The 72089-nt window shown below is 41.7% G+C and overlaps 1 protein-coding gene and 2 long non-coding RNA genes across 4 annotated transcripts; 2 read left to right on the top strand and 1 right to left on the bottom strand.

Moving 5' to 3' along the window:
- The first annotated feature begins 7001 nt into the window (after positions 1–7001).
- Positions 7002–11316, top strand: LOC147754621 (uncharacterized). The gene is made up of 3 exons (XR_015317329.1): positions 7002–7365; positions 8386–8508; positions 10965–11316. It is a non-coding gene; the product is annotated as an uncharacterized LOC147754621 (long non-coding RNA).
- A 595-nt stretch (positions 11317–11911) lies between these two features.
- LOC111254875 (uncharacterized) lies at positions 11912–21760 on the top strand. Its single transcript, XR_002675248.2, has 3 exons — positions 11912–12103; positions 12209–12431; positions 21531–21760. It is a non-coding gene; the product is annotated as an uncharacterized LOC111254875 (long non-coding RNA).
- Positions 21761–60264: 38504 nt separating this feature from the next.
- On the bottom strand, positions 60265–69043 carry Gbeta5 (guanine nucleotide-binding protein subunit beta-5). Of its 2 annotated transcripts, none has more exons than XM_022815094.2 (8): positions 68223–69043; positions 66912–67090; positions 64935–65011; positions 64169–64295; positions 63529–63672; positions 63137–63277; positions 62644–62740; positions 60265–62239 (listed from the first exon to the last, which is right to left on the bottom strand). In XM_022815094.2, exons 1-8 carry the CDS (start codon positions 68452–68454, stop codon positions 62061–62063), a joined length of 1176 nt encoding a protein of 391 aa, XP_022670829.1. In that variant the 5' UTR covers positions 68455–69043; the 3' UTR covers positions 60265–62060. The 2 variants fall into 2 exon arrangements, with proteins under 2 accessions (XP_022670829.1, XP_022670832.1); XM_022815097.2 differs by lacking the exon at positions 68223–69043 and adding an exon at positions 67578–67608.
- Between the last annotated feature and the right edge of the window lie 3046 nt (positions 69044–72089).

The following is a 72089-nucleotide window of genomic DNA, read 5'->3' as shown; positions in this document are numbered from 1 at the left end:
GACTGTTTACGTTAGCGATATCGATTCATTTGCTCTATTCTGGCAGGACCGATTTTTTGACCCTGAGATGAACATGCTATGGCTAGTTGACGCGTGTCCAGCCATGGACAACCGATGCTGTCGACTGTCTCGCTTAGATACTGCTTTGTCGTACTTGAAATGATCGACATATTGGGTGCTAGTCTTCTAACGATTATTGCGAATGGTATGGATAGATCAAAGAAGAACAACTAGCTGCACGAAGAGAACTCCAAGAAGAGGACATCGATGGCGAGCACTCAAAAGCAGTCTGATACTATAATATAATCCAAATAAAACGATAGTACGATCGCAGTGAATACAATAACTCCCACTATTAGAGCATTAACAGTGCTGCTAATAACAGGATCCGCAGTAATAACAACGCAATACCCTTAGGATATCCGAGAAGAGGGCTAAAGCTGTTAGTTATATAGAAAAGCCAGACGGGGCAAATAACGAAAAAGGGCAAGTGAAGGAATAAACAACGAAAAATGTCACTTGTCTCTGATTAGGCCGTAGGAGACCTAATAAAGACCGCTACGGCAAGTACTGATATGGTAATAGTACTAATAGTAGATTATAGGAATAAGGAAAATGAAGGTCTTATTCGTAATGGCGGCCCAGCATAGCATGCTGTCGTTGCTGTTTTCGTCGTCGTTATCCTTGCCGTTCTGACCACTGATAGTAGAAAATCTGATGAGTTCGATATGTGTCGTCTCGTTAGCGTTAAGTGAGCCATAAGCCGCGGACGCCGTCGACCCGGTGTAGTTCTTAATGTTCTGTTCACGATGCTCTCATATCATGTCTGCTTACTAAGAACTGAGTAAGTTCCTGACTTGAAAGAAAAGTCGTGTTGCGGACGGCAGCTGACCATGAGATGGAAACGGCTCAGCTGGGACGATGACATTTTCTTCCGACGCTAAAACGATTGACTAGGTTAAATTTTTAGTTAGTTTGTAATGCCATGCATTTGGAAAATAGATGCTATCTGACTACAAAGGAAGATCAGGAATTTGCCGGCCGCAGACAGCCGGTCCTTCTATGATAAGTGATCCGCGAGGGAGTTCCGTCATTGCAACATATTGTGTGTTTTTAATCGGAGCGAATAATTAGATCATGGTCGTATGCGTTATTAAATACAAATTAGGAGTGAACAGATGTCTTCTCTCTATTTAATAGGGAGTTAGCATACAAGCTAAGATGTATATATTCATATATGTATATATAGATATATGTTCCTTTTTGTCATGAAGAATGTAGCTACGAGCGTATCTTGTACACCACATATACGAATGTATGTTGAAGTTATAGCGCAACTTAGTATTTGTCCAACGCAAACATATATTCTATGAATGCACGTATGGCTTGAAAAAAGTAGCACAACATACTTAAAGGGAGCAAAAACTAGTAAATTAATCTAAAGGTTTCTTTGGTCTTAAAAACTTGAAAGTGTATATTTCAACCGCATCTATTTGTACGACAAATTCTATCGATCTATTTTTGCGCAGATTACGGATGTTCCAATAGATCTTATCGAGGGAGGGACTGCTTCCCCGTTAAGCGTAGACTTGCTGGGCTCACGGAAGTCTTCTCAGAGCACAAGTTCGACTGAGATTAAAAGATCGTTCTCTAAAATCGCATCTCAGCTTGAATGTGACCTGTACTTTGAAACGAGCTCGCCTATTTGATAACTTCAACTTAAGATTGTCAAAGGACATCTGCCCTTAGCTGGATGTAACTTCCTCCGTCCCGTCAACAAATGACAATAAACACTGTGAAGATTAGATCGCAGTGGACCACAAAAGGGCTTCATCAGGAATAAAATTTAGATGGATAAAGAGAGAGAATCGGTCGTTGATCACGTAGACTAGCGGCTGGCGTTCTGCGATATTCTGTCGAGCGCTAAACAGATGAAAAATATGTAAAGCACGCTACAGTCGGTTTATTGGGCCTGAAAGCAGGCTAATCATGTTCGGGAATTTTTATCGGGCGTAGCCTACAAATCAGATTGTCGTATTTAATATTTGTATGATGAGTAAGATTTAAGTAACTTATGGAGTTTGTGTAAAGCCGCATATTCATGATTACGATCTGACCATTACGATTGCGCCACCATTAGTAACGAAGGTTGACGCTGGTGATGGTTTTAATTAATGGACTTATGCATCGCGTGGCGCGAAGATGTTTCACTTTTGCTTCACCGTATATTTTTCAATATTAGCAGTAATGTAATATAATTATCTAGTACTTCAATGTAACGACTAAAGGTTTTTTTTTGTGAATTTTTTCTTTATCTTAATCTATAATTTTTAATCTTTTCTTAATTTTCACCCAGGAAAGATTGTTAGTTAGCCTGTATCTAGCCTTAAAATAGCCCCACTTTATGTTTATATATGATATTCCAATAGCTCTTATAGTAGCAACCGAATATGTTTGCATTAGTTGTATATATGTACATAGATATAGCCCATGGGGAGTGTTCCATGGGGGTGGTACTCGCCCCACCTTTCGTCGAACCACAGCTGTGTTCAAACTTAGGCGCGCACGAACATACGTAGTAGACGTAGACCCGTATGAATATATTGACATACAACTATGTGAAGTTATATTGTGTTTGTTCCGAAGGTTACGCGTGCCAGATGCCGGTTTAGCCCCCGTCAAGCACTTCGTTCTTCATTTCAGCGTCGAGGACCATAGCTCAACCGCCAATCTTTTTTACCTGGTTGTTATTGCAGACATAAAGACGATGGCAACAACAGCAGCATCTTCCGTCCTTTATCTTCTGAGTTCTCTTCGTGCCGCCGTCACCGCAACGCAATCAGGCGTAGATAGTGCCGTCACCCCGTGTTCTTCGTTCTCCGATTCCTTAAAAGATGGAAGCACCGGAGGTGAGCTAAGCAAGCAGCCACATCAACTAACTTCGATACGTCAGAATTAGACTAAACCGCACACTGAAGAGGACCAAGGAGCCCCATCGACAGATGTTCAATGCGCTGATTGTGCTCGCACGCGAACAACAGAGTCGAAATAGCTGGCGACCGATGTAAAGTGTTATACTAGATTACCGCTCCTCGTCGATCTACCCGGGTTTCCTTTTTCTCTCAGCTTCTCTCTTACTGGTTACTATTACCATTACGACGACTGCGCACTCCTATGAGTACTCTTCTGATTTCTCTGCCCGATTTGCTGGGCTGACGCTTTCTTTTTTCCGTCTTCAGTTGAGGCTCTCTCTGCTACCGAGCCGAAACCTAGCAGATGCTGATGGTCGAAGAGAACTCCACTCACGACCGCGTCGATTCGTGTATAACAAACGACGATATGGGTCATACTAGCCTCAGTTAGTTAGTGGGGGCATCGACGCCAGAAGGGTGCTGCGCGTTCTGTGTTAGTGTTCGACTATTGTCGTGTGGCAAAGTGACATCTGGGCCTTTTCAGCTCCGCTAGCGAATAAGAGGGCGAGAAAACAGCCGGGAGTTTTATTTGCTGCTACGAAGGGGGCAGTGGGTATGTTGCCGAATATCTAGCGAGGGGCTAAGGTTGATTTGAGCACGCGACAGATGTTCGAATACAGAGGGCCGCCACGTGGCTGCCGCCGCTGCGTTGCTACTGTCGCTGTTAGCTGTACCGCCATTGCGTCTGCTGCTTTACTGATATTTATCACAATAGCGGCCGCACTACCGCGTGCATCATTCGATCGGCCGACCGGCAGATAGACAGAACGCCCAATGAAGAGCCGTCACGCACGTCGATCGTTCTAACCTCCTTTTCGCTTGTCGTACAGTTATTGATGCCAATGGTGGCTACGGGCAACCGCAGCTATCCTCTTCAGCCTACAGGATGAACAGCGATTCATTCATGTGGTTGGTTTCACCGTGTGCCACCTTCTTTTGTCCTCTCACCCACTTTCAAAAACCCCATTTTGCTACTCAGGCCGAGGCTATGTACCTATTCGCTTGTACGGCCGGCCGTCTTCATCTTCCATAGTACCAACATTACGTGTAAGCGTTAATAGAGCAGAAAAGCATAGCTATCATCGTCTGGCGATCCTGTCACATCCCATCGTATCCTACAGGTAATAGCTATTGTAGTATAGACTCTCTCGTCATCCGATATTGCCTATATAAAGATGTGCATGCTAGAATACTAGGTCTATGTATACGGAGCAAAACAGAAGTCTTCTGACAGTCGAAGATTCTTCTTTTCATTTAAAGCATAACATCAGATACGCCTATTACTGCGAATCTAACCTTGCAGCATATTTGCAACAGGGACATTCAAACACATCTATATTTTTTTTTAACATGATGTTGTGTTGTCATGGCGTAAGAATACGTCTAAAATGCGATAGGAACAATTACGACTATTGTCGTTCCATTCCAATATTTGTATTAATAAATTTTAGAATATACTTACTAGATAGCACGATATGAATATAGAAATTTTGTTAAGATATTCCATTGCAAACGTCTTGCAGAGTTAAAGCCCCTATTTAGTGCAAAACTTATCGTACCTCCCCTAACAGATGTGAAATAAAAACCCTTCGACTGTCAAAGGCTTTAAGCTCGCCCTATATATAGACGGTCAAAACGTTTTCTCTCTGCCCCCTCTCTCTCTCTCTCTCTCTCTCTTTCTTAGCATTGATGATTGATATGATGGTTGCTGATCACGACATCGCCAATTAAACTACTGACCCTATCTAAAAGCAGGTAGTCTAACAATGGCGTCGACATCAATGATCAAAACTCTGATCTGGTAGCTGTTAGTAACGGTATACTAAAACCTAGAAGGCAACACCGGTCATCGGCAGGTTACTTGAAACCCGCTTTTGTATAAGGTCAGCCAGAAAATAGCTCTACGATGACGCTGCCGCCGTTTGACTGACATATAACCGGGTAGATGACCAGACGTACCTATCAAAGAAGGTTCGTTAGCAACGAAGTAACACCTCGATGCTATTCTAATGTAGAAATCTTAAATCATACAAATTTGAAAAACTATCTTATATTGTTAATGGTAAGAGTGTTCCCTTCATATATTGATTCCTTACAAAAGTTACGCTCAGGAATTTTTTGCTAAATAATAAAATAGGATAATAATAAAATAATAATAAAAAATAAGGAATCTAAGTGTAGGTCTACAAATCTTCATGAGGTTTGGTAACAATGATGTTCACTAATAACTCGCATCATAAACATTGCTCCAGGTTATTTCGTCCGCAACGATAGTCCTGTTTTTAAGCCTCGTCTACTATACTCTAAAGGCTTAAAAGAGACAAGTAAATGTTGTGTGTCATCTAATTAGAACGGCATTTGTCTTCTTTCATTGGGATGATGCTTCGGTAGCTAAAGAAAGTTTTCTTATAATTAAATGAGCGTTAGCAGCCTGGATTTATTTCTATTCCTAACGTCGAAGCTGTACCCAACTCGGCTTACTAATCCACATCTGAACTTCATTCGTATCTGTTAAAATGCGTTTTATTTACACAAGTTTCCAAATAAATTGACTGCTGTCCTATTTAATTATGGTACTCGAACAAGTTTCAAAATATAAACGCTTACGCGGCTTTTGGCCAAGAAAAATTTAATGTTTTTGTTCGCTTTGTTCAATTACGTCAGTAGGTACAAATGCAAGTAACCGTACTGAGATTCACTTCACTTCGGGAAATCGGACATCTCTGAGGGAAAACAATGGAGATTAGTCCTTTTATATAAGGCGTAAGTATTTTGATATTCTGATAAGAAAACATGTTCAAAATTGGGCAATAGAAAAAAGACGGGTAAAGTGCCAAGTAATTGTTTCTTTTTTTATGCCACAGGTCCACAGGCCAGAATGGTAATAGATCTTTTTTTTTTTTTTTAACCAATAACCAATACAGCGTTGTCACTACCAGCCTTTAACTTCATATACTGTTATACTTATAACCTGTTACTTATAAACAAAAACATTTGGCTTACTATACTTCGTTTGATACGCACTCACTTTTAATGCATTGATTTCACGCCAGCAAACATATCGTTGGCCAAGCTATAGACATAAGCTACTTCAAACTATTGTGTCTCAATAAGAAACATTTGTTGTATTCTAATACAACACCTACATGATATTGTATGTAGTATAGAAGATAAGCTATGTTCCTTCGTGGTCCTATTTGGTATTCGTGGCTAGCAAGCCTTCTACGTCCATTTCAATCTTCTTGCCTAGTTCAGCTCGACCAGCCACTGCTTCTTCCATTCCTAAACTCTTCCCCAATAACAGTCGTGTTTGTTTATCCTTCGTTTCCATGCCGCCGCATCCACGTTTGGACACGCATCGTTCTGGCGGTTAAGGCGGCGGGTACCCGTCCCCAGCCCTTCCCGAAATACGACCGCCAATACTAACGGTTTCAGCAGTAATGACCGACCACGGTGAAGATCGCGCAAACATCATCAACAGTCGTGATGGCCCTTCATGCTACTAGTAGTAGTATTAGTGAAGGAGTGTAGGAAAAAGACTGGGGAGGCTTAATGGGGCAATACATTGGGCATGCAACTACGACGGTATCCGGTAAACGTGCTGTAGGAGTTCGGTGGGAAAAAGGAGTGACTTGGGGAATTGTTCATGGCTTCCTATGCTTTCGAGGCAGCGCTACCACCGACGCCGTGATGTCCTCCAGGACGGTAGCCTCTATTTTCATAGTGGTAGCTTCGTGGCTTTACGTCGCCGCAGTAGCAGTAACGCATATGGCTTCCACTTGCCCTGGCCAGGCTTCTTTGGAGAAAAAGCATCTCTATAAAAGCCATTCACTCGTGGCAATTCCGAGTGTTTATGCGCTCGTTTTATCACACAATAAAGCATTCACTTCCTTCTCCACGAGGGACGCAAGAATGGCACAGCAAGCGAGCACTTATGCCAAGCGCAACGCCGAGCACGACAAGCGGCAAGGCTGGTTGGATCTCAACACAATTCCAAACGTAACGCTCAGACGCAATACGGAGAAGAACTCAGAAAAGAAAGCTGAGAAACTCTCATAATGCCTAACATGTTTCCAGCCGATAGACTTTTCCTATTTGATATAAAGCGAACGAACGAATACACACAGCGAGTTGCGGTTCGCCTAGCTCACTGGCTTCTGCGATAGAGGTTAAGTAGTGTTCATTACTTCATCGACTAGGGATTAAAACAAATGCCGCCAAAGCTCCGAGAGTAAAGACTAGTATTTGTCGCATTGACGAGGAGAAGCCTAGTGAAACTGAGTCACACAAAAACACTGGACACCGTGTTTGTCTGCGACGCGCTTTATGGCCGCTTAGGAAAAGAAGAAGAGATGACAGGACAAGCTGTATGAAAGGGAAAAAGAACGAAAAGGTAAGCCTAACGCCTATTTGAATGAAATGCATTTGTACCATCCATGGCGCACATCTGGTGGGCGAAGATAGCCTACTAAATAAACGAGCATGCAATAGGTTGTAATGCACACGCGTCAATAGTAAGCCATCCATCAGGGTGGTGATTAGACCATCTGCTGTGTCATCCCATCATCACGGTTTGTTTAACGAGACATAGACAACTACAAGGAGGTTTGTTAACGTGGCCTAGGTAGAAGCCATCACTGGCGTTTGAGTCGTTTGACTTGAAGAACCGAAAATCTGTTAGAAAAAATGTTTATGCCGTTAGTTATTTCGCCTGATCTATTATTGCCTACGCCTAGCAAGTCTAGCAAAGAGGTGGAAATTGCGGTTCGGTTCATTTAGGATTCAATTACCCACATTACGCATGTACTTTTTATAAAAGCTATTTTTTTATTACATTAAAGGCGAGCGTTGGCCATTTTTAACCAGTGATAAGGTACACGTTAACGTCGACGGACTGATATGTTTACCAAAAATCGGCGGTATCATCACGTTACCCACAGGATCTAGAGGAAGATTTTTCTTACAACCTGGGGATCCTCAGATACCTTTCTATAATTGTTCGGTCTTTGTTTAATTTTATCTTTTTATTTTATTTTAAGCACTATCAATAAAATTTCAATACACTTATAACTTACTTTAATACGAACTGCACAATAATAGTCAGATGACTCGGGGCATAATTTCCTTAACCGTCTATTTTGTTTTTTGATCCATTTAGATGTTCTTTTTTTAAAAGAATTGCTTTATTTCTTTGCCATATTTATATGGTGAACACGAACCAATCAACGCATAGTCCTTTGTCAAGAACTTGCCTGATCTGATTTAGGGATGCCTCAAATTGTTTGGATCGCCAAATTCAATAGTTCTTCCGATAATGCGTCCTCTGCCAGATGGTACATAATAAGCTGTTTCTGAAAAACACTCAATGCGGCTGGCAGCTAAAAGAAATGCTAACAAACAGGAGCGTATTTAGTTTTTCAAGAGATCGCGGGGAGGCGGATCAGGGCTCGCTGCTAACTTCAGAGAGCCGGACGCCTGATCGATCAGAGCGCGAGGGATGATCATCTAAAGAACTGATACGACTGTCTGGAGACACGTAAGGATCCGGTTATTCTCTTTTGTGCGGTTGGCGATTTGGAGAATGCTAGATATATTCTACTTAAACAAATGCGCTTAGAAAGGTTAGTCGAAGAGTGAATGATGATATCACAAAACAATCCCAAGCCGTCGGACGGATAATGTTGATCAGGACATCTAACACCGATGGTACTATGAACAAGATTAGAGTATATTTTGGGTTGTTAAAAAAGTATTAACCGTATGTCCAGTTATATAGCTTTAAATAGATAGAAATTTCAGATAATATGAGTTGTGTCGGGTCGCCGTGGGTGTCATTTAGAAGCTGACATTCGGCACTAGTAAATATATAGAATATGAATGAGATTTCTGCAAAAACTTGCTATTTTATACCATTTTATGACGATAAAGACATAAACGAGATCTAGGCCATAAAATATTTGCGCTGTTTATGGTCAAAGTTCGTTACTGGAAGAAATAATTCAAGGGTGATCTTGTCGCCTTTGCTGGAGGTTTCGTTGTAAAAGACGTTTCTCATAATAATAGGCTGATTTCACAAAAGGTTCATCACATTATGGGGAAGGTTGAGTAGGACCGACACGTGAGTTACATAAGAACAAAGCATTTACTATCAGATAGGTTTCGACGATTTGGGGACAACTGGCTGCAAAGGAAACCCGATGATTGGGTGCCACATGAACTGATGTAAACGATTTTTCCCAATCGTATTTCCGTCCGCCAAACTCTACAGACCCACAAGCGAGTTTAGCCATTTTTAAAATGGTTAGTCGCGGGTGGTGAAACGTAGATCACATACGACAATTGAACAAAGCTGCTCGGCAAAGCATGGTTTGAGGTCAATGCAAGTGATGCTGTGTTTTGTGAAATAGGGAAGCTATATCTGTCGCCTGACAAAGCAATTGATTCGAGTCTCTATGGAGGATTACAGTAAATCACTACAAAAATTTATAGGGACTAGTAGACGGTAAAGGCGTCGCCTTCCACCATGATAACGTCAGGCTACATTGAGAGAATTTGAATAGGAAATTATTGGACCCGCCATATAGCGCGAGTCTTGCACTATCAGATTATCAACCAGTTTGTTCTCTGCAAAACTTTCTTAATAATCTCGATCTAGTTCCAATGGAGAAATGCAAGAATAACTTGTGGCAATTTTTCGCTTAGATACCTACAGAAGTTCTACAGTCGCAGAATTATGATGTAACCAGAAAAAAGGAGGGTCTTGGCTAAAATTGCGCGTATTTCGTTTAGTGATGTTATTTTAAAAAGTGGGGGAAATTTGCTTCAACTTAGGCTTAAAAACAGTTAAGACTTTTCCCACAATCAAATACATACGAGATTCGTGAATGAAATAGAGATATTTGGTAGCAAAAGCTCGCAACGAATCCATTAACTTAAATAATCAGGACAAAATCATACTTCCTTAGTAAATGAAATACCTCTATGACATATTTGATAAGTTGGTATGGGACCAATAAATCGGATAATTTTACTAAAGTACTTATTTGATATTGTAATAGAATGTGAGATACAGTTAGCAAGGCCTCAGCTCATACACGGACAAACCTGAACCGCCAGGGGTGTCGGGTCTAGCTCCTGTTCACGCTAGCAGGCATAAAAGGGGAAACCAAAAGTATCTTCATTGTCGACCTACTAAATGCTGGCGACATTCTCGTGCTGTTTGGCTTGATTGTTAGGCTCCACGGCCTATTCAAATTAACCGTCGGTATTCCTCGTAGAAATTTTTCTTTTTGCCTTAACCGTGCCTTTGAAGCCTAATATTTATTTTTAATTCCAAATCCATCGTCGCATAATACAGAAGTGGTAACCCTTCGATTTTGATATTTGATTAAATGAACGCGACGATCTGCACCAAATCGATTTATCTATCTATATAGCACGACTGCAAAATTATCCTATGTTTGTATCGTTTTTTTTTTCAACTTAATTTCCACCTATGTTATTAGAGCTACCCTAAGCAATGCGAACGATTCAAATGCTGTAAAAAATGCCCTTCTTGTTCCATTCCTGTATGCTTTGATGGAAAGATTAGTACATTGGCTAGAAATATTTTCCTTTAGTTGCGTGTTTGTGTACAGCATTCTATACATTATGACGGTTTGTTTGACGCTTAGATCTTTTCTAGGCTTCTAGTTGCTGATAATCAATCATGGTCACTCCGATAACCGCGATGAGGCAAAACTAGAACGTGAGGTTGATCGTGACCACTAACAATCAGAATGAATGCTGATTAAAACGTATCCCACTGAAGGAAAACCAATCCAGATAAGCTTGCGTTACGAGTCTTATTGGTTTAAGCTGAGTTGCTCAACAAATCTAACATGAGATTTTCTATTGATGATCAATATTTAACGCTTAACTTGTGCCGTCATCGATTTGCATTTGCCTACTTGGCCCCTTTCCACTCTTCTCACCCTCTTCCATTTTTCCAAGGGGGTCCTATTTCTGGCACCGTTTGTCGGCCACGGACAACGTGACGGACAAGAACACAGTGGCGCTGCGTTGAGTGTATCGCTGCCAAGAACTGCAGTTGAATGAAGCGCGGATGGCTGCTTAAAGGATTATGCCCTGACTTCGTTGTATCGTGTGAGATGGTGCATACGAGGTAATAGCTATGGCGACGTAAGACTAAAAATTCTAAGCTGCATTTTATAATAAATTATGATTAAAAAAACTTAAATGCCGTTACGGAAGGGCGGTCCAAAGTATAATCTAAGACTTACACGAACCTGGAATGTAGAACCTTTTCCAGTCGTTGGCTAAAAGTAGTAGATTGCTATTGAATGAAAATTGTCAAATTATCACAGGGGTAGCTACGCCCTGTACTGTTGCAAGAAGCATAAAAACGAGTTTTGAGTCACTATAATAAACAATGCAACTCATTTCGGAATGTTTCAAAATGCGAACCGTTTCAGATTACTTATGTGATTTATTAATTGGGGTGAGCGCGTACTTCACCCCTCTTTTTTTCATTTTAGACTTACCCTAATTCATGTGTCATGTTTAGCAAGTATTTGCTTTATGGTGCCTTAATCAGCTGAACACCCCACTAGACCAATGCAGACTAACACACAGATGCGGCGGCTACAATCGTACATACAAACCCAATTATAACCCTAATATTGCGTTTACTACGGAACGCTCGTTGCTGGTACACTCATGTAACAACATTAATTGTGCCTATTAGAAAAATTAAGCCAGCATTTTTAGAACACTGTGTGCGCGGCATCTGGTACCTCATTACCTCAATTCGAGAAAAACGGTCCCTTAGCGACAGTCTACATTACATACTCGATCTAACGCCTTTCAGACAATAAGAGAATATTATACGTATATTTAAGGCACGATAAAAACGTATACCTAATATCAAAAAGATACAGTACTATTACCGTTGCGCGCAGCAATTCTGATAAGCAGTTATAGTCGAAAAGCTCCGTCGGTTTACTCGTTCCAATCCGATCCATATTGTGACGTCCGCTGCGACCTCAGGCGTCAATCGACTGCTAGAATTCGACGTTGTGAAACGGCTACAATGAAAATCGGGGAGGAGATCTCTCGCGGTGGATGAATAGGTGGGTAATGTTCGTAGAGGCTGTGAATTTAAAAATGAGGCCAACGCAATCGGGCTAGGAAAACAGGACACTCAAGACGAGAAACGTGCATTTGTGTCATTGTAGGCGGTTGTGAAGTCAGCGGAGCACCGTTTTCGGCTACGCCGAACGTATAACCAGTGACGCTTTATACCTGATAGTTAGGTCACGTCCAAAGCATGCCACTGTACCTTTTGTATCGGCGCTGCGGATGCGAAAAGAAGAAAAGTTCATTTGTGTTAGAAGGGCCAGATTGTTCGTGAGTTCGAGACGAGAGGGCTTTTGTAGACGAGCGGAACGCTACCTTAAGGTAAGATGTTAATACGTCCTAATTTCGAGAACTATGTACTTATATGTGAACCTTTAGCGAAACGCTAGATAGACGTCAAAATTTTAGTACTCAGCGATTGAAGAGATCATTTTATTTTTATCGCCTTTTTCATGAGTCTTTGATTTTCATCGCCTGACGTCGCCATATCGATGACAGATAACTGAGCGTCATTGATTATGGCCTGGTATTACTTTTACTATACTTGTATTGTTTTTATCAAATCTATGTCGATTATGAACGTAACCGTAACTCGATGTAATTAGCATAGGATAATTTACCAGATACAAAATAATTTTGTTGGAATAGTAATATAGAAGAGGTAAATGGCCTATTTCTTCATGACTATTTATTCCATAGCCAAGCGTATAATACGTTATATCTAAAATATGTATTTTTTTGAGCTTTCTGATTTATACTGCCAAGTCAACATTCGAAATTAGACCCGTTCTGCATGACAGTATTAGAAAATCTAACAGAAAAACTTAGAAAAAACCAACTTGTGAAAATGTATACACGTCACCTTCGTTGTATACATGCTCCCTACGACGCGCGTCGCTGTAGCAAACCATGCAATACATCTAGAAACCATATTAACAACTATTAACCATAGAAACCTTTCCTTCTCTTTGAGCTAAACGTCTGTTAGGCAATCCTAAGACTTTACAGTCTCACTTTCTCTACGCCTTCTTTTGGCGTATGTGTTTCGAAAGCTTATACGTACGTCTGTTCTCAAATCTGTTTTCGGCTAGGACAAGCAAGTTTTCCACGAGGTAATCCCCTTTTCGAACACACAGCACTTGGGTTCAAACATCCTTCGCCAAGTTCCGATATCCGACATTTTACTGAGCTAGCTACGCCCTCGCTCGCTACCTGCATGCCAGCCAAGCAACGAAAGAGCAGCGCTATTGCAATACATACTGTCTGAAGGATAACGCCGTTTCGGTCAATCTGTCCGGGTATTGCCGGCGCTGGTCCCAGCAACTAACCAACGACCAAACTCAATTTGTCTGCGAATTTTATTTTACCTCTGCTTCGGCTCTTCTGCAAATCAGCAGCAGCAGCAGCAGCAGCAGTAGCAGCAATAGCATAGATACGACGACATGCAGCTTAGACTCTGGCGTACATCGCAGTTGTTACAGACGCGGCGGTGGCCGGGCATAGAATGATACCAGCCGCCATAGCATTCCCTTACTGGCGGACATACACAATGGGATTCCACTGCGTATGGTAGCTGGGTGAAGGTAGCTATATAATGTTTACGCGAGGTTTTACGGTCCCTCTCTTTGGGCTCGTTGCGGAAACGGACTGGGCCCTTACGAAACGGACCGGTTCTGACATTGGTGGGGTGGTGATGGGAGAGATAGCGCCAGCGATACAGTATTAGTTGGGGGGCAGCCTTGGCGCCAAGAGTCTATTCGTGGCACTGCCGTGCAGCGAGCCCACCAAAGCGTTTGGTACGGTGGCGTTCTTTAAGGCAAAACTCGCAAAACAACACCGAAACCTTGGCGGCGACGTATGAGGCTTCGGGCCGCCTTTAGGACCGGGCCAAGGCGACCCTCAGACCCATTGCAAAATTACAGCATACGTTGGAGTTCGCCGCTTGCTTGCCACGGAGTGTCTTGTTCCCTAGAGGAACAGATGAAACTGCCTGCCCTCGGAGGCACGACTTCTATTGCGGCCCTGCTGGACGAGCCAAAAAGGGAGTTTGCTGGTTTTGGAATCGGAACTTGGTTCGCTGATGCTCTTGACTGCCGGCAGTTCTAAGCGAGCGAACATAACAGCCGCAGCTGTTCGACTCGGCAGCCCAGTTCTTTTTTTCGAGCGTAAAATTCAATCACCGCTTAATTGACAGTGGATGGTTTTCACTCGAGGTAAAGCTTTCGCTGGCCGATCCTCGAGGACGTCATGATTCCAGCGAGCGCTCTCTATGTGCTGCTGCGTTGCGATGCGTTCGTACTATGTCCGATGCTTCAGTACAGCGAGGGTGTGCAGGAAGCATGTGAGGGTGCTAAGGAAAGAGGAAGGTTCATTCGAATCTCGAGGAATGCAGTTCGAAGTCCCGGAAGCGATTCCAAATCGAGCTTCGCGCTGAGAAACGATTTACAGCTCGGAGTCAGCAGTCAGGCGAGTCGGGCTTAAAGGAGATCGTGGGCGGACGACTATTAAAGGTGCATGCAGGTTGCCCGCGAGTTGTTCTCCTGACGGCGATAATGCCTCTTCCAATGTGACGTGGAGCAAGAGGCTGGTGGGGCACACTTCATCCAGGCATTTTGTTTCGATAGAATTGGCCAGTATGCCGTCAGGATCCTGATAACGCATTTCAATGGAGAAAAGATATATTACTGCAACATGTATGTATATATACTATTAAATTACAATAATTACGTCACACCGTAACCGTAATATATATGAAATCAGCACTGTCAACGGCACGGACAATATTGTCCATTATGAAGACCTAATGCTGAAAATGTCAAATTCTTTAAATTAAAACACACGCGTAGTACGTAATACGTATTCCCTTTTACGGTACACTGTTAGCGCCGCATTTATATAAAAATACACTGAGCAATAAAATATAAGTAATATATCTTATATAAATGATGATCACTCATTAATATGTTGTGTGAGTTGTAACGTTCATACGCGTAAAAAAAACCAGAGGCTTAGGAGTTTACGGCTTGAATGCTATCTACGAGAGAAACGGTATATCAGGCTTCCGGCAGGCGACGGCGTTAAGGTGCTATCTGCTGCATGGTATTTGTCACGACTCCTCTTGCGTCTGCTATAAATGTACCTCTCGTTAGGTTCATGAGAGCATGCGTCTGTACATGATTTGTTGTGAAAGCCGTAAATTGCAAAGCAGCTAACGTCGTAGCGGTCCGGTCCAGCTATTTTCACCTATATGCATGTAATATATGACCATTAAAAAAATGTGTCATAAATATACTAGTTGTTATTAGAAACCATCAGCCGTACGTGGTAAGAACACGAGGCATTGACAATTGACTACATTTTAGACAGTACTATGATAACGTTCTCAGTTAAATGTAAACAAAATTGGTACATTTAAATAAAAGTTATTATTATTACTTTTTATCCAATAGCTAACAATAGCAACGCAATAGAATTGCGGTTTAATTTTATTTATATAATATATATTTCAAAATACTCTATTATATTATCTATGAATACTGAGTATTACATAAGCAAAATTTTAAAATTATATGTATATATACTAAAGTGGTAGATTAAATAGTTCTAGAAAAAAATAAATGTCTATAAATAATTTAAAAGCTATTACTACTTCGACTACTACAGCGCCTGATTAAACAAACCAAACAAATAAAAGTTAACCCATATACTATACGTATATATTCTTCAGAACGACTACTTTTATACTTAAACCATAATTGTACAATATATTTTTCGTTTTCTCATTAATTTGTTTCCCGAAATAAATCAAAAGAAAAATTAACCAAAGAGAATATGATGGAAAAACATATAGGGTTCGCAGTGCTGACCTTGCACTATGAATCTAGAACAGTAACTCCTAGCATACCACTATTTACTTTCGTATCGAGGAGAGCAATGTCGGCTAAAGGCTTATTAACACGTTGTTCGACAAAAGTTTCCGTTATCACTATGGCAATCACCGAACAGGGAGGCCAAGGTTTTCGCTAACTGAGCCCGCCATCTAAGGCAGCGTCAAGTCATCAGCAGTCTTTATGCTCGTATCCTGTCGACATCATGCATGGAAGTGGTATAGCCTTCGCAGGACGAGAAATTGCGGTTCCTTGCCAAGCTCCTAGACGATCCGCCCATTCCCGAAACAACAATAGGCCTTTAAATGCGGATTGTGAGAGCCGTTCGAAGATATGAAAGTAACAGAAGCATCGTTGGATTTTTCTGTTTTGCGAACATCATCACAATGCCCTTATTTCGTTTTATTTTGGTCCATCATTTGCTGCTTAAATGTCAATCTAAGTTTTTTAGAGGGATTCTGTTTGTGGACTCGGGCCACTACCGCAGCTGACCATTGGAGCGCCTTTTCATCGGAGGAGCGGGTGGCTCATGATGACACTAGCGTCCCGACGATATCATCATGGAGCAGGAACTTTCTTTTTTTTGGGGCATTCGGTCTTATCTTAACACGTGGACAAAGAATTGGATATTTCTTTCTTTTTACATGACGCAGATTCTGTACACAGAGGAACTAAGGATTTGCGCTTGATGCTCACCTTCCGCCTGAGTTGACATTCAGCTTTTTAAAAGTACTCATACGAATTATATACAGCCCGTTAATAAATGGCGACTTAAAAATAACCACAGGGAAACTCCTGTGAGGTGCTTGACGCGTCACCGTATGGACGTGTATTTCGCAACGGCAGGCAGTATTAATTCATAACCGCGAAATAATATAAAGGCGGCACTTTCAAAATCTTAACGTAGTAACATGTACATGAGACTCGGAGATTCTCTTTGGGATCGTAAATAAGCCCTGACGTAATTCAAGATATTCAACCGCACTGTCACTTTGCGCATTATGCGGTTACCCGTTTTACTAGTTCCCTTATCCATTCTACGTATCTCCAGTGGCGTTAACATTATACGACGCGCCAGGTCTCAGAATATTATTGTATGAGGAGAAAAGCGTAAATTAAAATAGTGCTCTCACTCCGTTCTTTGGGTCTTATGTGGTACGCATACGCCTATACGTGTGTAAGATGGCGGCAGGCCAGGGCTATGCAGGACAGCGCAAACTAAGGCAGATCCAGAAAAGCGAAAACCGCAGTCGTCGAGAGCAGTTAGCTTGAGGTTTCAGAGAAATGCGAATCGACTTCTACTGTTGGATTGTACGTTGGGTGGGGCATTGATAGAGAGGAGTAAGAGGAAGAGGACATAGCGGAGGAGGAAAACCTTCTCTCTTCGCTGACACTTGTCCAAAAGCGAAGCCTCCTGCAGACAGATACGAACGAAGAGAGGGCAGCGTGGGAGATAACAATTGCGCGCTGTATCGTAACTGCAGCGGTAGCCGCCGCGTCGCCGTTGTCGCTTGTAAAACGATTCTTCGTTTCTTCTTCGAGTTCGTTCGTGGTAGCGTTGAAGCCCTTTTCTTGTACACACGGTTTCATCCCCCCTTCATCTCTATCCACTTTTCCGTTCCTGCTTCCGATTCCTGTGTCTAGGCCCTATTTTCGAAAAGGAGGAAGAACTGGGGCCAAAAGTGGGCAAACGACGAAATGTAGCCGGCGACTAGGCTGTAGCTGGTCCTGATACAATGGCCCGAGAAGGGAATATCAGGGTCCTAAGAGGGGAAACGGTGCTTCACCCGTGCCATTACTGGCTTCGTTGTGAAACGGATGCCCTCGGCTCCGCCTCCGCCTGGGGAGACAGATAAATACCGTCCATTCTCGACGTCGTACTTCGTCCTTCTCTCTTGCACATTTTTAGAGCCCCCATACCTCTCACAGTCTGCGTTGTACTCGCCTGTTCAGGCAGGCAGACACTTGCAGATTTCGTTCAAACCAATAGCCTCCAGGAAGCTCTTTGCAGAAAGCGACAACGCGAAGGAAACGGGCGTAGGTAGGTGGCAGAAACGGAGCCTCTATTCGCTACCGATTCTGCGCTATCGTCATTTTATTGAATTGGGTGGCCATTGCCGACACCGATGACAACATCGCCAGCATCGGGGGCGCTAGCATCGATGATGATCGTTGCATGGATCAACAATGGACGAGCAAGACATGGAAAGCAGAGCAGATCAATGGAAAGCCTTGGTTGAACGCAATGGTAGTACACGAACCTGCATAGACATAGTAACAACATTATAGTCATTGCAAATATTCACACGTCAGTAAAGATGCGGAGGTGTTCGTGTACGTAAATTCATGTCGTGACAAAGGAACTTTGGCTAGCTGTAGTCGGAATTAGGCGCGTGGACCAGCCGTTCTGATTTTGTAAGCTGACCAGTTTGAAAAGGTAACTAGCTTCTAAGAACGTTGCATTTGGCGCCGACATGTACACGTTGCACCTGTATCTGAAACGCTCAATAAATTTAGTTCTGCCCCACCTATTTTGGTACCTTTAATTTCGGACGCCTGTTGTTGATCAGAGTTGACACCGTTAGTGTTGATTGCGTTTCGGTTTCTGAGCTTGTGTTGTCATTCATTAATGAACCAGTGAAAAAAATCTTATTTGACAGACGAAAGCCTCATTCTTTTGTTATGGCTGTTAAAACTGCGCGTTGTAAACACTATATGACGGGTAACACTGCATCAATGCTTATCTTGTCTGCATGTCAATGATGCGGCCGCGTTGCGTACAGCATTATAGTAACTCCCCGATATCTTCTATATCGAAAAATTATACCCCACTTGTCCAATCCCTCGTATTGATTAGATGTTTGTCTCTGCAGAGATACGTGTGTACTTTTTGGCTCGACCATTTTTTGCACCAGCGCATGAGATGTAGACCTCTCTAATGAAACAGAGCATTGAGCAGGCTCGATGGGAAACATGAAATAAGGTTTATCTTACTACATTTTTTTATTATACCTGAGTGTTACATATAGTCGCAATGTAAGAAAGTGAGGAACCAGTTTTCTAGTGATGAAGAAATAAGAACAAAGAAAAACAGTTCACGCCTACAATTCATCTGAAAACGCTAGTACATAACTAGATCAAGTATACTTCTATTGAGCCGTTCGAAATGGTGTTTATTAATAAACAGACATTATTAACAGCTATTATTATACTTTTGTTTTTCCAATATGATTTCGCTATGCGTTGATGTTGGTTTAAGCGAAACCTGTATAAGTTGCTTTCGCAGACAAAAACTATAGGACGCTTTGTACATGTCCTCGATGTTTTTAAAAATAAATTACAATAACGGTCATAATCATCGTAGAATTAGAAACGTTTATAGCTCTATCCGATTGTTTGCCCTCACGTATCATTCATCCCACTCTCAAAACAGTGCACACTATAGCCACATTATAAACTAAGGACATTATTGAACTTGCTATAAATGATATCTAAAGTAGAGCCGAATTGCAAAGCTACTGGTTCATCTCATGTTCATTTTTCTAACGCCCGTCTGACTGCCAGTCGTCTGGGTACTATCCATCTGCACCTACGGCTGCGCACACTTTCAACGAAAAGTTCTTCATAAATTGGGGCTCATAGCTTTGGGTGTTGGTGTACTCCTGATGTCGATTGTTCATGACATTTGCACTGACTGTTCGGTCCCACCTGACCTGCTGCTCATTCTGCCGGCCGGTGTTCAGTAGCGTCTTATGTCGTGTAGTTGAGGTAGCCCGTATAACCTTGCACGACACCCGATATCTCTCCAATAGATATCCGTGTGACCGGGCATGTTTCTGTTTGTGTGTCAAGGAGTCTATATGTCGGCCATTCGTGGTGGCTGGGTCTGGACGTCTGCCTGAGGCTCGTCAATCGGTCGACTCCCGCCTCGATGGTGCAGTGCGATAGATCTCTTAGCCATCACTATCCGCAGCCGCCGCTGCCGCCGTCCTTCTATCCAATCCGCCGCCATAAACATCATAGCTCTGCAGGGTCAGACTAGCCCAGACATACACAGGCCGGTGTTTTCGATACTTGCTTTCGATATCTGCCACTGCGACCCCTGTACTGCTGCAGATGTCGTTATTGCTGTTCGCCCCTGCTGAGGCTGCAGCTAGCGCTGCCGGCGTGTGACCAGCTGCTCGGAAGATCACTTATACAATTAGTTTCTTCGCAGATATTTCTACCTCAGTGGCAACGGGAACCACGGGAGCCGGAGGTGCGACAGCAGCTAAAAGACCGATCGAGTAAAACGGCACTGCGGCAACAACTCGTTTTCTCGTGCAGTGTCCCAGGAGCTACCCATGCACAGGTGCCCACATGTTGGGTCGCATAGTGGAGATGAGTGATGGGTCAGCCTCACTTTGCGTCAGTGCTAAGGCTGGTCCACTAGTTTCGCTTAGTCGGTTTTGATTAGTGAGTGATTTGATCGCAGCTACTTAGTCTTTCATCTCCTCACTTGATTCATATCAGACATTGGCTGTCACCCATTGTGAGTCTCTTTTAGAAAGATGTTGAAAAATTCTTGAACGATCTCTTAGATCGCTCAATGTAGACCTCAGCCTACGCTGCATGGATCATCATTAGCAAAGGTATATATGAAACTGATGACTCCCGATGCTCTAAAGGCCATCTTTGTTGCTATTCCACAAATCGTAGATATTTTTTGCTAAGGAATCTATCAATGTTGTTCGAAACGACTAGCTTTATCGCGTAGGTATTGGTATAGCATCAGTCGAATTACCCTTGTATGCAGCGTCATTTACTAGGCGGCATAACAATATATTCACATGAAACAAAATACTAATGCCAGTCGTGACAGACTACTTACAATATGACTATAAATTAATTTCTATACATTATATCATAGCTAATTGAAGTATCACTAACCGCAAATCGTGTTCGGGCCTTTATATATACTCTACATAGATGTCCTCCTCGGCCCCAGATTCTGCTCCGAGGAGTAATGTGAGAAATCCTTTTAAGGAAATATTGGTCTATGAGGGCCGTTCACGACCTGTGTTAATCATCCTGATGAATGGACTACTTTATTTTTAACGTGGATGAAAAGGTTGCTAGGTTTGCGTTCTTAATACGTGACAACAGCGACCTTGTCGCGCGTTCTAACAGGTAGCCGAAGTGCATGCTTCAGTGTATTGAGACAAACTTCTCACGGCCGTCGTTCTCGAGTTGTTACTGCTTATTCCATGTCGGCCCAATAATTCGTGGATGATCATCAGCTTCACTCATGGCTCTACATTGAAATCATATATGCGTTATATGCTAAATGAATGTGGGTAAAATAGTTGTGGCTTCAAATCATCATTCGATAATGTAGCTATAGTGATAATAGCGTGTGTACCGATTGAAGAAAAAGAGTTTTTTGCATTGCTATCATGTTTTTTTACTGTATTTCCAGGAGTGAGAGCTTCTCATCTTTGAAAGGCAAAAGTAAAACTGAATGTCCTACAGCGAGCCTCGTATATGTTCACAGGTGTATGACGAATATCGACGGGAAGACCGGGACGGACCCAACTGAAACCGGACAGGCCCAGTTTCCTATGATGACCGTGCGGAGAATAGAAAACAGCGTTTCAGAATTAACTTTCTAATAAATTTCCCTTTTACAACTTTGAACTAAGCTGATCATCTGCTATTTGATCCGATGACCTGCACCTAGAGATTAGCCTCCCCATATATATAAGAGAACTGTGCTTGCCACGCAGTAGAACATTTCTCCGGCTAATGCACAGAGAAAAAAAAAAGCTAAACTTCTGCGATGTACAATAAGTTTGTCTCCTACTGCATTTGTTCGATCAAAATGTCTCAGAGCTGATATATATATAGAGCATAGCACACGAGCGAAGACGATAGCCTTCAAGAGCCACATGCGCACATCGCGACAGCCTATTAGACATGGGCTGTTACCCGCTAAAGGTACGCAGTATTATCATTATTTCAAATCTTCCATCGGGAGAAAACCGCATAAGCTTAACACACATTTGATTACATCATACGTCAACACAAACCTTTCCTTAATAACTGAACTAACGATTCGTCAACCTATTTCAATATATATATATATATATATGAAATGCTGTTTAACGATTTTAAGGTTTAACGACTGCTAGGTGCTAAAAAACTAACGTGTCTAACAATAACAGGGTTCTGTATAGAAAGACTAATGGCAGTGGGTTGGACGTAAGAAAAAAACCCAGTTTTTTTTGGGGGGTGAAGCTAACAATAACAAAAAATTACTTTCCCGTGTTGATGGATTATGTAAAAATAATGCCCTTATTCTCATAACATGTCGCGCTTAAGCTTATACTATATGCTTAATCCAATGGTTCGATTGCAGTAAGGTATATGGAACATGTGAGACCCGACAACGAGGATTTACATTAGGTAAAATTTGCAAAAAATAAAATACGTTCAAATCTTCTTGTAGTTACCTCAGAAAGATTTTTGAAAGTTTATCCTACAAACGTAACGCTTGGGTATAACATTGAACTAATGAAAATGATCACTAATATTTATCACACGCTTTCATTAAAATTAACTTAACCATTAGAATAAAAGTAGCGTGACTTATTAATAAGATATCTGGAAAGTGTCATGCAGGTAAAAAAAATGGTTAGTATTATCGATTATCTCCTTTTTCATTAGGTAATTTCATTAGGAGATTGGACTAGGTAGGGCTATGTAAGTCTAGCATTATTTAACGCTACCATTGAAAACAACTCTAGTCAAAGGTTTTGTTACTATGTGCCTTAAGTAGGCTCACTTCTTAAAGGAAGACGCCTATGTTGCTAGCTTATATAGTCTCATGAAATGAAATTAAATCGGCCAGTGATAGGACTAATTGGTCCACGAATGATTTCAAACGAAGATGTCAGTTATTTAAAACAACTAACGCCATGATTGTAGCTAGTGAAGTCAGTACATTGCAGTAATTCTGCGCTTCAAGATTATGATTCATCCGTCCTAGAGTCAGAAGAAATTTTGATGCATATTGCGGAGTTGGTTTTTGAATGGTCATACTTCTGGTACATCTACAAAATACATTTTGTCCAAAAAAAAAAAAGGCCAATTTGACCAGACTGATCACCGTATATATAACTACCATAATTATCCACGATTCCGGTGGGAATAAAGAGTTAGTTTTAACAGATGATTATGATCGTCCACAACGTAATGCTTTGTCAATACGACGCGTCGCCCCAATGAAGTCGCCTGATGAAGGTTCTACGATGTGTTAGTTTTACTTGCCACATACGCACATACGTGCATTGCTATTAAGCTGAGGTGTACTCTGAGGCCAGTTAGATATTTAAATTTCCCCGGTAAAATTTGCTTAGACGGCATTCGGATTTTAAATGCAGTGGCCTACATCCCCCCCTTCCCACGTAAAATGATCATGCAATGTAACCCAATCTTATGTCCCCTACACAACGCAATTTGCCTTCATTTTGTCTTTGAAAATGCAGCTTTTGAACAGACAAAACTGTAGTGAAAAGAAAGATGCTTTTTGTGTCGTTCAGTAAAAGTTTGTTAAAATGTGAAAAGTATACTCCCCTGTTCCGTATAGCCCCATATTTAGGCATTCGTTCGAAAAGGATCTAGTAAAGCCAATTGTATTACAGCCTTAAGCCGTATGCACCCAAGATATTCTGAACATTTAATAGTATTTTCAAGGGAAGACGCAGTGATCCGCAAACCTTCACGTGCCCCTACGCCCAGTAAGACCTAGTCTGCCAGTTAGGAAGTGGCAACTACTATTTTCGTGGTCGCTGAATGGTCTCCAACATAGCCAAAACTGCAATAAATCCTTGCACGTCTTAGCCAACAAACAACTAACAGGTAAACCTCATCGTCGTCGTTCTTGCTATCGCAGAGGGCTAGGCAGACCTTTTACCCCTTACAACTCGTTCAATTACGTCGCCACCCACCGCTGAGGTCACGGCTAACGATACCAATTTACTATATACTCACGTATACGGAGAAATGGTCCATAAAATCTGACAATGGCAGCCAGAATAGACGCTTTCTTGGAAGCTTGCAGGGAAAACAGGACAAAAAATCGAAATCACACCGCCGTGAAGCGACAGTTGGTATACGGATGGCATAGCAGGGAGGTGTATGCTTTCTTCTATTCCTTCTACTGCAGTACACGACCGATTGAAGCCTAGAATTAACGGGAGATAATTTCCTGGCCAGATGGGACCGATTCAACGCAGCTACGCTATGAGAATTTATCGAGGCACATCTTTTACTAGGGTGCATACAACTACTAGGGTATAACCTGCAACGTTCTCATCACCCAATGACATTCTGCCTGTTGAAGAAGTTCTACAGATCACTAAACGGCCTGCATGTACAAACTTTGTTTCGTCAAAAACCACCATGTTTTTCCGTACCTCATCTGAAACAGCACGTAAATTCGTCCTTGTACGTTTTGTGAATAGTCAATCATCCTTTCGGGCACGCAGAAGTATATCATTAGTACTGTAAATAGATATACATTCCTGAATAGTGCGCTATAGAGGAGGCTCTAGGAAGGCACATGTTGTCTGTTGCTGCGTACGGCGGTGATAAGTTGGGTGGGATATGCCAGTATCGTTGCATTTAAATTAAAAACAAGAAAATACTGAATTTGAAAATCTTCAAAGCAAACGTGTCTGGTTATCGGCTGCGGCGAGCATGGCCATCACAGTCCGTATGTTATATTATACAGCCTGTTACATTTGTCTGTAAAAACAATAGAAATCTCTATTACTCGATTTGTACTGTAGCTTCGACTTTGTATGATAACGAAACTTCTACAGAGCTTATATTTGTTTAATCATTGTAAGAAATACTGCTACATTATTGTGATTGTCTGCTTTGAGCGACACCGAAATCCTTTCTCGCTTACGATTTCAACATCAAGTTGCAAGCAGGGCTAAAGCATCTGTGGTTTCTGGTGGACTTAAATTGGCGGATCGTCGTCACTCGTTGTTGGTCAGCACGTCCTACACTCAACTTCAGAGAGCAGATGAGATTCATATATGTATTTATCTAAAGGGCAAAAGAAAACTATTATTGCTTGGGTAACGTTTGTTTCTAAGGAAGATTTAACCGACTAACCCTATCAGGCTAGCCTCACCTCGAGGACCAAGTTGGCTTTTTGCCAAGCGTGTGCCTGTGGTAACATGCACCGGAGTGTCTGTATATAGTAAGGTACAAAAATACGCCACACGACCGTTAACGCAGTAAAAGAAATGCCCAGCACCATATAGGAAGTGCAGTTTAAGAAGATAATTGGAGCTACGTTTCTCACCCGTTCGTACTGCCTTCCGCTCTTGACGTCATCCTCCTTATCGTGCAGGGAGCAAAAGACTGGATAGGCAGATACCGAAAACGAGACGGATAACGAACGTGGCGGAAAGAGTCAGCTCGCGTGCAGCAGGCACACTCGAGCAGAGAAGGCAACAGCGATCAAACAGTTACCATGCCGACTCATATGCTAAGGGGCACTCGCTGCCGAATTATATGGTAGATACGAGATCTTCCACAGACGTGTATATGCATAAAAAACAGGAAAGTGTAAAGATATGTATGCTAAAAAGTTAGAGCTGATGCCGACAATCAAGAATATATGATATATCTGACGCTATAAAATACTGTCCAATGATACACATTATCCCTAAATATGCCTTGCAAGTTCTACCTATTAAATAAGACCCCAATGTTCTTTTTGTATTCATTACCTCAAGTTATGACGAATTTTGTTAGAAGACAGCTCCTATCTATGTATATATACATAGTGATAGCTTAGCGGAGCGAAAACTAAACATTGGGTAGCCCACTGAGACCTGCTTTCAGTGCTATCTCAAAGGACTAAAAGATGTTATTTTTAGCCCGCGCTCTCGTGTTCTGGTTTTTTTAGGCTGTATATAGCGACAGTCCTACGGCAAGCAAACCTAAAACGTACGAAACATTTGAAACACGGATGATAGCAGATCATATCGCAAAGTCGTTTTGTCCCGTTTCAAAGATTGGTCATCGAAGCAGACTCTGCGGGAAAATCTAGCTCAACGATAAACTATCAGTGTATGCGTTACTAACGCCATAACCGGAAAAGTTCGCGCCGCCGATACGCCATAATAATAGGCATGCCAAAAATGAGAACACTTGTCTTAGTTTGTTTTGAAGTGAGGATTTTTAGGGGAAATGGTCAGTGCAAGGGACGATCTGGCGTATTTCTGCGGATTGAAGTTACCCGAAATAGCGCTGCATACGCCAGCAGCGTGATAATGTGAAAGCGGTCTTGCTCTCCGTCCATTGCGTCCTATATCGGCATTTCATCCCTTTTGAAATGCTGCGCAAGCCATCGCATAATAGATATTTTTGCTTATAATTATTTTGTACAGAATCCATATATAGATAGAAAAAAAATACATATATATATGTTAAAATGTCAGGCCGTTTTACCGTAAGTGCAAGCATTATTCTTCCAATACTTTAAGAAAAGCTTTGGGAAATCTTGAAACTCGAAGGCAGACCCGACTTCATGCTATATAAAATATGTCGATTAACCTGAAGCTAATATCCTAGGCTACCAAGCGGCCAAAATTGTTATTTTCCGAAATAAGCGTAAAAAATTATGAGACAAGCGTTATTGTAAGATAGGTGCAATAAAATATACGTGTTAAGCGGATATTACTTACTGGAATGATGTTATACCAGAAACTAAAGTATTATTCAATAAATTACACAGTTACGATATACTCGATACAATCGTATCGTTTTCCTGTTACATTTTTCTTGGACATAAAGAAAAACTCTGACAAAAATGTATAACTACGTATAGTTTAGTGTATTTTTACGATAGGAAGCAAGGCCAATGATATTTAATGCAAAAAAAATTGGAGGGGTCGTCTTTAAGTTTCTATCTTACAAGTACAGAAATACATACATCCTATTATCCAGTTATCAAGCGTATATATATACGTATTTCTAACAATGCCTGCCTTCGGCGCTAGACAGCCCCGTTGCAGAGCTTAAAACGAAAAGTAGTGTTTTTCCGACCAAATCCAGACATTCGGGAGGCTAAAGTCCAACAAGACGTTCTTCAAAGCATCCTTGGACATTTTGTCAACCAGCTTGTTCAATCTTATGCCAGCGTGACCAAGATGCTAGTTACTTTTTTTAAAGTAACCTAAACCAAGTGAAGGTTGTTAGATAAACGTGCCTGTAGGATTGGCTGTCTTACTTTCCAATAGACATAACGCTGCTTCCTTGTACTATGGCACACAGGCACGAAAGCACACGCAACCTATTCAACAGGCAGGCGGATCAAATCCTGCCTGCTTAGCCCCTAGAGTAGAAAGATCATCCGATAGACGTGTCCACACAGATCGTCTTAGATCGTGACTATAGAGCTGTCTGTGTTCCTTAACGGAAACCGTCTACTACAGCTCAAATGTACTCAGGGGTCCTTCAGAAACAACCTAGCTATTAATCTGGTCCACAATGACTTTCGGTAGCTCTGCCATCGCTTGTGCTTTCGACCTGTATCGCAAACTTGTTTCAACATCCACAGTTTCATAAGCTAACAGTGCCATTGGGACAAAGGAAGTTAAATCTTTCACGTACTTCAGGTACAAAATCAATACGGTACAAAAAGCTCTATTTATGACGAATTCTTCGTAGGCAATCTCCAGATCCAAGGTCCCTGCGAACACAATTCCCCTTTAAACCATGCATGATATGAATGCTGGCTAGTACCAAAAACAAATAATCGTAGGTTAAGCGCAGGCAGATGCTTTGCTTGTTCCAGCCGTGTCCAACCTGCATTCGAAAGTAACACAAGCGCGATTCCATATTCTAGCCTAAAACGAATGTATGGAGCATTTAGGGGAGAACGAGCTCCCGACAACTTCGAAGGACGACCTAGTGTTAGCCAAATTTAGCAGGTATATACAGTGTATTCTAGGCTTTAGTAAGGTAACTTTTAAATATTAAGGAAAACCCGTTGGCGAGTAGTCATCGGGCTTTAGAAGCATTACTGGAAATGAATAGGCCATTCTAGAGAAAGGAGCTGTGACGTGAGATTTTCGAGGGTCTGGACGAATATCATTAAAGACATACCAATCTTGCAGTCGTCCATGTAACCTGGCAGTCAGGTATTGGCCCAATCGAGGTCCGCCTTTTTGCAGTAAGTACGCACCAAAATCAGACTCTTAGAATTTAAATGAGGCAGCATATTTAACAAAAAGCATTAAAGAGAAATGAGCAGGCGCTATTAGACAAGTGCTCTATTGACCTGCTTAAAAACCGCATCAGAAGTCCAAGTAACTCGTTTGGGAATTTCACGTCCACTCAACTTTGCAACAGAAGAAACCGACATATAACGCAGTACGCGGAAACCTGTCGTGTAAATATGTTAACTCACAAGATTCGCAGCAAGGTGCCCTGACTTGTTCTTAACCCAACCGAACTATTTCTGAGGACTCTAACCTTTTCCAGAAAGGTTTCCGGGTGGAGCGGCAAAAGCGATCCAGACAGTGTCACTAATTCTAAGGAGATCACCGTCAGATTTTAGCAAGATTTAAGCGCGACCTTAGTAGGAGCTACGTTGAAAAATGCGAAATCCCATAAAAATATTTCCACGAATGGAAGCAGAAATTCAACGAGTCTATAAAGTCATTTTAGAGTGTGCGCTTGGTGATGCCGTCAGTACTACCGCCAAGTGTTTGTTTTTCAATTATGGGAGCAATGCTCGTCTACGGAACATGTACTTAAGCATCGACAAGACTAAGGTCTTAAAAGCCGTTGAGGCCTAAATCTGGGCGTTTCTGTTCAGACTCTCTGGTAGTCCGTCGCATGAAGCATGTAGTTAGTGTGTTCTCCTGACTAGAGTTCCCAGTTATACTTATATTTAAGGAACCACCCTGACCCTGGGCAGTTTTCGGGGGTCTCGAAAGTCCACATTGGCGTCACAACATGCATTATCTAATTGCGGAGTTAACTGACCACCTGCACCTTTACGTATCATGATTGTGGACAAGGCTAGAACGTTTAAAAACGTTTTATAGGTTCTTTTTGCGCTTTTTCCTTTTGGTTTTTTTGGTGCCTAAAGGAGACGACCTGTAAATGATAAGTGTATGTATGCATACCGGGACATAAGATAGTGCAAAGATACTTTGAATCTGAATAAATGAACGTATTTACGAACAGTATAATCGGGGCCTCCGACGTTAATTGTCGATTAGTATGAGACGATGCCCCGAGTCACACTTTGCTTTTGAACGCCGAGTTATTTGATAATGAACAACAACTTTTGTCTAACTTTAGAAGACGTTGGTACGCAATTCGAAAATGTCTATCGTCTATAAGCATGACTGACGTTATATATAGATATAACATAGTATATACATGTATATATAGTAGCCCAACTATATCCGTACTCCTCTTAAAGGGTCGTAAACCGTTTCACGAATGCACTTACCTGATATCGGTGCTATTAAAACGAAGCTTGTTTTAAAGAGGATCCAAGTTAATTTACAACCATGACAGGAACAGTGTTTCGACATGAAACGTTGAGCGACGCTTAACTTACGGTCAACACTTTTCGGGGATACGAAGCACTAACGAGATAATTAGCTTCTTGCAACACCGCAAATCCGGAACAATTGCAACACTTCTATTAAGTATGTAGCTGCTAAAAAAGTAGGAGCAAATTAATTGGTGTAGGCTGCTTTTTAATTTTTTCAAGAATGAACCAGCAAATCGTCTTTATATAAATGTTTATAATATTTATTCTCTACACGAAATCAACACCAGAAAGGATAGCAGGCTTGAGATCACGATGGCCCGACTGAAAAACATGTCAATGGTGATACGAACCGAACTAATTTTCCGAGGCAGTTTTTGTCCAGTGAAGGAGACGTTATATCATCAGGCCTATTCCAAAAAAGCAAACGTACTATCGAAATGTTAATCTATATCTTAGGAATACTGTTGTGCGACCGTGGATACCTGTAGTCTTCTAAAAAAAGGCCAAACGCCTTTCATCAAGATTCATATAAGCCTGCTATTAAGAGCGCATTTTCTAAACAAGCAAGCTTGGAACAAAGTAAAGCAGACATAATATTTCGATAGAATATTTTGTTTGCTGTTTCGAAGTGTGTATCCTTTCTTGTCGTTTTTGTTTCCTTTTTAAAATACTTCTTTCTGCCTCTGGCGATTTTATACCGAATGCATCCGGCGTCCTTTGTCCATTCGTTGCCCTCACTCTATGATGTTACCCTATTAGTCGCTGTTCGTGCCTCTCTCGTCGACTATCGAAGAGTGCTTCCAGCATTACAAACTGCTATTTTGTAAAAATCATTGTCACTCTGCTCTTAAAGAGAATGCTGAGCTGAAAAAAAGGGCTGGAATATATAGTCATACGTGGTCTTCTGTTTGCCGTATTTATAGGTCCACTTGCCGTTCAACGAAGCTGCTCTTATTTACGACATGTAGACAACTACCTTTATCAATCCTTGGCAGGACGGTTTGACAGAAAGCCAAAAGCCCTCGTTGCAACTAGAGTAGACAGTAACTATTGCTGTTCCTTCAAGTACTATTTTAATAGTATTCGGAGGAAGAGGGGTAACAACATAATTTTGCGAATAAACACTAGAAGCGACCGTTTTCATCACCCCTGGGGAGGCGGTAATACCCAAAGATGATGATAAAAAGTTGTCCCACACCCTACATCACTTCCGTCTTCAATTCTGGACAAAGTCACCTATTAGTAACGAATAATCGTATATAATAAGGCCAATGATAACCAAACTGCTACTGCCACAGGCGCGATTCGAATAGAGGCGGCGAACGCGGTGGTAAACTTGTATTCTTCATAGAAGAGGCGATTTTTCATTTCACTTTGAAATCTCAACGTTACGCAAGCTTACGGCGCATTAGTTTTTTCGAAATAGACGCAAAAAGGGAGCGAAATGTGCCTACGCTCGAATCTGAACCTACGCCATCACAGGTTACGATTGTATCATCCAGTTAAAAGGTTCCTCAATCTCGTAAATACCTAAGCATGTAGCCCTATAGCGTTTATCATAACTACATAGCATAGCAATACGCTATTACTTTTTGGCAGCCGAGACCTTCACCTGTATCTTACTTCAGCGCGGGCGACCGCGTAGACTACGGCCTGACGTCGTTACCGATGGTAACGATTGCGCCGAGGGTGGCATGCCTCCTCTGACAATCTAGCCACCAACCGGCCTGCTTCCTGCGGCGATCTTACCGGTTTTTTGCTTGTTCTCTACATCTGGCCGAACATCCTGGCCCAACTGGCCCGTCGTTAACTCTCGTGGTTCGATCGCTTTTGCGCTGACCTTGTCAATATTAGAAAATTGCGAGTGGTGAAAGGCTGCGGCTTTCATACCCTAATCATATTCACACTAGCAGTTTATTGTCTATATTCCTGACTGTAACTACTTTGTGTATATATATAAATAAATATCAACAGTGTTGTTGCGGACCCAGCGCCTTACACACCACACAGAGAGCGCCGAACTGCATTTACCATGACACAAATTCCCAGGGAAGGACGTAATACGTGTATAAATTTGCAGGACCCATTTTTTAAAAGCACACAGAAAACAATAGCAGGTACAGTATCTCACGCAGCTTAAAAAAGAAAAAAAAAATACAGTTCTATGATATTGTCAACTTAGTTGTTTCAACAAAAGCATCTAATCAGGATTCTGGTATCTAAAAGTATAATAAATGAGATATTATGCTTCGGTTTCTTCATCAACAAACCATTTCACCAGTCCTTATACGATAGCTATCATATGGCCGCTTAACGCCTAGTCCGCGCACTTTGTACACTAAACGGCGCGAGTTAATGACGCCCCTTCGATCCACGTTATTTCTGTAACCGCGCGGTGTTAATCAGTGAGAGTGTAAAAGTATTTGTCCGAAGGCCTATTAAAGAAGGCGATCCGAATTCATGCAACTGGGTAAAGATTTTACCCTTAACCGCCGAAACCGAAAACAAGTGTTAGAGATTGAGTCCATGTACCGGCTGAAGTATCTATTGGATCGGGGCTCAAGCTAACGCGGTGCCTTGTCGATTGTAAAGTCACCAAAGGAACGCGTATTCCATGTGGCGTTTGTAAAAGTATCAACTGATTTCATTTTTGTTAACCTTCAAGATTTGCATAATTGAAATAAACTTAAAATTCGCTTGGTAGGGCTTTTAATCAGGTGCATCTGGACAGGTCCTTAAAGAAGGATTTTCGCTTTTTCTGAAGGCAATATCTATAAAATCTGTGCTAATAGTTAGGGACCCTCCTTTGAACGAATGTCATATTTCTACAGTCGAAATCCGTATCGTTTCTTTGCGCCTGGTTAGTAAATGCAATTAAGATTAAACGCGGTTTGATTTCAGAGATTTTAGCCAATACCAAAAAGGCGAAGTGTTGAACCTTTAGGGGCATTCGTGGCTCTTCAGCATCAATTACTGAGGCGATTTTATATTTCCAGCCGAAACTGAATGCGCTTTTCTAAAAATGCAAACAAACGCTTGCACTTGTGTGTAAATGTGCCTCAAGGTCTTCAGCTGAAACGTTTCCGTTAAAAATAATTTTATCCGCCCATTGCGCCGAAGATAATTTTTTAAGTGTGGGTGTTTGTCCTTTTCTAAAAACACCCTAACAGGTTCTGTAAGCTACCGAAGTAGGTAAAGCCAAACCCACTCGATACCGTAACCTTTGAATTGAATCTACTAACGTTTAGTTGCGGTCAGATACTGCGACATGCTGAACTTTACTAGAGCGAACCCATAAGCATTAGCCTCTAATTTTTTAAACATGCGCGGCTTTACAGTAACTGTGAGCCATCATTGTCAGTTCCGTATAACTTTCCGTGAAACGCCATCAGTGTTTAATTTTCCATGAATTACTAGTTTGTCATAAAGAAAACTCGCTCTTGCATTGATTGATATCAGGTCTCTTTAGAAGGGACTAAATATGCCCTGCTAGCAGCAGCACGCTTTGCCCGAAACCTATTCCTGAGCTAATCGGTCCGTTGAGCCGAGTACAAGTAACTGACGAGCGAGTGCTAATACTGCTGTTCGTACTTTTTGGTGTGGAAATATATTTCCGACAAAGAATGGAACTCTGCTATAATTATTCCAGTAAGAACGGCGGTATAATTTGGTCGCCGTGGACGTCATAATTACTCACCGGCCGAGCGGCTATCCGCAGTGGCATAGTCAACCGTGGTTGCCAGCTTCATGTGAAAATTACTATCGGGATAGAACGATTGAGTAAAGTATAAGAAGTACTGTCATAAAGTAGAGTCCCGCAACAAGCGGGTCAGGTAGGAAGCAGCACGGAATATTGACAGTTCATTGTACGATCTCCTCAATTAAACCTAGATTGGTCTGTTCAGGTTCTGCTGTTTGTAGTCACAACACGTGCACTGGCAATTTCAATCAGCTGCACAGGAGCCCGTCCCAAAAACAGGTGTTGAGTGGAAAGAATTAAGAAAAAAGCTGAGCAATGCTCAGTGTTATACAAGCGGCTTATTAGGAATGGAAGCGAATAAGTGGTAGGCAGCAGAGGTAAACGCACTTATAAGCTACCAATTGCAAGAACGGTTGGCGTCATTACTCGCAACGGGGAAAATTACCTCGACACTATCAGGCAAATTAACATTTACCCTTTACATATTGAGGAAAAACACTTCTAAATTTTCTATGTACAATTCAACTTCAATATTTAAGTTATGAACATTTTTTTCTGTCGGCTAAGATATACTTCTTTGTGTAGAAGAAGCATGTAATAGGCCAACCTAATTTGAAGCTTGTCAACCCAGTTTATGCCGCATAAATAATGGGAAACTTCTTGGTCATCCATGCAGGGACAGCAAAACGTAAGATGGATAGATTTTTGGCGAATTCGTACACGCTACCACTATCGCTTATAAATACATGATGTGTATAATATGTTGTTACAATTTTACTTATGGCAAAACAGCAAATAGCAAAATATTTTTTTTTTTTCTAGTTATTCATTGATCCTATAAGTTATTTGTTCATTTGGTGTTGCGTATTTTACAGCACAAAGGCTTCTCCCAGCATTAACCAGCAAAGGAAATTATTCTAATTATTTCCATTTCGAGTGAACCCATTTTCATTAATATCGTCGTTGTTCTTCAGATGCGGTCGTCACCGTCACGAAACGGTCACTCTAATGGCATGGTAGAATCCTCATTATAAAAGCAGAGAGAGAAAAATGCATACGATGATTTTTGGCAAATTTCCACGAAGGTGTATATATACTATGTGGTAATGATGATGAAATGATCTATGTAAAGTGTAGCGCTACGAACCAGCAGAGTGTCCACACAGTTGTCTCAAATGTTTTGCTGGTGGCCGACGCATGACAAGGAAATAGATGAAAAACTGGGAAACATCTTCTTGGTGGTCTCTTTCAGCCTACCCTGAACCTCCCGCTGCTGTACCCCTGCAGTCTATGCCACTTGAGGTCTCTGTTCCCCAAGGAGCCCTCTATCTCCACCAACAATTCCGAGACCCTCATGCTTAAGATACAGTCCCTGGCTCTCCTCTTTAAGGAAATCCCTACAAACTTTTTTGTGTATAGGAACTGCAACCGGGGTCAAATAGCTGGGGCTCGTTTCGCCTAATCGGAAAGGCCAAGTCTAGCTCGTTGGAGCATATCTGCCTCGGTTACTGAAGTCTACGGGGACTCGAGAATTGGCATGTTGCTATCACCTTGAGTTTCTGCAGATGCTTCAAAGGTTGCCAGTGTGTGAGTCAAACAACCAAACTGTCCGATATTTTGCTTTTGAGTATTACAAAAAAAAAAAAAATTGCTGACCATATACAACAAAGGGCGGGCAAGAGCTATGCATCTATTTCTTCTCTCTACCAATATATTATAATAAGATATTATATGTCAAATTACGAACGCGAAGCGCTGTATATATAATATGCGAAGCCATAAATGTGGTGAGCTCAGAACAACGGTCAATGTGTGTGTCGTGCTAAATTTACGTCTAATATGGGCACGAAGCCACAATATTACAGCCAGCTTAAATTAGAAGCTAGTACCTCTAAATGGAGGACGATGCCAAACCTAAAAGTAAAGCTTTATATTGGCAGGTCATATAAAATAATTTTAAATATATGGTGTGTATGGATAGAGTGTAAGTTCTTATACACATTTTTTGTAATCCTTAACAGCTTCAAATTAATGACACTTTCTATCCATATAACTTGAAATGAGATCAGTATCGTGCCTGCCTTCGAATTGATCGTGCCTCATAATTATAAAAATTATATAAAATAGCCGATGATGCGCTGCGACCCGTCTAAAAATTGCTTCACAACGCGCGTGGCCAATGCGTTGCATGCGACCTATAATTAATAAAGCTCACGAGTCGCGCCTTTCAGGACAGCAACCATGCAATACGTAGTACCGATGGCTGCCTTACCTACTCATATGTTGAAGTTCAATTATCTGACTAGAAGTTCGAAGTAGCAAACATGATCCTTGCAAATATGTTATTGCCTTATCGGTGTTATGCAATAGATATTAACCGGATATGAAATATTTGCGGAAAGGTAAGTAAATTATCGTTATGTGAAGCCTTTTTACAGTTTACTCCCCAGTTTGACAAGCCATCTAGCCAAGCTGGAACTGGGTTCGGGAAATGCTTTGGACTAAAGCAAATTACCTCGATTTCGAAGTGCTTAATAATATTTGAAGGTTTTTTGGAATTTTCTAGTAGGTTCCATTTACAGGTGCAGCCCGCTCTGCATGAATACCAACAAACGTATTGACTGTCTAAAACAAGTAAAGTGAGAACAGGTAAAAAATTAACAAGTGTCCATTTCCTTTCTTAAGAAAAGAAAATATGGTACATTCTTCAAGCTATATCGCATCAGGCTACATTTTATTTCTCGTAAGCAGCAGTGATCCGATGGCAGCAGGGTGGGAAGGACATCATGAGCAGCAAGCTGTTACCACTGGGACCACCAACGCAGCCTGCGCAGGTATCATTATTCTGTCAACGCAGAACTCAGAGCGCCAAACGCAGGACCACGATGCCTGTGATAAGTCTGGTTGTCTGAGTTGGCCTATTTTGGGTGGCCTGTGAAGGGCGAGGATGGTCGAATCGTCAGTGATGGATAGCCGTACACAGAAAGCAGTAAAAGGCACACACACACGCGTACACAAGTATGGAAAGGAACGATAGCAACCGTCACGCGAAAGCCTAGTGTTCAATGGCCAGCCCGTAACGCCGACAGAAATATCGTTACGTTGTATAAACCTGGGGGGCATGCGTGTGTATCCGGATTTTCCTATTTACCTACTCTTTCCACGAATGCCCTATATATAAATATATATTTTTCCTTTACAGTAAAGGTCGCTACTAAACGCGCTCTAGGCTGAAATATGTTTTTCTACTGTTTATTCTCATTTCTTTGTACTCTGAAAAAGTCCTCGTATAAAATAAATTGTGACATGTTTACCCAACCAGGAGATGTAAAGACTTACACTCGTATACGAGCTATACACCATACGCAAGGCCTCTTCTGCTTGTAGTTGTGAATCTTGGTGCGTAAACCAATATGCCATGCCAGCTGCGACTGAGCCCCACTAGGTTTTAAGTTCGGTTAACAGGTTTAGCGAACTGGAGGTCATTCGCTGGTCTGCGTTCCTTTCGCGGCGATCCAGAACAGAAGCGACGTACGTTCACGTTATGTCCACGCAGTGTTAGAATAGAGTACGCGTCGTGTCGGCTTCGTCAATAATAGCAACATCAGTTCCATGAGCAAGACGACGACCAGATCAGACTGTCGTTCTAAATTCCTTTCAAATCCTTCCGTCACATGTACTCATAACCAATCCGTCTCTTTCCGCACTGAAGGACAATCAAGCAGATTTTTCCTGAAGTAGACATCGGACAACAACAACTATCCACTTCCCCTATCCAATTCTGGCGCCTTATACTACATGTCCTGCTACACGCAAGGTACGGTGCTACTGAAAGCGCACAATCGCTCGACTCTCTGTGCAAACTCAGAACCAGCGCAAATATATATATATATATATATGTTTCGGATATACAAGTGCGTGACGTAATATAAATGCGTATTATTACAACGACACGGAATAAGTGTTGCTATCTAAGATCTCACATTAAAAGTTTCGGTAGGCTTTTACCTCAGAAATCGTTTAGGTGGACGCACTGAGCCATTGGTTCCTTGATCTTCGTAATCTTCATGGAAAATATGGTCTTAGTAATTGCGGATCAATTTTCTCAGGATCTTACTATTATATATTCGCTCATGCAAGGTCAGTTATGTATACTATTAACAATAAGCAACCAACTAATAGTACCTCGTTCAAAGAAGTTCTGTTAAGCGCAAAGGGTAATATTATTGCTTGCCAGAACAATATATAATTTCTACTCATTTTGCTCGAAATCACATCGAATTTACTTCAGTGTTAACTTAACAAAGCGCACTGATTTTCGAAATTATTCTCTGTTTCTTGAAGCAGTCCAGCCGCGTGATTCCCTTTTGTAATTTTTACATCTTCAAGGCTTCCATATTTAATTTCGCGCCTCTACGCTACGTCTAAGTGTGCCTTGCTTTGCTATACACAGTTTCACGTCAATCAGGTTTCTTTTAATACAGTACTTATTCATCTCGGCTTATAATGCTAAGCAAAACCAACGTATATGATAACGTTTTTTAGAGGCTGAAGCTTCTAACGTTGGTGCCGTAGTACGAATAAATTAAGTGTAACTATTGCTAGTTAATTCATTACCTAGTTGCTGACAGAACGGTTTGCGGCTGGGGAACGACGAGAACGGATGCAAAATAGGGAAAATAATTTGTCTTCTGTGATCCTGTCCATGTTTTCTATCGTATGATATGCAATGCTATTTCGAAAGATTGAGCGCATTTTTCTTTCTTCACATCTTTTGCCTATTTTTACTGTTCTTTTAGGGCGCTGGCCAACAATGGTCGACGGAGCCATTACTGGCTTCAACTTTGCGCGCGTTTCTGTTTGTGCACGGAAGTTACTGGCATCCCCGTTCCACCTCAGGACGGCAGAGTAGCTGATGTAAGAGCTGGAACCGAGACCGCGATAAAATGGAAAACGGCCTCGCCGATACAAACTCGTAACAGACAGAACGACTGGGCTGCTGGCCCAAAGAAGGACGAGCAGAAGCAAACAGAGTGCAGAGCGGCAGAGTAAACTGCTTAGTAGCTGCTAGGCACCACACAGTTGAACGTAGAAAGTACGCGCTGAGTGGGAGAAGACGGTGTATGAGGACGTTGACGTCACTGCGCCACGTCGGGTAGTGTACAGAGGAGGCAACGGCAGTAACAGACGGATAAATGAGATTATTGGCATTCCTTTGTGAACGCTAGCCTTCCCGTCTCCGGTCTGCGTATCCTGGGACCCGAAACGTCCCTTTGCCAGTCACACAGTAGCGTCCAGCACGAGAGCTTCTCCGAATCGACGTGGCGCGGTAAAGGCAGTGGTTGAAAGAGCAGCCCTTCCTCTACGCCCGCTTCAAGGGAAAACCGGCTTCGTTTTCAAGACGGAGCTACGAGACTTTTGCTTCCATCGTCAGCATTACTACTGCTAGCACAATAATCGTAAGTCTCCATTGGCGACAGGGTTGTGCATGGTGCGCATAGCTGCATCATGCACCAGACAACGAAGGAACCCCTCGCCAAGCATCTTATCCCCTCCATATTTACTTTCTCATCAAGCTGTGGCGTACTGAAGACATCTTTTTGTAACAGCAGAAGACAGCGGGAAGACATAGTTCCTTTTCTTCCCCGTTGTCAAAGCTTGGGCCGCAGTTTTAGAGGCTCCGGGACATCCTCTTCTCCGGTATGGTATTATACCTTCTTCAGCCCGTTTCGACTTGCCTCACTAACCCCAATTTGTTGAGCGCGGGCGGGCAGTGGCCATACATTGTCACGCTGCCAAGAAGCGAGAAGAGAATAAAAAACAAAAAACAAAGCAAGCACAATGTTTTCCCTATGTATGCGACATAACTTCGTAAGCAACATAAAAATGTACCCATCGTGCTTTTTTTTATGTGTGAACCTTCAGCGCTAGAGTATAATATGTCTTGTAGAGGAAAGTTGTTGAAGATATTAGACTGCGTTACGCCATGGCTACTTACATCCTTCGAACTTATATAGCATAGAAATGATCTTTGGAATTTAGATAGAAGATTGTTTTCGAAAGATTGCCCTTTTTGTGCTTTCGAAAACAAAAGAAGCAGTATTTTTGTATGGGGCATCACAATCGTCCAACCCAATCGACAGCAGCAATTGGAACACAGAAAAAACAGTCTAAACGGAGAGAAAATGTATTAATTATAAGACAGACAGAAAATTTTACCTGGGGATAGCTTATTTGTTGATGTTTTTCGAGCGATATGACCCGCAATAAAAAGATAATCGCCGAATTGTGCCGCTCATGGGCACGCACTGGCCCGCCAATGATTGTAAACACAATATTTATTCAATTCGCAAGATTCGATTCGTTTAGCCTTACCCTTCCTTCTGCGCCAAACCTTTCCTGTCTGCTACATAGGGTCTTCGAGGACTCTTCAAAAAGCGCTGCTTTTCGATATCAGCTACCGATGTCACCCCACCGAACACAGCCGAACCCCACTCGAGGGGGATAGCTTCTACCGGGTACACCTCTTCGCTATCTAAAGTCTCGTCGCCATCTCAACAGCTCCAGCAGGGGCCGTTATAGCGCGGTACTACAGCTTATCTATTGCAAGGGGCTGTCTCATCTATCCCAGTGTAGCTCACTGTTCTTGGTCCTTGAGGCCCGAAGGGCTCTAGTTCCTTTTCGTGTCATGGCGTTCTCTTACCGACTTCCTTACTTTATGCTTTTCCACTACCACTCATTCTGTCCTGTAAGAGCAGCAGTCCCGCGGCGGCCACAGCATTTCTGCTGTCAGAATAGCAGCAATGTAGCGGCACTGGCAACGGAAAGCCACCGAATTGAGTCGATTCACTGCTGCAGTATGGCTCGTTTCCTCAGCTGCTATTGAATTCCGAGATGGATGGAGTTGGTAAATGTGGGCGATTGAACGGACGACGTAGGCTGGTGTGTGTTGGCGCGAGTGCTTTCCGATCGAAGCCGAGTAACTGGCTAGACCCAAGGGTTCGCACTTCAGTGGTCGTCAATGTCTCTCAATGTTGAGAAAAAACCAGTACCGAAAGGTCTCGCTTCTGACATCGTGAAACTGTCGAAAGCCTAGGTGAAAATCGTATTACATAGGGGAACGTTGAATATAAATGTTCTTGTTATTCCGGCTATCAATGTTTTGCCCTTTATCTATATATTAATTCCATATGTGTGTAGCTAATATTCTTACATTCACATCAAATACATACGGGAGCACAGCTGAGTAATTTTTGAATGTAACAAAAATGATATTTGCGACAGGTGGTTCCAGATTGTAATTAGTGGCAATGCAGAAGCGATTGCAGTTAGTTGATGACTACTTCGGCAAAGTGGAGATACGACCTCTCTTCAGAAGCACCAGCTTGTGCGAGAAATAAGCAGATGAGCAAAGGCATTGAGGAGTAGAAGTTGAACTAAAAGAATTCCAATGGACGACGCCACAGCGTCGTTCCATCGTTGTGTATACGCTGGTTTGCCTGCTCATTCGTCTTTTTCCCGGTGGAATCAACTACGCTGGCACTTCTCTAGGTAGACCAAAGCAACGGCTAGGATCAGGTGCAAGCGGTAACAGCAAAATGAGCTCTAATTCCTGCCGCATCTGATGGTTCCGCCTCGTTTCTGCAGATGGAGATAGGGCTGGACAGCCTGTTCGGCCTCGTCTCCCAATACGCGCACCCTAGGCATAATTTGTACTGTAGCCTACAACGCGCGGTAGTGCTTTTATGGGGTTGCATCAAGCTATTCAAGGAAGACAAGTTCGTTTTCTTCTTGCCGAACACTTCACTCTTTTCCCATTTCGTCTTCACGCTACTCCACACCCCACCGATCGCATTAGCCGCATTAGGTCTCTTTGACCCCTTCGCATTCTTTATAACCACGCTTCTAGTTGCCCAGCTTGAATCAGCTTCGTGTGGCCTGCAGTGGTCGATTCTGCTGGAGGACTTCAAGGCAACCATTAACTAACGGCAAGCCAACCCTACAAATCTGCTAGTTATCCAACTTAGGCCCTTGCAGCAGCTTTAAGCTGGCGGTACTCGTAACGGCAACCATACATTGTATATACCACACTAAGTTACTTTGTTCTCAAAAACTCTCACCAGCTTCTATTCTACTGGAGTGCAGTGCGTGATATTTTAGTGTAGGGGAAAAAAAATACTCAGATGTCAAGTTCTGAAATAATGCTTCACATAATAATCTAATAATAGTCATACACGCTACACATGTAAATGAACAAAACGTTTTCATTCGAATCGCAGAGCCCGCTGCGAAATATATGAAATAAAGCAAATGTGCCGTTAATTTTGTTTGCCCTCCTAAAATGTCCTTAGTGCAGTAATTTTTTGGTCTGAAGTTTTTCGCTCACTTTCTAAATTAGTGAATTTTGAGCATGAACTTCAAAAGGTCTATATTTAACGCGATGACCAATTTGACCAAAATAAAAGGACCCTCGCAGAAGGTATTCCTGACATTTATTTGTTCAGATTGTTCAGACTGAACACTGCTTACTCTCCGCCCTTATTAAAGATCCTTGGCTGTCTGCATATGCATTTGCCTGACCTCGTGCGCGAATACTTCCCTTCTGTCCATTCAGCCCGGAAGATGAAGATCCAATGTTCATCATCGAGCTGTTGCCCCCCCCCCCCACCAAGGGGAAAGCGATCACTAAGAACGGTTGAGAGCTGCAGGCTAAATGTGCACGAACCCTCTTACGCAGTGTGTGCTTTTCTGGGGAATTTTCTCTGAAGTCGAAGCTTTCCATCGCATCGGCAAATCTCTTGCGTAGGTTCTTCCAAGGAGGTCTTGTCGTTCGTTTCCTGCCAATCCTACTTAACCTTAAATCTTGCAAAGCTCCTAGCGTTCTTTCCAGTCAATATTCTTACTTTGTTTCATTCTGGCGTTTCTTTCTGAGCTCTTCCGACTGCTATTGCTTCCGAGATAGGATAGGACAACGGAATTGGAGAAAATAGCTTTTTGTGGTTCCGACGACGTAACTAAGAGCCTGCTCGTAAAAAAAACAGGCAGAGGGTACAAGGAACCACTGTCAGCCTCAAGTGATCTTCTAAAAAATGAACTTACTTAATAGTCTTGATGAAAATGACAACACTTGCAGATGACAAACGACCTTTCGATCCGTTGAAATTGAAGCCCACGTAAGTGTAGGCTGTATGAAAAGCAAAACTGCTGGGTAAATTGTCGGAGCTGGAGCGTAACATGTAACACTAGGATATACAGCTTTTTTTTCCCTGATATTATACAGGCAAGGTTGTGCTATAAATACATTGTGGTATCCAAAATACGCATTGTGGACCATAACAAACATTTCACCAAAGTAAGCTAATTAGTACATTGAACCAAAAAATTAACCTTGAGGAAGAAGGTAGATACAGAATCTGCATTTCTTGGACTTCACCGTGGGTCGTATTCCTCGAATATGATTTTCAAATAAAAAAAAAAAAAAAAAAAGAAATATTTGGTCGATCTTGACATTGTCAATGGATCGGGCCTGCGTTGTTGAGGCTAGCAGCTTTAATATTCGATCATAGACTTCAGTTTAGGGTGACAAACAAATAACAAATAAAAAGTAATTAAGGAATAAATGACGGCCTACCCTCGAATTTCTTCTCGATGCACCTACATACTGGAATGCTAATTTACGCTTTTCGTTCAGGCACCTTTCTTCGATTGGATCTAGCTAGGGATAGGTCCATCTCGATTGTGGTAAGACTCACCTTTTCCTCTAGCCTCTCTCTAGTTGCCGGGAACGTCGAGTCTTCACTTAATCGATCCGGAACTCAATCTCGGATGGAACACTAAGATTTGCATTCGTTAATTAACCTGTCTTCTCATTTGTCCAGAACTAAAAGTTTCTCAACGGGCAACTCGTTGCACCCGCTTCGCTGATATCCAGATTGGGGAGGCCTGACCAGATCCCGACGAACCAGCATGCAAAATTCTGTCGAGTCCTCAATGAACAGTCCAAGTGGGAGATGACAACATCTTTTCCGATCCCAGGACAGGGCGGAATTGTCGCCGGGACATCCGAGATAAGCACGAAAGCCGGCTCTAACTGTATACAGCCCAACATACAGTAGCCCATGAAAGAAGAGTGCTGTCAATATAATCCAATATCTTCTAGCTATAGAAAAAAGCCGTATCTTTGCCGTTTGAAAAATCTTTGACACACATATATATATATATATATATATAATTTTAGCTAATAGCTAATTTAAATTCATTCGTAGCGATCTGCTTAGTATTTAGCGATTTGTTAAAAAAAAAAAAGTTATGTTTTTCCTACTTCGCAGTATTTAAAGATGTCTGGAGGATTCATTTGCATTCGTACATTTCATCCGTACTATCAACCGCCTAGCTAAAATTAGTTATAAGACGTTTTTCTCCTAATTATATTATATAATAGTTTAGTATAATTTATTGAAAGCTAGTATTACCTCACTGAAACAATAGAGTTACGTAGAGTCTTATTGGCGGCTTTTGTAATAAACAGATTTTAATCAATTTTACGGGACGGTATCTGTTTCCTTAGCATGTGGAAATCGTCGACCACTTTATACGGCCTCGTTGAACGAGTACGGGAAAAAGCAAATTATTAATGTGTTGCTTTAGGCTCTTAAAACCAACTTGAGTAGTGATTCAAATAGAAATAAATATAGTCACACCTTTTATTGTTTTGTCGAGCTTAAACTAACTGGTAAATAAAGACAATTGTGTTGCCACATTTGAAAACATATATTTCTTACCCTGATAGAAGCTTTAATGGATACTCGATAATAGTTAAACGCTCCTGTCAGTGTAATAATACTTCCAGAGTATGGTAAAACATATGGCAGAGAAGCCTAAGCCGAGTCTTTTAGCGGTGCTCATTTGAACTCAACCTCAAGCATCAGCAGAAAAAAACACGGATCATCAAAAAACGTACAGATTTTCGCTATTCAGTCTTCCTTTTCTTATCGCTATTCGGTATTAGTTTGTGACGCTCATTTCTGTCGTACTTGAGATCACCGAAGCATCAAATTATAGATATCTAGAAACAAGTTGTGCAACGCTATCTTCATACAATGTTATGTTTTTCTTTTTTACATTATAAATGCTATTGCCGCGCGCGCGCGCTCCTCTCAAAATATTCTAAACGGGTTAAGAAAAAGGAAGCTAATCTTCAACACGGCTGAATTTCCGGCTTTTATGCTACTAATTAACTATTACTGCGAATTACATCTTTCAATCCTGATCAGGTATCGTCAGCCCGCAGCTTCAGTTTCAAACATATATCGACGATATCTATAAGAAATTGACGTGTTTCAAAAAGTACGCCCGCTTGTACAAACGTGATTTACAACGGGCTATCACGAGGTGCGCAAACGTCAGCTACTGTCAGAGCCGTAACGCAGGCGCAATAGTTACTTGACCATTAATGTGCCATACCATTAGGGTCTCCTGTCGATAAACGGCGAATCTACTTCAAATCAGCCCCTTGCTCAGATCAATGCAGTGAGTGGTTGGTCGAAAAACCAATCAAAGCATATCGGCTTCCTGCGCTTTTTGCCCTCCGTTTTCTGGTCCTGATTCCTCAAGCGGATTTAGTAGACATTGTCACTGTTGTTACCTTAGTGAAAATCGGTGCTTTTCCGTTGTCTTACTCTTAAACCAGCCGAAAGGAGCATAGTGTAATTTTGTAAGCTGAGCACATGCAGTGTGCTGGTCCGAGCTGGCGAAGGCCTCTGCAGCCTCAGGGCGGCGGCGGTGGCAACTATAGGCAGGGGAGTCATTAGGAGTTCTATTATGTTCCATACGGCTCTCGCCTGCACCCACGAAGCAAGCGGCTGGAAGCAGGCTCAGTATTGCCTTTAGTAGCTCTGGTGAGCTAGCCTTGGTGTTACCAAGGCAAAACTATGCAAAAAGGTCGATCCTCCTTTCGCTTTCCTCTGCTCGATGAGGCTCTGTACCGTCTGGGTAATGAGCTGTGCGTCTGCTGCGCCTCCGAGTGCTTCCTCTTGCCGTTCTCTTCTAGCAGAGTCCGGGGGCCATTCATACAAAGAAACGGTCGCCACTGAGACACGAAAAAATCACCCTGAACAGGCCTGAGGACGCTCTAGCATGGCTATGCGCCCTTGGCCGACGCCCAACTGCCTTCGATGCCGTCCCTTAGCGATAATACCGTGCAGCGATACTGCGAACCTTGTCCGTCGACAGAGATGGTGTTTGAACACCGTAACGGCATATCGACTGCAAGTCCGCCTCTGTATCATAAAAGGAGGGAACAAGTAAACTTGGATTAGCTTCACTACAAATTGATAGAATCATCAGTAGCGCAATGCTAATTTGTAGCATTCATATATATGTCTGTATCTCACAATTTATAGTTTTTTTCTCTAGATATCGAGAAACACACTTACTACGCGATCGACTGCGTTGATTTTCTCTGTAAGGGAATAAATAGCCTTGTTCAAGCAAGCTTTTTCAGTAGGCGTCTTAAAGCAGATACCCTAGGCCTATTTGTGTTTCATGTACGTTACAAGCACGTACATATGCACGCACGTATAGTCGTTCACGATCAATAAATAAGACAGATACGTGAAAAAGGCCATGTCGTTGAGCTCAACTGCACCGTGCTGTCAATCGTTCGGTTTATAGAAAGAAATTCGTTTACATAATGAATTTCCTACGAAATTTAATGAACCTCATTCCGATATACAAGTTCTAGAAATTACTTTGTTACTTCAACTTTTCACAATCCACATGTTAAATCGTTCTGTCCTTTGTACTATTTAATATTTGTACAACTACTATTTAACATATGCGTGAAGTGTAGCGTTATATATGCACGTTGCCAAGGAGGGCATCTGAATGTCGGCCGAAATTCACTACGGCACTACACGCTCTTGCACTAGCTATGGGTATACGTCGATTGCTTATACCACGTTAAGGTCAAACCGAACAGGAGGTACCTGGGGGTCACTTATGATAACCACAAGTCTACAATTTGATTGATAGTACTTCGTGGAACACGGTCAGCTCTACAACGGTCTAGCTAGCCTGGTTGCCTACGCCGATGGATTGCTTCAATCATCATTTACGAACCATCAATGAAATAAACAAGTCCGCCTTAAATGACTCTTAGTGGGGGTCTGAGGACAGTACTGTTCTAATGCTTCTTTGTTGCAATTACCAGTTGATAGGTCTGGATTCACGGCTAGATCATTCCGTTGATAGTAATAACCGGCGAAGATAGAACCTTAAGGATCGGGCCATATTTTTTGTTCGTTTTTAACCTGATCAAGTTTGTTTCTGCCGAAATTTCGTTACTGGCACCCAATAATCCTTTGAAGTAAGATAAGATGTATTGATCACTTAATGTCAGCACGAAACACATTAAACTGATCAACCTGAATACAATTAGCGTTTTAGATTTTATATAATTTCGTTCAATTCATTTAGTGCTCACTATCAATGAATTCGAACGATAATCACCATTACCTTTATCTTAGGTATTTTTTGTTGTGCCTAGGTTATTGATTATAATAGGTTAAAATATTCGGACAAATAATTATTCATTCTAGTGGAACAAATTTAGAGATGCAGGCTAATTCTAGAGGTATACCAAAGTTACATCAAAAACCCGAATGTTTTACTATTATACTCCTCAGTTAAGCAAACAAGAACATCTCAATGAACCCTGGCGAAAAATACATTTTTTTTTCCTCGCATACTAGAGGTTGGAACAATACATTGTTCTTTTTGAGCACCAATTTTTAAAATTAACTATGTAAAGACAGTGCCCATCTTAATCTTATGTACGCTAAGAAAGCATACTCAAATACAAGTTGGGTTTACCCTCAATTTATTAGATCAATGGGCACCGATACGAGCGCTGCGTATGACATCTCTTTAAAAGTTTTTAGTTTAGATATGACCGAATTTGCCCCGACTGGCGCGGAGGCCCACGGAGATGTGAGCCTGATAGAAAAACCAGATGTCGATTGTCTTGGCTAATTAACAAATCCTTGCCAAAATCCGCAAATTAGCAGAGGTACGGCTAGTTAAATGTGTATTAATCTGGACACAATTCAGGTATGATACACGTATAGAAAAGAATATATATTAAAGCCAACATTATTATATGCGCGCTTTGTGGAGACTGGTTTTTTTACTTTTGCGTTGTTTATAGGAGGGAGGGGGGTCCTTTCTCAATTTCGCTGACGGGTGTTGGGTGCCTGTCGTTGGCCCGTGCCTGCAATATATTAGCAGCGAGATATCGCCAGGGCCGTGAAATGATGGCTCGACCATTTATAACAGTAAGCTATCAAGCTGAGCTATACTTGCAACAGGCCAGAGGGCCTTCATTGCTGTTGGGTGGGGCGAAATCGACTTGCTTTATTGTGGATCCCTACAGACGTTGTGCGAGAGGAACTGGGTTTGGATGGGCAAGTCTGGTCGATCTCGCAATATAATAGCCCAGCGAATAAGCGCTGGCCACGTTTTGACGGAAAATGTCCTATTTTATTTAAAAAAAAAAACAGCTTTTCACACTGCGTAGCGTTTCCCAGAATGGCCCGATTAGGCGCTCTGTACTCGCTGGGCTTGAAAGTCCATCGGCCACGATATTGGCGACCGAAACGTTGATATGGACTGTTCTCGTTGATGCCGGTGATTAATTAAAGTGCGAACATTTCCTCAACACCGAAAAACGATTTTTTTTCATACTAGTATAATAATAAAAACGATTTATTCTGCTAATATTTTAAGACACTTTTAGTTCTATGCTCAAGGGGTAGAACCCCATGGGGTGACATAACAGCTTTATAGATTTTTGCTTACGGGATATGATTATTAAATGTTTGGTCTAGGATATTACTGTCGCTTAAATAATTTTTCTTTATCATATGGTATTTAACCTAACTAAGGGGCCAGAACAAAAAATAGCAAAGCGCTATTTTCTTTGGTATCTTCATGTTATCCCATCTGGTTGGGCCTTGTTCAGATGTTTACTTTTAGCCTTCTGGCAAAGCCGTTGTAAAAAGGCTTCAGGAACTCACACTATCTAAATCACCATGACAATGGCTTGGGCCACAAAAGCCACTTAACAGCAGACACTGCTCCTTCTGCACTGAAGTCAGAATCGAATGCATCTTAACTTAGATTGCAGATAATAACACGGCCTAACCAGACTATCGAAAACGACCTACAGCCCTAGTGAAACCCTAAGCAGCACCGACCAAACTGTTTAAGTAAGCTATATGCAGGTATAATTAATTACCCTATATATATATATATATATATATATATATATATATATATCATTTAAAATCATCAATATAACTCGAATTTACCCATCCCGTATAAGCGATTCTAAAACATGTTGCTTGTAAATAGCCCGGCACGTATACGCCTCTAGCGAAACGCTGTTTCACGATACGCCAGGAAAAATTCTAGCAGACAAACCTTAGTTTAGACTTTCGCGCTACTTTCAGCTATTGTAAAGTAAAAGAAAAAAACAAGGGAAACCGAATAAGTTGAACTGGAACCTAATTCAATCTTCCCTAACAATCACTATATGGGTTAAGCTATTCAAAAATAATATGTTATTAGCAATATCACACATCAAACGACTTCCCTTTGTTAGAATCCAGGCTTCTAACCCACTCAAAAAAAGTGTTACGCCCAGCACCACCGTTCGACATTAAGTCGTCATAACACACACATTCGACAACACTAACCCATTTAAGAAATACTAAATTGCTTTTATTCGCTACTAATTATTGAATCGGTGGGAATGTCTCATTTAATAAATCAAGCTGCCTTCAAAGAGCGAACTTTCGCATGAAGCTGAAGCTATTTTTCTTCACTATGAACAGGTAACAGCGGCGGCACTGCAAATCACGCTTTTTCCTTCGAGCGTCGACGCTCTTCAGTAAGAAACTCCATATATTCAATTCGCATCGAGAACCTGAAGGGAACAGGAAGCGTCATTTATATGAGAGGCGACGCATGTCTCTCATTAGAGTTCCCAATACACCGCTGAGCCGCGATATCTTGCAGATGACCCAGAACAGATCAATCGTAGCAAGTCAGACAGAGTGTTTTTCCATATAAACCTTTAACAGAATTTTCTCATTTAAAGGCTTCGTATCCATCCGTTCTATGCATGACAAAAATTACTTACTGGCTTTTAGGAAATTACTCAAAGAACGAGTAATTGACAGTGCTTTTCAGTAATCTTGAATTTGTCCCTTTTAATTGCGAAAAGGGCTTCATCTAACTGCGGTTACGAGTGTGGGGGTAGTCCAAGCTATACTATAGCAATCGAAGAAGTCTCTTTGTTAATTAGGACGGTCTACTGCTGGAACTGTTTCCGATTTTACCACGGTCATCCTGTCTAATATATATATTTGTTGAATCAAACAGCAGCCATTAATCTTATTAATAGTATTCGGATGCTTGGACATCCATAAATGTCAATTAAAAATGGCAGTGAGAAAGACTGAAATAGTAGAGATAAATATTGGTTCCAGCAACGAACGTGGCCCATTCACAGAGCACATGGGGCATCAGCGCACCATGTTTTGCTATTTGGGCAAGTCAGAAGGCCAGCCGTGAGATTGTCATTGAGTCCGACAGGGAAAATTATCTTATTTTTTATCATAGTAGAAACGTTTATACTGCTGTGACGTAATAACAAGACAGGGCCGTACGGTTTAAACTTTGTTACGGCTTTTTAGAGCGTCAAGCGGGGTCCCGATTGTCCCCTTATCCGGTTTCTTGGTGGGCCGCTGACTTCATCTATTCTGTTGTGTCATGTCTGTGATGTATGATAGGTTGACGTGCCGGTACCCTCTGCTAGTATGTCATTTCTGCTAGTACGCCTCTCGAGACGAATTGGGATCACATGGTTCCCAGTAACATACCGCTGCTACTGCTGCTTGTCTATGATGACTCTGCTTTCAACGCCCCTATTCACCAGAGTCCAAACCTGATTCTACTGTCCTTCTATAACGAAGGCAAGGAGTTCCGCCACGGGCCATGACTACGAAAAAATGGGTCACGACGTCTGTCGTATGGTGGTCACAGTGAACGCGATTCTTAGCTACCATCGACTATAGTAGCTTCCGCTGCCGCCGTTGCTACTACATTATATGGAAGTCTGCCGTGCAATAACCGTCTCAAGAACCGGAAAAAAAATATGGTTTAAAAACAAAGATGTTTGATAACGCCTATAAAATACTAACAGAGATTTGCTATTAAATTAATAAGGGACTTTCGGGTGTGAAGGAGCTGGCCTACAAGGTATTTCAGTTGTTGACCATTAGTAAAAGGGTAGTAAAATCAACTCCACTGAACAGGGAACGGTGATACTAAGTGACAGCTTTTTCGGTTAACTAGTAGCACACAGAATTCTATAGGGCGTACGGGAAGCGGCGTTTACCGATTGGCGCTCTATATGATCGGCGGACGCATTTGAATTTTTGCACACAGGAATCGAGTCCACTACCGTTAACTAATGACGACTTTCTTCAAAAATTAATTGTAGCCGTAATTGTTGATCGCAATTGTCTTGAGTACTTTGTGAGATTCTAGAAAAACGTCCTTAATCAATATACTAGAAAAGTCACGCTATCTTGATAAAAGCTCATCATTGTTTGCTGTCAACGGGACAACGGCAGAAAACGACAAACTCCTACCGGCGCCGCTTGCGTGACGAAACTTATTATCAATAGAAAATCGTCAAGATCTACAAACTCTAAAATCTGAGAAGGCAGTTGTCTAAAATGCTGTTTAGTTAATTAAGTTCATGGTTAATTGTAACTGACATCGCCGAAATCAGGTTTGAAGCGCTCAAAAAAATATTGTACTACACAGGAAGTGTATTTAACACGGGAGTTCTCTATAAGTGCGCGCACTTCACTAAGACAGTGATGCATTATGTCAGGAACTGTAGAATTTCGTACCCTTACCGCGTTCAGTGGTAAGTGATCCTTTTCATTTAGAAATGCAAACCTCAAATGACTAAGTCAATTACTGAGGTATCCATGGGTACCGGTGGGGATGATGAGTCCGGTTCCTCAAGCAAACATTATTATACTCTCTAAACTATTATGCCAACCCAGACGGTAACGAACTACATAAAGAAAAAAAATGGTGCTTCTAGTCTTATTTGTCTATTCAAAAAATGCTTTTTATCCAGACTCTAACCTATTTAACATGCTGAGCGTTCGCTAGTTATAGAATCTATATAACCGCATAATATAGAGCTATTATATTCTTTTCAGGAGTAGCGCTACACATTCTACGATACAAAATTGCCTCAAGCGGCTAGACCGTCCTACCTAACTTTATTTCAGGCCACTACCTTATCGATTAGTTGAAGCTCGGATTGATTGATTGAACACGAGAAAACGAATCAAAAGGGCAAACTTCCGCTTATCTTTTCGTTTTTTATGCCCGTCTCTTCTTCCTAATAGCCATCTTCCTGAAGCCAAACTGTATGCTTCCTCATTTCTTATGGTTGGCCATAACAGCTACTACATAAACGTCACACAAATATTTAGTAATTTTTATAGCATTCTTTCTTTTCAGCGTAACTATTTGCTACGCTCACAAGTCACTTGTGTTTCTTTTATTTGTCCTAGGCGCGCTTTCTAGACTGTTTTGCTTTCCGAACCTACAATCGATGCAATATTTTACACGTTTATTTGAGCTTGTGCTTGAGACCCGGAATCCGTCATACATCCAGTCACTCTGTACATTGCCCCCCCCCCCCCCGAACGAATTAATGCAATTCAACTTTCCCGAACTACCGCCCCTCCGCCCGCCCGCCCGCCTCCTCCCAAAACTCAGCTTCGATGCAGCCACCCTGCTTAATCGATAACCCATGCGTTGCTTCGCCGCATAGTCTGGGCAGTCGTTACCAATACAGTGGGCAAGTCGCAGACAAAGCATCGTTCTCGTATAGGAGGACGCCACTGAACTGCGCTCTGTTTAGGGGTAGCGCACAGTCTGAAAGGGACGGAGTGCAATACACGCCTGCCTTTCTAGGTAACAATACCAACGTGCTGCACTGCTGGTATAGAAGGTAATTATCTTGCTTGCTTAAGCGTAGAATAGACGGTTCAACAAATACAACATCGATGCCCTATTTGGCATCCCTCGTATTGGTACTTGGGGGGGCAGTAAAGATGAAGGCTTGCACTAAGAATATAGTAATGCGCTCGATAACTTGTTCCGCGACTCAGTAGCTCATAAAGGGAGCTACTGAGTCGCGGATAATATCATTGTGTCATGCTTAATGTTAGAAAACCTATAATCATAGTTCACTTCGGGTAAGAAAGGCATAAAGACTTAAAATTGATCGTAATGTTCAGTTTAACTATTATTGGCTCACAATACATGTATATGCTGCTTGCGTTCGAAGATTATTTCAAAATGACACACCAAATTCTCCCAAAACTGAGTATAAAGTTCTAAGATACTCTATTTCTAATTAAATGCTTCTACTCCATCCGCAGCTTAACATCCGCCTCGGCTAAAGAAGTAGCTATGACAACAAAATGAAGCCGAGAGCTTCTACTGGGATGGTCGGAACTGCAAGCGAGAAATTGGAATTGAACCTTTCTACTTGCTGCCAGCAGCCCGAGCCGCTGCGTTCGGCTCAGAAATCTTTCTTGAGTGAAGCCAACGGTGAAGGAAGCTTCATCTTCGACTGCAGGCTGCCGAATCTCAAAAAGAGAAAGCATCAGAAATAATTTAGAGGGCTAAACCGAAGAAACTATAAAAGTTTTGCGTCGCGTTCATTATACATTTCCTTCGCTTGTCTTTACTCCTTCCCGGCAGTGGCCTGCAATCGTAAAAGGCTACAGATGGAAGCATCCATGCCTCGCCCTTTGGACTCGGTAGTCGCTTTGTTGTGCAATCGCTGTCCGACAAAGCGTTTTAAACAACGACGCTTAGTACGCTCGCGCTTTATGCCTTCCCCATCTTGTTGTGGCCCGATAACGGAACTGTTTTCTGCGCTATGCTAGCTCACATACATGCTCCTACTCTCTCCTGCGTTAACAATGATGACAGCACACCCAACAACGACGACGACGTGACGTCGATGTCGCTCATGCGGATCTACGTGAGTCTAAGGTTCTTCTAGAGCCATATTTTTTAAAATTTCTTCCGTACGGCGAATGTTGATTTTTAGTACGAAGGCATAAAAAGACGACGTCGACGCAAGCCGTCTATCCGCACCCCTGGTCTATGGCTGAGTCTTCACTTAAGCCATAAGTCGTGAGGAACCCCATCATTGCCAAGCAAGGAAAAGTAATGCATGCCTACGCCTCAATCCGATTTAAGGGCCATGGCGTAAATCCAGGTGATATTTCAGCCGTCAGCGCTAGAAGAAGCAGAGGTCTTGGTTCGTGTCCGCACGGAGGCAAGACTGAATCGTACGTGCGTTTATGTGCGTAGAAGCATCGTCATCACTCGAATGGAACGAGAAATGGCGTGGAGAGAGGAAGGAGTATATATCCCTTTTACAGGGCCTGACAATTCATCTGACCTACTGGTAGCCAGGGAAACCTCTGTCCAAAAACTGCTTCCATACGAAATGTCCAGGCGGAATTCTTATAAGCAACTTATGGACGGTACTTCCTTAACGTTCCCTATACGAAGAGTATAAGATAGAATCAAAGCATTCGGTATCCGCCGACCGTAGCACTGTGTAATACAATAATGATTGTAACACCTACAGGGGCGGCGTGGACCAAATGGCTAATGCGAATCTTTATTAGTACGCTGCTTACTACAATATAATCATTGACCAACAAACATGCAGCTACGCTGGTTCCTTATGAAGGAATTATTATCAAGGTTAATAGGTCTTCATGTATGCTTGAAAACTTCACATAATATCCACCCTGGTTAGACATCTAAGGCAAGCAAGTTCTTAATCCTGTACTAAATGAGAGATGATTCCGATTACTTGTTCATATACAAATAACAATCGGGGGTGTTGTGATTAAAAAAATATAGCCAATAATCTTATTTCAAAGGAAATACTTGCATGGATGTGTTACAGAATGCTTTTCCCCTGTGTAGATCCTTTTTAATTAGAGGAATGCTTTTTCATCGAGGAGTAAGGGCTCCAGCTCGAATAGAGCGTTGTATACTTTTTTTTCTAAAAAAAAAAAAAGAATTTTTCGTACTGGTTCTATAATAATAAAGTCGATCAGAATATCATCTTAAATGAACGGTGCGCTTCGAACGAATCACCAAGTGATTTTCAGAAAGGCTTCTAATCCATTATTTCAAAATACTTACAGAAGAGAGGCCTTATTGCTCCACAGCCTTTTAGTCAGCTAAATCAGAGTACTTACTACTATAGTCATAGGACAGCTGGTCTACGCCACTTTTAACAGTGTGGGTCTAGTATAACATCCAGCGGCTCGAAACTGGATTACTGTGCCCGCTTTGTGGACCCTATATACCTGAAGCGTAGAATTTTTCATACAATTGGAAGCAAGCGGTTGTCGCCTGCATAATAGGTTACCTATTCATCCTTTTGTCGTACGCACCGACACTGCGTCGAGGCCAATGCGATTGTTTAACAAGTCAAATTGAAAAATTTCGTAGGTTTCGAATAGGCGGCATAATGAACGGCCTTAACCAGCTAGTACAACCGTCGAAAAAAAAAAAAAACGTGAGATATCGCAATAGTCGAATTTCGGAAAAATTAGAAAAACCATAAGGTGCCCTTCGCAGTATAGTTAACCTACACGTTTTTATCATTCGTGTCCGAGCAGGTCATAACACATGCTAGCACCGCTGTGACGATTTTATTTCCTTACTATATAAGCATACGATCTAACTGAATTTAAAACTATTAATTTCTATAAGAACTAGTGGTCCGCGCATCAGCACTAAGTATGATTAAACTGGCTTGGTATTTATTTTTATCGGATTTATTGAAGAGTGGTTTGTCTAGCATTGGCAAGAAATAATAGGATACAATTGCTTTAAGGTACAACAGTCTTCTCGCCATATCGCGGAAATTTCCGATCGTTCACTTGCTCTCTGACTCTCGTCTCGTCCGATTTCTTGATCCACTCGCTACCATCAGTCTGTTCAAATCTTCTTGGTCTTTCGAGTCGCAGCCTTGTGCACCTACTCGCATTGTTTTTATTGTTGTTGTTATTATTGTTGTTATTATTTTCATTATTATTATTATTCCCTAGACATCAACGCCCCCCTCGGCTCAATTCTTCACATACACCCACCAAGCATTCTTCAGAATTTCGGAACTCTTTCTTGGTCTTCTTACCACCAAGGAAATATAGCCGCAAAATGTCGTTTTCCAGATTTCTCTCCGCTTCCTTTCTCTGCCCGGCTTTTTCTCTCTGACATTTTAACATATCATGATACTTAGTCGATTACCAGTGGTCATCTCTAACTATGTGGCCTAAGATTTGAAACAATAATCCGATGTTTGCTAGATTGTAACATGCCGAACGCGTGCACATAAGCCTGTCTTTTTTTTTTTTATGATTTCTGCTTGTCTGTTGGCGTGTATGCATGTACGTCTAAGTGTATGTTCGTGCTCTATAAGGGCTAGTGGTATACATTACACGCTCCTGTCTCACGCATGACTCAACATAGCAATATTCTCCCATATTTTTGAATAGCGATGCCCTATACTTCGTTTCGGTTTCAAACACAACAATAATTTTTTGCTGAAGATACATATCGCACAGGCGGTCATTTACTCTCTAAAACACCATTGTTGACCAGTCCTCGTACCCATTTCTACTTTAGTCTTATTGACAGCCATCGTGCTCCGAAACGTCGACAAATCTTTACATCAGAACGTACAGATGTGACTATCAGACAAATGCTCCTAGCCCAAACATTCGAGCTACTACTCATTGTCAGTATTCATCTACAGACTGAACCAATCACACATAGCAGATACTCACTTTCTCTCTGCTGAACGCCATGCGCACGTGAAGAGTACGTTCGCTACTTTCCCGTTGTCTAATATGTACGTATGTGCATTTCTATGTACTTTTTCATAGGCTTATCGTTTTCTGTGTATGTTTCTATCGTTACTTCTCTCTATATATATATATATATATATATATGTGTGTGTATGTAGGCTATGAGTCGATTTGTTTTTTTTTGTTTTTTGATAACTAATCAGCTGACTTGTACAGGCACACCACTTTTTGTCTGCAGTAATAGCCCAGCCTCATAATTCTATTACTTGATAAGTAAGACGTAGCTTCTTTCACTACCTTTGTCGACATTACCTAAAAAACTAAATAAATAGTAAAGAAAAAAAAAACATAATATACATTGTTGTTACGAGTCTTTCTGCCGTGTGTTTAATTGTTTTGAAGTTCTTATCTATTTCTGATCGCTTCTAGCCTCCTTCCCCCCGGAATGCTTGTGTTCAGCTGGCCTGTAGGTCGCCCCCGCTCCCTCTAAGTGCTCGTGTTTTGACATTATGTTACGCAGTCATCTTCCTAAGTAGCCAGTCACTATAGTTCTGACCGTAACCACCTCATTTATTAGTTATATCGTATGTCATGATCGAGGCAATCATCGGCAAAATAACATCACGATCCTATCTTTCATTATCTATTATTACTATTATTATTATTATTGTATCCCATGTGTATCTGGCTCGCAGTCTTCTCAGTCACAAATTAACACATTATTTCATCGTTATAATAATTATCATCATCAGTAATCGTATCATCACGATATTATTGTTTTTCGTTATTACTTAGTTCGCTTATTCTTCATTGACTTGTTATTATTATTATTATTTGCTGCGCTTTCAGTCTCTGCACAAAAATTATTTCGCTTCATTATTCTCGTATATCATCTTCTTTATTAGTGTTAGCCTTTCTTCTTCTTCTTCTTCTTTGCGTTGTTCCTGTTATAATCCGTAATTTTTTTTTCTTCTTCCATCACCAGTTTTATAACTGCGATCCTTCTTATTACCCTAGCGTTTATCTTCGTATCAAGGAGGCAGCTCCTTAATCCATTATGTCGTCATCTTTATCTTCATTACAATTGAGATCATATTAATACGCTGATAATGATACTGAATAGTAGTAGTAGTAGTAGTAATTATCGTCATATGATTTGAAGTAGAGCTGTTTCGCTGTCCAACATCCCTTCGATTTCCATCTTTTCACTATCATCAATTTTCGCTGAATCATGTTTGCCAAGGCCAACAGGAAACTTCTGGATAGATCGTCCCTCGTAGTTCAACTACAGGATGTTCCGCGTGCCCATTTCAGTGTTACAATATGATATATGTTTATATACATAGGGATGTTTTTCTTGGGTTATGTTTATCTGTCTGCGCGCTTCGTTTGTGAGTGGATCTCAGCTGTATTCAACTATTGTTTGACGATACTCGATATGGATAAGTGATTTGTTTGTCGTCTTAGAAATTCATCTCGGCTCAGGCCAGTATTTTGCAGAGCGGCTTCAGCATCGTTTTTGTTTCGACTTCAAATCTGTCCATTACGAATTGTGATAATCAGCGTTATAATAGTAATAAAAATAACAACAACAACAACAACAACAACAACGAGTTCTAATGGTAACATGAAGTAAACTATCTGCACTATATCTCGGATGCTCCAATGAAACTAATCTTTTTTTTTTTTTTTTTTTTTTTTTTTTTTTTTTTTTTTCGGTACTTTGCCAGTATTTATCAGTTATATTGTCCGTGGTCATAATTCGCACCTTGCGATGCGACAGGCCGGAGGTAGGCTGGTGCCTCCGAAGGTTTAATGGGAAGCGCAATCTTGTACCTCATTGACGAACTCCACAAACGAAAGATACTTGTTTTCGCTCATTATACTAACAACAGTAATAACAATTCAGTAGCAAACGTTTGATCCATTATTATCATCGTCACCATAATTTATGTAACTAATTAACGATATATATGTATATGTATATATATATATCACTCGTATAGCCATAATAAGCCACCTCGAAATAGCTTTTTTGTCGTTATTGTCCCCCTTCGCACACTTCATCATTTCATAATCATTACTATTATTTACCATTTATTGTTATTAATTTTTTTCTTTATTTGCGCTAAGCTTCAATGCGTTTTTGAATCTCATGGGGTCCTCTCTCGCGTGTCGCGTCGCGTTAACGCCATGTGCAACACGGACGACGGCGGTGGACCGGATGTCGAGCACGGTCAGGGTGATTAAGGATTTCTTATGCTTTCTTGCAGCGCACTCTTCCTCCCTCGCCTTATATGCTCCCCACATGACACCACATTTTCCCGCTGTGTAAATGTTGTTTGGTTGTCGTTGTGCTAATCTATGTCTCCTGCATCTTTTCTGTTATAATGTGCTACATACTTCGCTTATTATTTCCATGAAAATGGGTTTAGCCAACCCCTCACTGGTTTTCTTGGGGTTCCCTTCGTTCGTTCAAGCTACTAGTGGTCAACACACTTTTGCCACTCTTTAGCCGCTTAACTTTTATCAATCAACAACTGTATTTGTGTAGCCATACTTGAGCAACGATTGACGGCGAAAAAACACATATAACCACTAAAGTAATATGTATGTATACACTCGTATCTATGTATATTTACTGGCATGTGTGTATACAACTGTGAGTGTTTTCTGATGATTGTATGTGTTTATAAAATGTGGTACGCGGTGCGTACGTGTACCGAATGAGTGAATCGACAGGACCAAGAAAAACAGAATTATTGACTTTGACCGTTGTCCTTTCGTTTATGTATCGGTGTTCTGAGATGGAGTCTCCGCAGGCGCTTTTGTCAGGACCACATCATTCACGGCTGTTTTCCTATTCTGTACGTGCGTGCATGCATGTGTGCGTTCTCCTGTTCGTCCCTAAGTGCTCTACCTTACTTTACCCCAGAGCCTATCCAACTTCAATCGAAAGTCCATTCTGTGCTAGTTCTTCCACGCTATCTTCATGTATCACGTTCCATTTTTCAACTGTGAATCTGCGGGTGCATGTCCCGCATCTTGGTAATACACGGCCTTCTTCCATGTGCCCATTAAAAAAGTATTGCATTGTCGCTTCTTCTTACACCTCGTCCAAAAGTTGTGCTTGTTGCCAACAACAACCGAGCCAAGGTCATTCTACCTTATTTTCTCTTATTAGCCTTATTATATGTCTATGCTGATATGGAATTTGCATACGAAGCAAGTTGGTCTCGACCGTTCAAACGTCCTATTTTCCTAACGTTTAACAAAATAAAAGACACAAGCGTATATAATATCGTACGTCCAATACATCAGTATCAACACACATCTCGTATGTATGTTCAATAACAATACTGTTTCTCGTTTGCGTTCGCGAGAGCCCAGCTCGACATTCGGCCCAGATTTGGGGACATGCGTTTGTTCTCCGTCGATGCGAAAACCGATTGTCTGTGTAGAGTACACGAAGCAGTACGCTATCGATCCGGCCAAGTAGCTTCGTCATCATCATGATACTTATCAATGAATACTTAAGCTGTAGTATCGCGTCAGCGATAAAAACGAAAATACCGTTTCTATTATCTCGTAGCATTCATGCGTCAAACAGCTGCTCGCACGAACTCCTCCAATCATTAGATTATAACCGACGGGCCGTCTCGTCTTGTACCAGATTTAGCGAAAACGTACCTCTTCGGACAACACAGCGAACCGGAACCTAAATGGTCTCACTATAGAGATATGATCCGCCGCCGTGTTCCCTCCAGACCCCACACTCCTAGAACCTCCCCGCTCATCCCGTTATAACCATCGTTATCTAATTTATCTGGTTGTTGTTGTTGTTATTCGTTTATTGATGTGTGTATATGTTTGTCTGAGTAATATTTAGATTAACCAACTAGATCTTCATGGGAAGATCGTTTTTAACATTGTTAGTCATTGCAATATATTCACCATCGTAATTATTACAGTAATGTTATTATCAATGTTATTATTACTACTGTTATGAAGTAGTGTTTTATTATTATAATTCACATGTTTCCATTACTCTATAATAAATACTCTTCGCTTCACCCCGCCCGAGCGGTCCTCATGAGGGGATATTATCTACTACTGTGTATTAGATCGTCATAATAATGTGAGGTCTTTGGCTGTAAGCCTAAACTAGATTATCTGGATTTAATCATGTTTGCCTGTAGGACGTATTCTATATTGTTTTTCCCTGTCCGTCCTGCTTTCGTCCTAATTATGCCTATGTTTTTTTCTAATTCTAATGCTATCACAGACTTATAGTTCCTGCTGAACGAAAAGATGTAGCTAATTACATTGCAAACAAGTACTTTTTCCCATTTCTGTTACTTACTGGTGCTATATCAGTCTGTCTCCGTCGAAGATCCTAACATAGATTTTGCATTTGATATTCGTTGGCCAGTACACGCCATGCTACCTCTGTGCTCGTCAATGCAATCTGGGAACAGAACAAGGATTTGGCCAGTTTTTTCTTTACAATTGTCTACGACTTTGCCAAGATGTCTCACGTATTCCTTAACAGGCTTCTAACACCTTCCAGCGTGCTATCAGCGTGCCACGCTAGAACTGCGCGAATCTATTTAAAGACAGCGTCTACAGAAGGCTTATGTGTCTTTTTTTCGCAAACGCTGTATTGACAAAGACGATTTTAGCGATGCTATGAAAATGATCTTTTACATTATTCAGAGCAGATCTTTTTTTGGCGAGGTGGCATTAACCAATTTTTTTTTTATAGGAGTCCAATATATATAGTATTGGCAGCAGACAGATGAAAAGGATACGGTGCAGTACCCGAAAGCGGGTCAACGGTCGGGCACCATGGGCAATTTTATTGGATTACTGAGTAGTTGTTATTGTTGTTCTCGTCGTTTGTCACTACCGGGTTGTCAATTTTCTTTTATTCGAAGGTGTCCACACTTAGGCCGTAACTAAATTCATTATTTTCTTTTTACAAATCGTTGCTCATAGACAGTTGCGATGAGTAGAGCTGTTTCTTGTTTTGGACGAAATACACGGACCGCTCGGGGAACACACTTTGCTCAAAGGACCTCCTCACAAAAGGAATTGCGTTGTCCTCTTTTCTCTTTTCACGGCCCATTTTTTAACCCAAAGTTTTAAACCGGCCCACCTCTCGTTATGTTTCCCTATGACACGTATCGGCCATTGACCTTTCACGTTACCGTTCTTCGTTATTTTTTTTACTTATTAGCTTGTCAGCAGCTGGTGGCGCATAGACCTCCTTGTAACGCATCATTATCACCACGGACCAGATCTTATCATCAGCGATATACTCGTATCTTTACTTATCAGTGCCATTTACCACTGACAGATAAATTTTATGATATTCTAAACCTAACCAACAATTTTGTGAACACTGTGTACGAACAGTGCCCCACATTCGGTCGGTATCTGCCCGCACCGAACACTTACGTATGCTCATTAGTTTCGTGTGTTAATTGTTTATGGTTTTTAATTAGCTGCTTCCTGTTGGGTTTAGCTAGTCTGAATGAACGTTATAAACGCACCAGAGGGCGTCGAGCTGGCTGGCGCGTGCCAAATTTTTAGGATCGAACTTTTGACAAAGTCGCAGTTCACAAAGAGGACACAAGATATGATTGATGTCGGGCAGGCTGTGTCCTCTATCGTGTCTGGCTTTTATCAGGTTATTACTTAGTTCTCGCTCGGAAGTAAAATAATTTCTATCAATATCAAGCAGTCGGTTTCAATTTCGTGCGATCCCTATTAGGCCCACACCCTGAGCGTGAAGTCCCAGCTGCCGGTGGAGAGCGCAGTACCGTCGGGTGATATCTTTAGGCAAGTGACTCGATTTTCGTGTCCGTACAGAATCGTGAGACGAGTGCCTTTCAAAGTGTCCCATATATTGATCGTGTAGTCGTTATAGCCAGCGAACAGCATCCGGCCTGAAACCAGTTCATAGTAAAAAGCCCAAATGCAAGTATTACATCTCACTATACCTGAGTCCTATCTTTTATTTTTGCTTTCAAGAACAATTTAGCAAAATTGTCCTGTTTTGTATCGGACAAGTCGGAAATTCTAAACGTCAAGCCACAGGGACTGCGTTGAAAAGTGAGTCATTAAGTCATAGAATTTTGATTCGCGTTCCGCTCGATGAAACATTTCAGTATTCATCCTAGTCTTGAATTAACTAGGACTCTAGTGGGACTGGATTTTTACGAATCTGTTTCAGCGAACTTTTTTCTTGCAATCATATAAAGTAACGAAAACCGCAAGCTATTGGTAGCAACCTTGCCAAGATCACACATGTAGAGCTTTAGATGGTCTGAGTGTTCTTTCGAATGCTTACCGCTCACGCTGAAATCTACTGAGTTGACGCCAAAAATTATACTTCGTTTTGTGTACATTGCAACTTCTCGATCTGCGCGAAGATCAAATAATCGACACTGAAATAGATGAGATACATAACGACACAATAATTCCTTTGCTGTTACCTCAATTAATCGAAGTACGAAGTGAATGAAGATCTTGCAGTTTCATCAGGCAGAGTCAGAGAGCCCGTTCAAACTTCAGTGTAAGTCATAGGTATGAAACAGTTCCTCTTCTAATCAATAAGGTATTTACCAGCATCGAGAGCAAATTCGGCTCTGTACGATAATGTTCTACGAAGCGTGATTTATTACATTATTTGATTACGGCTTTGGAAAAGTGCTACTAGGCATTTGGTGTTGGTAGAAAAACAATAACAGGAGTGAGCACCTTACTTTAAATATTTAGAGATTTAGATAGTTCTGGACAAAAAGAAAACAGGGACGACTAGTTGAAGAAGTGCCCATACGTACCGTAGCATCATCGGATCCTGTGACAATAGCATCTCCGCTAGGGTAAAACTTTACAGTGTTAATATCCGCATCGTGGCCTTCGAACGATTGCACACACTGGCCAGATCGCATATCCCAAATTAAAGCCTGACGATCACAGCCCTAAACGCAGAATATGCCTACGTATTAGAAGCCTTGTCGACTTTCATATGTATTATGTATGTGTAGACATATTCCTCTTCCCTGAGCTAGAACCTATCGCTGTCTAGGCTTCAGCAAATGAACGCTATTTGCCTGCATGTGACGGAAAACAATGTACGACCAGCCTCGTAACCAAACCTATGTCATACTAAGCAGATCGCATTGGTCCTGCACCAATTTATACTTAACGTGCTAATTCTTTGGACGCTTACCGCTGATACGAAGGTGTTACCCATCTCCGTTGGTGAGAGATCGACAGACATCACATCGCCCGAATGACCATGAAAGCTCTGCAGGAGCTGCGAACATTCAACGTCCCACAGGGCGCACGTGCTGTCTCCGCTGCCCGTCAATATCTGCATCAAACGTTTAAACATAAGTTATACCAAGCCGTATATAAAAATCACATACAATACACAATTACGCTGTAAACAGGTTTCAGACACGAGGAAAAATCTTCTCCTACTGTCGTTTCTATTATATACTCTTCCGATTTTGGGATACGTCTTCAATCGTCATTATTGTTTTTCCTGAAGCACACGTCGAGCGTAGTGAAAAAATCATGTATGGTAATACAATGATAATACAGCATTTCTAAGTATCAATTCACATGACGATCCTTCAATGAGACGTCTGCGGCGTTTAGAGGTAACGGCGAAGACATACCTCACTTGATTAGGTCATAGTCATGTCCTGTTAGGATCAACAACTCGAGTTTTTCTGTGCGCAACTTTGTCCAAGTAGCAAACAAAGAGGTATTTTGCGCCTATTTACATGTAGGTATACCAGAGTGGTTGACTGGAAGATGCCACCTCTACTATGAATTGATACATTAGCATAGTAAACACCTACCTGTTGGTCAGAGTTAGGAAAAAGACAACAGGACATGTAGCTGGTGTGCGTGCCGACAGCTTTTTTACGCTGCGACACATCGTCTTCAAAGCTAAGTGGGTATACCGTCACCTTATTGTCCAAACCCCTGTAATTTGGAATTGTTGTCAAACGAGCAGAAAAAAAAACGTTATTAAAGAATAAGTCATGGAAAAAAGTAACAAGGTCCTCTGGTACATGCCACAATTATTAGGTAAAAAATAAAGTAAATCAACAATTTAAGACGTTTTATAAAAAAAATCGAGGAAAGTCAGCCATTAGGATAAGTAAAGAAGTGTAGAAATTTTTCTACATGAATAAGATGAATCGAACTTAAATGAATATGTTGGTCATGAGGCAGACGATTACCATTTCTGCGCCGAATTCGCCTACGATGCTAAATAAGTGCTTTTCCTGCATAAGTATATTTAATAAAACCTACATTATAATTATATGATCAATAGTTGTCAAGCTGAAATATAATAACCAAAAATAATAAACGAAATAGTCACACGTTAGAGGCTTTCACATATATTGTGATTGGAAAAACGAATTCACTCCTTCGAGTTAGCATCTGGCCGCCCTAAGACCTTTTTACAGATTATATTTAAATCGTGAACCATAATGATTAGGTTTATCTTAAGGACAATGCTCAAGACCTGCATTGCCACTTCTCCGATTCATATTTGACAGCAAAAATAGAATAGATGATTATTAGAGACAGTGCATTTACTGTTGTCGTCCTCACCCGCAGGCAACCATGTTTCCTGAAGGGGCATAGGCGCAGGCCATTACCCACGTCGTCGGCATCGTAACTGCATGCTCCTGAAACGAAGAGCGATGGCTTATTTTCTGTTAGCATGTGATCTCAAGCGTAACCGTAACGCACAATGGTCAATATTGTTTTTAGCCATATCGTTCCCTTTTTTCGTATGCTCTAAAAACCTACAAAAGCCTTAAAATTCACTATAAAAAGCCCTAGATTTGCCTCCCAAGAATCTGTCTAAACAAGTTTGAGCACTGGGCTTCGTTTTTGAGATCTTTCAAATTTCTAATGTAGCAAAGATTGGTCATTATTCAAATAAATAGTATAATTAAACAATTAATATATTATTATTTATTGTTATATAATTTAAAGCGGATAATTAAATAAATACTGCCTGTGTTGAACAACACATGCAGTATTTGTTTAATTCATTGAATGATGATGGTGATGACAATGAATATGAATTGAAACATAATTAATTGAATGAATTTCTAAAGTACTCAGCATTGTATTTTCCAGGATGCATTTTGTTTCAGAGTGACATTCTCGACCGATCTCTACAAAATAGACGCTATGCTGTCTTTGACCTTGGGCATCCTAAGTAGCGATCATCCATAATGACTGTGGGCTTTAGCCAGTTTTCTCTCGACCCTTAAAAATGGGCACGTTCCATAACACGCGTTTCGCAAGGGATCCTTTCTGGCTATGTCGAGTTTATTACTGAGTGTCTTCGTCACTCTTGTACGGTTATTGCACTGATAATTTCGAGAGCATCTAAACCAACATATCGGCACGCTCTCACTGAAACATGCGTTGAACACGATGAAGACATTCGCGATTGTCTGCGTTTTTGGCTCTTTGACGATTAGGATCCCATTGCTTGCCCGTGTGGTTCATCGCTTGTTGTCCTTCCATGTCGACAAGCATATCGATACGACCAAAGCTTGTGAGAAGTAACAGGCCGACATCAGGCAGTTACGGTAAACACGCGTAATTGCGATTCTTCCTATCGGGCAGAATAAAAGGTGACTAAGTGTGGCTCTTACTCAAATAGCGATAGGACAACCGATAAGTATGGGTTCGCAATGGTAGGTCTGGACGAATATTCTAAACAGCAAAGTTCAAACCGGCTTCAACGACCATCCCCCCTCTGGTTTAACACAGGAGGCCGTGACAGCAATCAATCGACTGATAGTCGTTTCATTTTCCCAGTTTTTGCCTCGACTAGCATACAGATCATACCCTTCCCCAAAACCCATCCTTTACGTACTATGTGTACGATACACGTTTTATGGTGTAAGCTTGAGCTCCAGCTCTGCAAAGCTTACTTAATCGGTGTTACAACAGCATTTATTAGTTACTGCATATCCTTGTCTGACGTTCGATTGGAGCAAGAATATTTTGGCCAACGCCACCTCGCCCGCCAGTGTAGGACAAAAAAAAGATAAGTTAAAAAATAGTAGGATACCAGAGGTGATATGCTCTAACACTTAGCTTTTAGCTTGTATGAGGGCGTTTATCTGTCCGTAAAAGGGAGTGACCTGCTAGCCCTGATTTGATTTTAAACGGGATAGCTTTGTCCCCCGATCGAAGCAATAGCTAAAACGACCAATTACGATAACGGCAATATAACCGAACAAAACGCTCTATCTGAAATACGCTTTCTTCTAGCAACTCCTTTTTCCCCGCGTCTTTCTAGCTAGGTGTAATCAACGCATCGGTAGCTGATTCCAAAATGGTCGATGCCACCTTACTGCCAAACGCCAGATCTTGGAATAGTCGTACCGTGTCTGAGTAGAATAAACACTGTTAGTTCCACCGAAATGGCGCAGCAGGCAGCGATAAGAACGTGAAAAATATTTCGGCCCTAGCATTATTTATACCAGACGAACTTTTTCTGGCAAACTTCACCGACAGGTTCGGTGGGACCCATACCAAACTAGACTTCGGAACACCTACCTTGTTGGTGGTAAATGCATCCCAGATGATCATTTTTCCGTCTTGCGATGAGCTGACAATATGCCGCTTATCCATGGACCAATCGGCGCAAAGCACCTTGCCTTGATGGCCTTTGAGGACGCGTCGTGGCTTGATATTCACCGGACCTATCGTCTCGAGGCGCTGAGCAATTGTCGACACTGAAACACATCGTGCACATACACAGGGACACAAATACAGAGGCGAAATAAACAAACGTAAGCAGTACAAAAGAAGCAACGAGATACTCGCAACAAGTTTCGCTACTCAGGACTCCCTCTTCCCTAGCCCGATCCCCCGTTGACCTCTCCCTTTCTCGTTTATAAACGAAAATTTCCGCATCGACATTACAGACGATTGCAGTCGGTAGGCCTGCTGCGTACAGGTAAAATTTCGTCCAGCGACGTAACTTGACAGCCGCCTACGTTAAAAGGCCTCGGTACAAGAACATCGATTTTTGCGTTGTTGAGTTAAGTTTCAAACAATCACATTTATCTATCAGATCAATAGATTTTACATTGGGCTTCACACTGGGCCAACATGGCGTAACACCTGTCCACAGCGGTCGTAAAAATATGCTAAAGGCGGTTATACCGAGGGCGAGCAAAAGTTGTCGAAGTAGAAAAATATCCATGTCGTGAAACGTACAGAAGCAAACACCCATTGGTCGAGTCGACAGCCGGGTCCATTGACAAGTTTCTTACGTCTATAGCACTACTATACGATACGATGGCTGCTCACGATCCGGCTACGTACATATATAAACGAGAGATTTAACGATTATACTTTCATATGTATATGGACTCGGTTCGTATATTCCCTTATGAGATGGCCGTGGTTAGCCAATTAACGAACAAGTTGTTTACTATTAGGAGGGTGATCCACAACAGACTTTTAACTCCTAGGATCGTTCACGTCACTTTTACCAACGGCTGAAGCAAACGTATCCTTTCCTATCGATTTCGTTTGCGTTGTTTCGTCATTTTGACGTCTTTCATCACCATTAGCATTATCTTGAAATCTCGACGGAAGCGACAAGGGATAAGGACCAAACCTGCTTCGCCTTCGATGACGAATTAAGCGACAGCAATCGTCGAGGTGTACACGAGCTAACGTTTACTTTTCGTAATCTCCGCGTTTGGCGCGGACAAATACATACACCGAACGAGAATACACCCACTAACCACTACAGCTATCTAACATTGGTTATTGGTTGAATACTGCAAAAGACACCAGCACCACACGTTTCTTTTTACATGTTACATCCTACTTCACACTACTCTCGCTACTCACGAGCGACATCATTGAGTTTTCTGCGCTCCTCGTCGAGCTTCAGCTTTAGGTGCTCGATTTCCTTGACTAACGATTCGACGGTTTCCTGCTGGACCGGCAACGGAGCTGCCTGCTGCTGCTGCTGCTGTTGCACCTGCTGTTGTTGTCCACTTTGGTTGGCCTGGGCGGCCGGTTGTCCGGTGGTAGGTCCGTGCGGCTGTAGGGCGTCGCTTGCCTCGGGCTGAGTAGCCATTGCTGCCGCCGCAGGCGTCGTTTCGAATGGAGATAAACGACGCGCGGCTCAGCCAGCAGCCGATCAACGATCAGGGGCGGCAGTGCGATCAGGGCGGCAGTGCGATCAGGGCCGCAGTGGGGCCACCGCTGAGCAAGCCAGCGGAGCCAACTATTACACGATAGACCACTACCGATTAGCACCACACTACCAGCTTCAGTAGGCCGACATACAGCTATAAGAGGACCTCGGTTGGCTTGATGCGATGGTACGATAGACAGGCGCGCTAGTGCAGACAGACAGACAAAGGCACCTACTCATGCAATCAACCCCTTTGCAGACGCGCGCTCTCTCGGCCCTTCAGACACACACTTGCAGACGCGCACGCACACACAGACAGAAAGACAGTAAGTGAGGGGGGCAGTAGGGGCGCAGGTCGGGAGCCGAACCAAAAGCAGAGCAGTACAGCCGCCACCGTCCGAGGTTCATCCAGAGTCACTGAAAGCCAAAGTCGCCTCGCCTACTGCTGCCAGTGCCTTTGTGAATCGCTGCCTGCCTTGCTTTCCTAGCCGGTTTGCCTGGCCTCACTGCATCTTTGCCTCTAGCAGCTAGATGGGTTGTTGGCTGTTTGACTGGTACTTGCTGCGGCCTGCGCGGGTCTTGCGCTCCTCGAGACTTTGGCGCATGCGTTAAGTTACCAACCCCTCTGAGAGAACGCGGCTTTCCGACGGCTCACGGCTCCTCGTCGCTGGCGGTTAGTCAGTTCTCGATGCCTCCTCGTTGTTCGAGGAGGAAGTGAAGGGCCTCTTTCCATCTGCTCGCTCTTCTGTTTTCCACCTTGCGTACCTTCTCCGATTTTTTTTAATTCTTTGTTTCATGTGTTTTCTTTTCGAGCGACGAAAAAAGGACAGGCAGGATTGTCGCCTCGCTTCTATAGCCACGAAATTATCGAAGAACAGGCGGCGAAGACTGCCATCGGCATTCGCATCTACGCGTATCTGCTCACCACGTATGGGCCCACAAAGAAGTAGAGCAGGGTGCGTATCGTCAGTGAGGTATAATCCTAAGGAACGCGCGGGCACGAGATTCTGTGCAGCTCCGGAATGGGCTGTAAAGGTAGCGTGTCATGATCTGGTAGTGAAGTACCCGACAGGGCGCTGTACACGGGCACCGGATACCGAGTAAACTTGTTTTCATTTAGCTGATAAAATAAACGGAGTTTGAGCTCCATTTGCCCGGTTTGCTTTGTTACGATTCGTTGGATAGACCGCCTAGATAGGCTACAACAATTCGAGCGCGAATATTATGCATTAATATATTACTAGTTTGCTGATCTTTGGTATTCAAAAATGTTTTGACATATACTGCTTCTATCTAATGGCACTAGCCCATGACCACGTGCCTCTAGAACTTAACTGGAACCATTAATGACAATATGGAACTTTCAATTGTTCAATAGGTAAGGTACGTAAAATGTATCTTTTAAGAGCGTTGTGTGTGATCTTATCTTTCTGCTTATAGACTTCACCCGTTACCTTTGAAAAACCTTCTTCCTTATTATGTCCCGGACTACCATTTCTATCAAATCGTTAACTTTTTGCTAGTTAGACGCTGTAAAGTTCCGATGTAACTTTGTCTCGCAGTTAGCTGTTCTATGGTGCCGAAAGTTAATCCAGTCAGGAATCTGCTGTTGTAGAACATCGGGTTCGCCTTAAATAAATAACTTCAAAACCGAATTTAAAGGAACACGTCTTGATAATACTGCTCAGTTTTTATATGGCTTCATGAGTAGGTTTAGGGTAATCTATTAAAGCTCGAAAAGTGAGTAGCGGGTTCCTTGCGTGGGATATCAGACTGGCTAATTTGGTTTTTGTTAGCATTTTTTTTTATTGAAAACATACCTAATAATGGGTTTCCAATTGGCTGTCGCTGTCAACGATATAAGAAAGACATTTTCTCTAAAAACACATTGATGATACTAGAAATTTCGGAAATGAGTTTTTCATCATCTATTTTCCAATACAGTTTACTTGAGAATTTAGCTTCTCTAAACTACGTAACTTGGCTACCTTAAGAGCCCAATTTTTAAAGTCAATACTTAAAATGTTTGATCGTTATAATATTAAATGACTCATCATCGGAGATAGCAAGTACTAAAATTATAATGATTTCCAGTTCTGGTTGTTTTGTGGTAAGTTTAATAAGCTCTGATTAAGAGAACTTTTTAGCCTTATATTACATTTAGCTATTCTTCTAGTTACCTCGGTTTTTTGAAAGTCTTTCCGCTATAATGGCTATATCTTACCTCATTATTCAATTGCCGGTATAAAATTTGAGAATTTTTTCATCGATTGCCTAATATTTTGCATCGATTTAGGGTATTATGGATCAACAAGCAACACGTTGATATTTGCAGCGCTTATCTGTTTGGCCCCACCGATAGAACAATGCTTTCAATTCAACGCAATATTTTTTACAAAGCCTTCTGCGCGCCTAACTGTTGTTTTCTTCTTCCTCTTATTTTTTCTTGTTTTACTCGTACGACTAATCTGGCTATTTATGCAAAAATATACATTGACGGCGTAAATACATAAACGAAAGTAGACCAGATTGAGAGTCAACGACAATTGACAAGAGCTTCAAGAGTCAAAACAATTTATGAAGTATCTAATTAATGAAGGACTCCCAACGTAACCCATAGGCTATAAGACCCGTAGTATGATACGTGCTTTGATTACTTAAGGATAAACTGGACCTTTAAATGTTTAGGTTTTTAGACATCGCATGGTATATTTTTAAAAAAGTGGACGCTGGAAGAACAGAAAAATTGGTTACGTATATGTTCCAGGGGACGCCCGTTATCTACGTGATAAGATTAGTATCAACAGCTGCATAAAAACGAAACCAGGCGAGAATACTATACTTACGCTAAAACTCCTATACGCTAACCGCTATTTTGGTTCTCGTATACGAAGGCCGAAGTACAAACTAAATCACGAGGATTAAGGTCAGAGTTTTTATCTTAGAAATGCCTGTAACGCTTTGAGTAGAAACATGATTCCCAACGAGATGCCAATGAAAGAGCGGTCGGTAAACTGTACGAAAGCAATCAGCCAGCCATACGATTATATGCCCGCCAGCTGAAGTGTTTAGGCGTCTGAGGATCCATTCCGGTAGCGCATTCAAACAACTCAGTCAATGCCCAACGTGCAACTCCATTGTCCTCCTTGATTATTACTCATTGTTCACTCCGTATCTTATTCGTATTTAATAGCGAACTTAATTACCTCAATATGCGCATAGGATATATACGTACGTCAAATCGATTAACTTGATCATGCTTGCCGGCGAAAAAATACTAGTCTACCTTGAAGTTTTTCAGTGAAGACGCAGTATGAAGAAGCTTTACACACCCATGATAATGCCCGTCTCAGACGTCAATTATCGAAAATTATCAAAAAACAATTCCAATTAAGCAAAAAATCAGCTGAAAAAAGCAATTTTTTTTTAGCAAAACTCTCCCCGTATTCTCAGAAATATCACTAGCGGTAAATTTTCCGTACGCTAAAACTGCAAATAGTGGAGTTAAATATATAATTAGTACTAGAGTGAACTTGTGTGCGATAGTAAAACACATGGTTGTATTTACAAGAAAA

Source organism: Varroa destructor, unplaced genomic scaffold, assembly GCF_002443255.2.
Source record: "Varroa destructor unplaced genomic scaffold, Vdes_3.0 BEIS01000007.1, whole genome shotgun sequence".
Lineage (NCBI taxonomy): Eukaryota > Metazoa > Arthropoda > Arachnida > Mesostigmata > Varroidae > Varroa > Varroa destructor.
This window is presented reverse-complemented; position numbering and strand designations above follow the sequence as displayed.

Excerpts from the sequence above, each read along its gene's own strand:
- Gbeta5 (XM_022815094.2), bottom strand. The coding sequence starts at position 68,454 with ATGGCTACTCAGCCCGAGGCAAGCGACGCCCTACAGCCGCACGGACCT. Across the intron at positions 65,012-66,911 it reads ATGCATTTACCACCAACAAG|GAGCATGCAGTTACGATGCC; the intron begins GTAGGTGTTCCG and ends TCTTCGTTTCAG. Across the intron at positions 62,741-63,136 it reads CAGGATCCGATGATGCTACG|TGTCGATTATTTGATCTTCG; the intron begins GTACGTATGGGC and ends CATCTATTTCAG.